A 72,089-nucleotide genomic window follows, 5' to 3' on the forward strand; every position below is an offset into this window, starting at 1 on the left:
CATTAAGATTTTCAGTTTGATGAAGTATATAGAAATAACCAGCAAAATATATGCCTGTTAACATGGAAAGGACGAAAATTAGGGAGTTTCGGTTAATTGATTATTGCCTGTTTACGTCTAATGTCAAAGATTGCAGATTCAGTACGACACATAGATGTGTGTGCTTCTTTGTGATACAAGGCAAGGGATACGAAATTTCAGTCTTTTCATTAAACACTATTGTACCTCTATTTTTCTCATTTTGATTTGAGTTTTACCAGAAAAAATACGGACGTTGGTTTTATTGTAATTTTAGGAAATCATTTTAGGATAAATCCCTAATGCATATTTTCTGATTGCCTTGTTTAGGTTTTATTTTCCCTTGTCTCTTTTTTTCGTTTTATTTGCTCTTCAACGTAATATAGGCATTGGATTTGAAATACTTGGCTGCCTGAGCCTTCGATCGAGCATAGCTGAGGGATTTGCACTGAAGAGACCACTGATTATTTGTCTAAATACATCTGGTGCAGTTGAATTAATAGCGCTATCGGTTTTATGGTTTATGTAAGTAAACATTTGTTAAATTTAAGGTTTCGAATCACGTGTTTACAGATATTAGTTTAAGTAAGGCTTTTATTATAGAGAACTATTTTCATAAAAGTGTCTGGTATATCAGGTTATATTTGGTCCCAGCTGGTATGGTAAAACATGTTTGTGAGCCAGGCACCAACTACATGGCCCCATTCATCCACATATGGAGTAACGGCCGCCGCAAACATGAAAATGCAATTAATTATGATTAAAATGATTGCCGTGTTTTGAATTCATTTAAAAAAAGTGAAAGAAAAAAAAAACACGAAAAAATTGTCACAGGAATAAAGTTGCCACAAATTAAAACTGGCAGTGGGTGTATCTTGTGACTGGGTTATGTGTTGGCCTACAACCACACACACAAACAGAAAAGATACTTATACGTCCCAGAGTAAGAGTCTACACGTATTCTTACTCTTAGACTAACTCTTGCAACAAATCACGACTCTGGTTTCCGCGATATATAATTTGATAGTTCAACATGGAATACAATTGTACAGAGTTTAAACTGCTCAGTGTAATACTTAATCCAATCTGAAATATCGAAATAATAAAAACAGTTTATGTAACAAACCAAAAATTACTTGAATAGACTTGACAAATATTTCTCTAAATGAGTGACAAATACAATTTACGCATTATAGAAAAATTCAACACATAGCGAAGAATTAACACTGAATAGAACCATGTAAGATTAAAGTAAATGTCTCTTATCATATAACAAATTAAAAGTGAAATTAGTTTGCTTAATTTTCCAGACTGGCTTATATCTTGCACATTCAAAAATTTACAGAATTTCTAAGTGAAACATTTAAAATACAAGAAAAAAATGGTTTTACAAAATCTTTTACAAGATGTCCAAAAAGTCTCAATTCAAATTGTGTCCATTTTCCCACTGTGACAATGTCATGGGAAAAATGTCACAACAGCATTGAAAATTTAAAAAGTGTATTTGTTTTCTTAAAAATTGAGTAAATGTTTAATTATATATCTGTTCTTTTTAGTCTTTTCTCTTTCTTAAATGTGATACTTCACTTTGTTTGTTTTCGTAAAGAAAATAATATTATTCGATTCAATAGGTCCGATTCTTTAAACGTTTTTTTAAGTTTAACTTTCTCGCTACATTCACATTCAGTCACGGCCTGCCGCAGTGGTTTGCCAGGCTTTTGTGCCAAACAAAATTCATTTTCGCCACAAATCAAGCTCATTTCATTTGCGTCTAAAAAGTATAAATCATAGATGTACATGTAAATTGAAAAGAGACATTAAGAATATTGTTTATACTGGCAACATAGTTTTAATAGCACATTATGCCCTTATATGATCTCGGGGCATTATTTTCTATTTCTATTTATTTCTGATATTTTCATTAAACTTATTTTGCTATTGTTCTATTGTTCTATTTACTATTTTTTTTTAATGTTTTTACTACCAATGTCAATTCTCATTAGAAAAAATAATATATTGAAAAATCAGTAGAAAAACGTTACTGAAATTGAATAGGAACTTGAAGAAAAAATTATAGGCTAATTCAGTTATGACAGTTATCATGAGGACTCAAATAATTACATATCACTCATAAATCACATCCATCACTTTGCCGATAAAAAGATCATAAATCAAAATGAAAAAAATGACACGGATTAGTTTAATACTTAAAGATCTTAAAAACCTGGAGTGAAGTTTTTCGGTCAACGCTTTAAATGTTTATTACTTTAAGATTATAAGATAGATAAGATAAGATATTTTTTATTTCCAATTATGGGCCCCAAAGGGCATAAACATTACAACATCAATAATTTTTTCATAATACAATACAAACAATGAGATAAAAAAAAAAAAAAGTTAAACGAGAACTATTTAAGTTCTTAAAGAATACGTAGATAAAGAATCTATAGTATGTTGGTTTTTTTTAATACTAATGCATTTTATTACAAGTGTGGTTGATATAGATAACAAACAAGCAGCCCAAAAAGAAAAAAAAAGAAAAATAGATATCCACATATGTATAGTACACAAAAAGTTGGATCAATTAAATATATAATAATTAGCCAAAAAGAAAGTAGAAATTAAACATGTCCATGACTCATCCTGTGTCAGCAGCAAATAGGAAAGCATTATGGTTTCCTAAAGGCAGCTGACACCAGGGGACGATACCTTATGGGCCATAGGCATGTAAAATGTGTGTAAATGTCTCTTTCCTACCTGTATCAAAAGCAAACAAGGAAGCATCATAGGTAACTTGAATGCAGTTGATACCAGGGGACGATGCCTCAAGGATATAAGAGAACATTTGAATAAATAATATATTATTAAAAGAAATGCAGTCAATTCTTAAATAAAGACAATATTCCTTTATAATTAATCAATTATAGAAAAGTTACTTCATCAACACAATCTATGACTAATATCAGAGACACATGTCTCTGCTAATATATTATATAATCAGATGATATATTTTTGACTATTGGACCCAGACACTATCTCGAATTTCATCAGAAAATCGGTCAATAGGTCAATAGTGAAACCAACACAAAAGGTATTCCCCTGTTGACATGCGCATTAGAAAATACACGTCGCCGGAAGTGGAGTTTGACAGAATGCAAAAATTCGGTCAAGAGATGTTTTATATGTTTTTTTGGAAATTAGACACATTTTTGAATTAAGAATGATTAAGATTGCTTTATTTATAGCTTTTATGTTAACAACTACTTTCCTGAGCATGTAAGTACTCTTGATTTTATTCCCTGACGATATCTTCTTCAGGGTGACAATCTACAAATGCACTCCCGTATAATTTTTCTTTTTAGGGTCAAAACACTTTCACAAAAAAAATCTGCAATTTCACTGAATTTATTAAAATTTCATTTTCTCAATGGTGTCATCAATATTTCAGTTTACTCTTACAGCTACTACTGACCACTGTCAGTCTTCACAAGAAACATGATGTGTTTTCACAGGATTGACCCCCAGTCATCCAGTCAAGCAGGTCAGCTTATTCATAAAATTGAAATTGGAAACTGGTCACTGAATTGTCATGTAAAAAAATGTAGGTACAGAAATGGTACATGTACTTAACATTTCAACAAACCCAATAGTGAGTTTGCAAGCCTGTGCTGGTGCCTGTGCCTGGTGTGATTGTGAATGGTTAAAAACTGCATTAGTTTAGTGGTTAGCTGCGAAAACGTAGCTCTATTGTCCTTTAAATTTTTTTTTGCCATAGATCCGCTAATATCAAAATCATCAAAAGGACCTTAAGAGCTACGTTTTCGCAGCTAGTATAGTGGTTGGTTTAACAATGGATTTGAATGGCAAATGAAATAATTAAACCCAACAACCATGACAATGTTCAGACTGTTCAATATAGTTTTTGGGATCCTTTGAGTTTTTTATCAGTCAAACATGAAAAAGCTCTAACATTTGTACCTCTGAATCAATATAAGCAGCATGATAATTAGGATAGTAAGAATGTTATGGAACAGTCAGAGCTCAGACATAAACAAGTCGATTTTTGTTTTTGACTTAAAGAAGTCCAAGTCAAAAAATGACAGACTTGTTTAGGTCTATTTATGTTGATGAAAACATTTAATTTTACTTGGTGGCCAAAGTACACCACCTATGTCTATGACAGCAAAAAATAATTATAAATATTTGAATTGGTTTCTTAATTGTGAAATACATATACTGTAAACCAACTTATTTTCGCGAGTAGAAAAATAACGCGAATATAAATCGTCGCGAATATGTCAATCTTTGATGTTTCCTTAATAAACTTCATCAAGTAAATCAGATAATCGCGAAATTAAATAGCCGCGAAGTGTTCAAGAAAGGGTAAAACGCGAAATAAAGTATCCGCGAAAATAAGTTGGTTTACAGTATATATATATATATATAGTAGAGCCCAGGTGGTCATGTGGTCTAGCGGGACAGCTGCAGTGCAGGCGATTTGGTGTCACGATATCACAGTAGCATGGGTTCGAATCCCGGCGAGGGAAGAACCAAAAATTTGCGAAAGCAAATTTACAGATCTAACATTGTTGGGTTGATGTTTAGACGAGTTGTGTATATATATATATATATATATATATATATATATATATATATATATATATAAAGTGCCTAGAAAATCAACCTAACGATGTTAGAGTAGATTTGATTCGTAACTTCCTCGCCGGGGCTGGAACCTGTACTTTTTTCTAACTTCTACGACAACACCGCCTAGCATTGCGCAGAGACCTTATCCCCCATCTCTAACTCTAGCTTAAATATATACATCATCATGTAATCTGGAATAGTATTTTCACTGCAAGAAATAATGACAATTTATTAGTTCCTGACAGATGATATATTTGTTGAATATATATTCCAACTTATGGGTCATCCACCTGTTTGTATCACTTTGCCCAGCTCTTAATAAAATTGCATATTAAAAAGAGTTTTGAGCAGTAAATACAAATTATATAAGATTTTGGGTAGGAATTCGAAAAAAAAATCAATTTAAAAAAAAAATTGCTGGTATGTACAAATAAAAGGTTTTCAGTTGGAACAAATTTATTGGGTCGGTCGCTAAACATTTGGTAAAGTAAACAAACAATATTTTAATTCAGGCTTGTGATGCCAAATACATTGACCAGGCCTTAATAACTTTGACCTGGACATAAGCAACATCATAATGTATGAACTGATGTTGATAAGTTTGACCAGAACTTATTAAGTCTTCTAATCTTCCTGTTTGCTGGTAAAACAAAGAAAACACAATTTTTTTCTATTATGCATACAAATACAAACCAATAAATAAATTATCTTGTTTGGGATGAAAATTTCAGGAACTCAATTTTCGGCTCTCCCTTGACACCATCTGCGAGTATGGTCTTGAGGAAACGATGATAGTCCGTCGGAAGGGAACGATAAATGGCTGACCCGTGTTAAGAGAGAGCCATATCTCTTGCACGTTAAAGACACACTTGTAGATTTCGAAAAAGAGTAGGCTAATGCCGCTACAAGGCAGCACTCGCACCCGCAAAGTGGAAAGGGATTAATATAAGTTGCAAAACTTGTTTCCCAATCCACTATAAATAAATATGTTTAAACTAAACTAATTATCTTGTTGTCTGCATATTTATAATGTAAAATATCAGCTGCTTGACATAAGACTAAGCCTTTTTGAACTTGTTCCGTACGCTCACTCAACAAAAAGCTTCATAGACATATTTTGACTCACAGAAGGTATTTTACGATATCGATAATGAATATGCAGACAACCCCTGGTAATATGTACAGTTAGTATAGAAGAACCTGTCATATCTGTTCCAAGAAATATAATATGCTTTTGTAAGCATTATTGACCATGTTGACTGTAACATGTGAAACAGTACAATACATGTAGTAACATGTAGTTCAGAATATCATTTGAACATACATGTACAATGTTAAGGCCTAAAATATGCACAATAATATAATGTCTTTTGAACTATGTCTTCAGCGCGCGTGACAAACTGAAGAAAAAGGACCAATTTGGAGATAATTATCATGAATCAATGAACATCTACATGTACAAGTGTAGTTGATGGTTGATCAGTTTAAATGATGTCATTCAGATATCGACTAGACTTTTACTGACTTTCACAGTGTGGTGTAACACAAGTATAAAGGGAAAGTTGTATATATAAAAGCTATGTCTCTCTTTTGCTATAGTTACATGCTGAGTATCCAAAGCTCTGTCTGACTGACAAAATATCATGCGGTCAGCAGTCAGACAGACTTTTTAGGATTTTTTGGTTGAATATATAGTAGAAAAATTCAAATTTCTTTTTCGGTCAGACAAACTGTAAACATGCTTAAACAGTTTGGCACAGACTGTACATGTTTGAATTTTCAGAAGTTTTTCCCATTTGTCTGGTTGTCCCCAATACATCGTGTTACATGTAATGATGTACTTGTATGACATACTTATTTTACAGTTTTAGATAAGGGATTCCTTCCTTGTCTGTCAGTGGCCATGGGTGATAATAAGTTACATATATCATTCACATACATTTAAATGTCTAGAATTTCATGAAATAATTTATAAACCATTTCTAAAAATGACAATATTTGAATCTTTTACCAATCATGCCATTGTATGTAACTTAAATGAAATAATTCATTTTGTTAACAGTTGTAACTAAAATACTTGGGATTTTTGATTGTACATGTGTCTCTAATAATTATATTTCATATTTTGATTGTTTATCACTGAACACAAATTAAATGTAGAAAAATAGTCATGTACTACATACATGTACCCGGTACAAAACTACAATTATACATGTATTAGATTTTTTTCGGTTCCGTACCGTTAAAATTTGAATACTGATCGCGCCTCACTGATTTGTTTTCATTGACAAAGATGGTGTCCAATCGTCAAATTTCAATGTTTTCATTTATCAATCGGGGTGAAAGAAAGGCAGATGACGATGATGATAAAGAAAATACCAGACCAAATAAGTTCAATAAAATTGGTAGTAATGTTGAAGTTGTGGAAATTGAACAAAAATCAACCAAGCAAAGGAAAAGACATGCAAGTGAAGACAAATATGAGCAAGACTTCAAATGACTTAATAGTCACAGAGAAAGGATACTACTGTTCTGTGTGCCAAAAATATGGCACAAAAGCAAGAAACAGGACATAAAATTGTAAATGAAAGAAGAGAGAAGAGAGATAAATTGTTGAAAAAAATCGAATCAAAGAATATTTGATAAATAATATGACTACTTCTATTTATGTTTGTTCAACTCCATTAAATGTGAATAATATACTTATCTTTATTTTTGTGACCCCCACGTGCACCCACAGTAAAAAAAAACAAAAAACGGGTGGATATTTAAAAAAAACCACCTTGTTGCAATTGATTTTTTTAAAACACCCACCTTCCCTTACATTGTAGTGAAAAAAGGAAAACACTGTTAGAAGAAATAGTTAAATTCAAAAATTAGTTTTTATCAGCATGATCAGTTTATTGAATATATTTACAAATGTATGTCAACTATTTATTTTCTTTAAGTTTTAATAATGAAATTCTATAGATTATTTGAATATGTTTTCCTTTACATGTTTTATTTATTATTTTAAATATAATTAAGGTCTATGGCAAGTATATTTTCTTAAGGTTTTGGTAATGGATATTGATTTTTTGAAATGATTGATTGTTAGTCCTTGTTCTTAATGAATTGTTGCCTTTATCTATACATGTATGTACATGTATACAAACATGACCTAAGCACAGTCAAGACTAATACATTTGTATATACAACATGTTAGCTGTATTGATTAATACCTTCGTCAAGTTTATGCTAAAGTTTGCTTTTCCTTTTACAATAAGAATAATGTGCTTTTAAATGAGCAATTTAAAGATTGCTCATTTAAAAATCACATTGTTATGTTTCACATGAAAATCAGAAATGGTGTACGCATGTGTATTTTGTTCTGGATGAAAATCTGATACATGTACATACATGTACAATGATGTATGTAGATGTACAGAAAATTTAATGGGTCAGAGTGACTTGATGAAGAAATTAATGAGGAGGTTCATTTCTATTTTACAATTTTACTTTTTATACGACCGCAAAATTTGAAAAATTTTTCGTTGTATATTGCTATCACGTTGGCGTCGTCGTCTGCGTCGTCGTCGTCGTCCGAATACTTTTAGTTTTCGCACTCTAACTTTAGTAAAAGTGAATGGAAATCTATGAAATTTTAACACAAGGTTTATGACCACAAAAGGAAGGTTGGTATTGATTTTGGGAGTTTTGGTCCCAACATTTTAGGAATTCGGGGCCAAAAAGGGCCCAAATAAGCATTTTCTTGGTTTTCGCACTATAACTTTAGTTTAAAAGTTAATAGAAATCTATGAAATTTTGACACAAGGTTTATGACCACAAAAGAACGGTTGGGATTGATTTTGGGAGTTTTGGTTTCAACAGTTTAGGAATTAGGGGCCAAAAAAGGGCCCAAATAAGCATTATTCTTGGTTTTCGCACAATAACTTTAGTTTAAGTAAATAGAAATCAATGAAATTTAAACACAATGTTAATGACTACAAAAGGAAGGTTGGTATTGATTTTGGGAGTTTAGGTCCCAACAGTTTAGGAATTAGGGGCCAAAAAGGGACCCAAATAAGCATTTTTCTTGGTTTTCGCACCATAACGTTAGTATAAGTAAATAGAAATCTATGAAATTTAAACACAAGGTTTATGACCATAAAAGGAAGGTTGGTATTGATTTTGGGAGTTTTGGTCCCAACAGAATAAGGGGCCCAAAGGGTCCAAAATTAAACTTTGTTTGATTTCATCAAAATTGAATAATTGGGGTTCTTTGATATGCCGAATCTAACTGTCATGACTGTGTATGTAGATTCTTAACTTTTGGTCCCGTTTTCAAATTGGTCTACATTAAGGTCCAAAGGGTCCAAAATTAAACTTAGTTTGATTTTAACAAAAAATGAATCAGTTAGGTTCTTTGATATGCTGAATCTAAAAATGTACTTAGATTCTTGATTATTGGCCCAGTTTTCAAGTTGGTCCAAATCGGGGTCCAAAATTAAACTTTGTTTGATTTCATCAAAAATTGAATAAATGGGGTTCGTTGATATACCAAATCTAACTGTGTATGTAGATTCTTCATTTTTATGCCCCACCTACGATAGTAGAGGGGCATTATGTTTTCTGGTCTGTGCGTCCGTTCGTCCGTCCGTCTGTTCGTTCGTTCGTTCGTTCGTCCGTCTGTCCCGCTTCAGGTTAAAGTTTTTGGTCAAGGTAGTTTTTGATGAAGTTGAAGTCCAATCAACTTGAAACTTAGTATACATGTGCCCTATGATAAGATCTTTCTAATTTAAATGCCAAATTATAGTTTTGACTCCAATTTTACGGTTCACTGAACATAGAAAATGATAGTGCAAATTTCAGGTTAAAGTTTTTGGTCAAGGTAGTTTTTGATGAAGTTGAAGTCCAATCAACTTGAAACTTAGTATACATGTGTCCTATGACATGATCTTTCTAATTTAAATGCCAAATTATAGTTTTGACCCCAATTTTACAGTTCACTGAACATAGAAAATGATAGTGCAAATTTCAGGTTAAAGTTTTTGGTCAAGGTAGTTTTTGATAAAGTAGAAGTCCAATCAACTTGAAACTTAGTATACATGTTCCCTTTGATAAGATCATTCTAATTTTAATGCCAAATTAGAGATTTTATTCCAATTTCAAGGTCCACTGAACATAGAAAATGATAGTGCGAGTGGGGCATCCGTGTACTGTGGACACATTCTTGTTGGTCCTGTTTTCAAATTGGTCTACACTAAAGTCCAAAGGGTCCAAAATTAAACTTAGTCTGATTTTAACAAAAATTGAAATCTTGGGGTTCTTTGATATGCTGAATCCAAAAATGTACTTAGATTTTTTATTATGGGCCCAGTTTTCAAGTTGGTCCAAATCAGGATCTAAAATTATTATATTAAGTATTGTGCAATAGCAAGTCTTTTCAATTGCACAGTATTGCGCAATGGCAAGAAATATCTAATTGCACAATATTGTGAAATAGCAAATTTTTTTTTAATTAGAGTTATCTTTCTTTGTCCAGAATAGTAAGCAAGAAATATCTAATTGCAAAATATTGTGCAATAGCAAGATTTTTTTTTAATTGGAGTTATCTTTCTTTGTCCAGAATCAACTTAAATCTTTGTTATATACAATATACAATGTATATTCACTTTTTACTACCAACTGATAAATTAAAATAATCTTTACCATTCAGTGATAACAAGCAGTTTTTTTACATCTTAATATTTTATGATGTATTTAAATGAGTAGTTATTGTTGCAAACTCCATTAGAAATTTTAATTGAGATTAGTTTTGGAAAAAGGGAAAGGGGGATGTGATTAAAAAAATTGGGTTCAATTTTTCTCATTTGAAATTTCATAAATAAAAAAGAAAATTTCTTCAAACATTTTTTTGAGAGGATTAATATTCAACAGCATAGTGAATTGCTCTAAGAGAAAACAAAAGTTTTAAGTTCATTAGAACACATTCATTCTGTGTCAGAAACCTATGCTGTGTCAACTATTTAATCACAATCCAAATTTAGAGCTGAATCCAGCTTGAATGTTGTGTCCATACTTGCCCCAACCGTTCAGGGTTCAACCTCTGCGGTCGTATAAAGCTACGCCCTGCGGAGCATCTGGTTGTTATTTGAATTGCCTAATCCAAAGACATATTTAATTGAATACATAATTTTCAATTCAATTCAATTCAACTTAATTCAAATATTTATTGTCATATAAACTCTGAACAATAAGTTTGTGACAAATAATATAAACATACACAAAATACATTTAACAAACAAAACCATAAAAACAAAAAAAGCAAAACAATCTATCTATATGATATATATAAATATATTTTATAAATAAATCAAGAGTCCCCTGTCCTCAGTTCTAATGCCTGTTTCAAATAGGACCCTAAGCTTTCTTCTTCTTTTGAGGTTGATGGGCAAAGAAGATATTATGTCGTTTATTGATTTGAGGATTGTACGGCGGTCGGTCGGTCGGCACCAAATGTTGTCCATGCATTTTCTCATGAACCGTGCATCCAAAGCTTTTAAAATTTTAATATGTTGTTACTGACAACAAAATGAAGGTCAAGTTCAAGAATGACGATTTTGACTTTTACCGTTAAGGAGTTATGGTTCTTGAAAGATTGAAAAATGGCATTTCCAGTCGTGTCCGTGCATTTACACATCAACTGTTCAACCAAAGCTTCCCAAATTTTAATATGTTGTTACTGATGAAAAAATGGAGGTCAAGTACAAGAATGACGATTTTGACTTTAACCATTTAGGAGTTATGGTTCTTGAAAGATTGAAAAATGGCGTTTCCAGTTGTTTCCGTGCATTTACTCATGAACTGTTCAACCAAAGCTTTTCAAATTTTAATATGTTGTTTCTGATGACAAAATGGAGGTCAAGTTCAATAATGTCAATTTTGATTTTTACCGTTCAGGAGTTTTGGTTCTTGAAAGATCAAAAAATGGCGTTTCCATTCATGTTGTTGCATTTACTCATGAATCATTCAACCTAAGCTCTTTCAAATTTTAATATGTTGATACTGATGATAAAAATGCAGGTCAAATTTGATATTGACGATTTTCACTTTCACCATTCATCAGTTATGGTTCTTGTGATATTGCCAGGAGACAGATAAATGTTAATAAATCCGGTTTGCTGTCGTCGTGACAGCCTCTTGTTTCATTTTCTTGCCAGGACATGAAGTCTGGCATATGTTTACATGTAATTACATTTCCTATAAAGTTATCTCTTAGTTTAGCAATTTTTTTACAGTATAAAATAAAATGGGCTCCATCCTCCATTGTATTACAGGATGTGCATAGTAAATGTATATGATACAAATGTTTTTGGGGAAGACTTCAAGTCTGTGTAAATCCTATATGCATGATATGATATACATGTACAAAATGTATAACATCACTGCTATGTCATGTTTGTCATGTTCATCTGGCAATGTCTGGTGATGTTCATCCTACAATTTTCATTTGTATTTTTCCCAATTGAGTTCCAAACATCATCATGATGATGTCATTGCAGTTGAAGCACTGTTTTGATATTTTGGTGAATTTTAATTTCACAATTGTTTTTTTAATGGTCATTTATGCATGGTGGAAGCAGAAAATGTGTAAAAATAATTTGAAAATGGATATGAAACTCTGATGAGGCATATACATCACATATTTTGCTTATGGACAGACAAAAAGTAAGAATGTTAAGCTTGTGAATTAAAAGGGTGTGATTTAAACTAATCCCAAGTATACACAGTACATAGTATATCATATGAACTGCGTCATACATGTTATAATGACCATTAGGATTAGATCATAGCTAACTTTGTTGTTGACATGAAGCAATTTACTGGTCAGCTTTGTTTCCTTTTTGATTATTTAACTAAAATAAAATATACATTATTTATCAACACTTAATTAACATGACCATGATGACTTGGGCAGAAATTAACACTTGACTTGAAGTAATGCTAACATAAACATGATAAACATGTACATTTAGCTTGGTCACAAGGTCAATGTAGAAGATCACTGCAGCTAAATATGTAATTGATCTAAATAAGGGGAAATTATTACATGTTGTGCATGTTTAACATTTGAATGTTATATTTAAATTTTTTATACATCACTGGAATTTGGTAAACATGGTAAATACATACATTGACATACATAATTATAAAAAAGAAGTTTTTAAAAAGTTTTTAAACTATTGTCATTTTTTTTTTATTATCCCCTGTGTAAGGCGTTGTTAACCAGGTGTCTGTCCTTCCTGTCTTGTTAGCGCTCTCACCATCTTGCCATATTTTTATAAAACTTATACTATATACTAGGTTAATATTAGCAATATCTCTGACAAATTTTATAATGGTGGCCAATCGACTTCTTTAAAAAGACTTATTCCCCTTGGAAATATATTAAATTTATGGAAAATGGCCTTTTAAAATTTAGTTTTTGTCTCACACACACTCTTTTTACTTAAATAGATGGTAGATACAACTGTAGCAACAAAAAAAGGTTTTTGTTTGTTATTACCCTTGAATAGATAAGATATGTGCAATGCTTGGGACATAGGAACTCTGTTCTTTTATTTATTGAATGATTCATTTGGTTCCTCTATATTTTTATATAGATTAAAAGTGTTGAATCAGGATGACAGGTACAAGTAATTAAAAATTAGGTCCTGGTTCTGTATCTACATTTAGCATGTTTAGGTATCCTAGTAACAATATTAGATAAACATGATAAATGTATTTTCAGTTTTTTATGCCCCACCTACGATAGTAGAGGGGCATTATGTTTTCTGGTCTGTGCGTCCGTTCGTCCGTCCGTTCGTTCGTCCGTTCGTCCGTCTGTCCCGCTTCAGGTTAAAGTTTTTGGTCGAGGTAGTTTTTGATGAAGTTGAAGTCCAATCGACTTCAAACTTGGTACACATGTTCCCTATGATATGATCTTTCTAATTTTAATGCCAAATTAGAGTTTTGACCCCAATTTCACGGTTCACTGATAGAAAATGATAGTGCAAATTTCAGGTTAAAGTTTTTGGCTTCAGGTTAAAGTTTTTGGTCAAGGTAGTTTTTGATGAAGTTGAAGTCCAATCAACTTGAAACTTAGTATACATGTGCCCTATGATATGATCTTTCTAATTTAAATGCCAAATTAGAGTTTTGACCCCAATTTTACAGTTCACTGAACATAGAAAATGATAGTGCAAATTTCAGGTTAAAGTTTTTGGCTTCAGGTTAAAGTTTTTGGTCAAGGTAGTTTTTGATGAAGTTGAAGTCCAATCAACTTGAAACTTAGTATACATGTGCCCTATGATATGATCTTTCTAATTTAAATGCCAAATTAGAGTTTTGACCCCAATTTTACGGTTCACTGAACATAGAAAATGATAGTGCAAATTTCAGGTTAAAGTTTTTGGTCAAGGTAGTTTTTGATGAAGTTGAAGTCCAATCAACTTGAAACTTAGTATACATGTGCCCTATGATATGATCTTTCTAATTTAAATGCCAAATTAGAGTTTTGACCCCAATTTTACGGTTCACTGAACATAGAAAATGATAGTGCAAATTTCAGGTTAAAGTTTTTGGCTTCAGGTTAAAGTTTTTGGTCAAGGTAGTTTTTGATGAAGTTGAAGTCCAATCAACTTGAAACTTAGTATACATGTGCCCTATGATATGATCTTTCTAATTTAAATGCCAAATTAGAGTTTTGACCCCAATTTTACGGTTCACTGAACATAGAAAATGATAGTGCAAATTTCATGTTAAAGTTTTTGGTCAAGGTAGTTTTTGATGAAGTTGAAGTCCAATCAACTTGAAACTTAGTATACATGTGCCCTATGATATGATCTTTCTAATTTAAATGCCAAATTAGAGTTTTGACCCCAATTTTACGGTTCACTGAACATAGAAAATGATAGTGCAAATTTCAGGTTAAAGTTTTTGGTCAAGGTAGTTTTTGATAAAGTAGAAGTCCAATCAACTTGAAACTTAGTATACATGTTCCCTTTGATAAGATCATTCTAATTTTAATGCCAAATTAGAGAATTTATTCCAATTTCACAGTCCTTTAAACATAGAAAATGATAGTGTGAGTGGGGCATCCGTGTACTGTGGACACATTCTTGTTTAATATTGTTATTGATGACATTGTTTACATTTTGAACATGTGTTTTAATCATTTTCAGAACATATGGCAATGGAAATGAGAAATTGACAATTGGTACAATTCAGGATGAATCTACAAAACAGGTACGTTGACGTGTTAGTGTTAAGCAGGTCCAGGATGTCAGATGACCTTCGTTGTCATTGTTAAAAGAAAGCATTTAATTATTTATATAATATACATTGTATTTGTCATGTTTGTGAGATTTATTTGTGAAAACTATAAATTCAATTACTACAATTGATGTGAAGCTATCTATTCTGAAGTAAATTCCAGATTTACTATATGTATAAGTTTGTCTGGATAATGTGCATGATGTGTTAAAATTTAAAAGGATAACATGAATATATTTATACATGCTGGTTTATTCTTTTCATTGTTTATTATTTGGGAACTACATAACATTTTTGAAGGATTAGGCATTTTCTCAGTTGTATTACAGAAGAATTTCACTGAAAAACATGACAGGAAAAAGATATAAACATACACATGCCAAAGCTGTTGAAATGAATTCTTCAAGAATTATGTGGAAATATTTTATGTTGATAATAATGGCTATATACATCATAAACATGGTATATATATTACATATACATATGTTCAGTCTACGACTTACATGTATAACATACATCATATAACACCGTTTTACATTGTTTACAGTGCTTAACACATAATCCATATTTCATTTATTTGGAGAAAAAACATTGTTTCTGTTTATTTATTCACAACTTTTATCATGTTTATAGACTCAGGATGATTAAGAGCTTGAAATTTTGTATGAACACATGTTTATAGTAGTTGGCTATAGTGTATGTTGGCTTCTTGATGTCTGTTGGTTATTTTTGTTGTTGGGTTGTCTTATTGATGTAACAACTCTATTCCCCCGTGGCATGGTCACATCTCCATTTATTCTTACCTGTATTTTCTTCTAATATACCTCATGTAAAACAAGTTCTACATGTATACACACAAAAAAGCATGCAAAATTTAATATAGACTTCCAAATGTAACATTTTGACATTAACATTAAAAATTCCCATGTCTTTGGAAGATGCAGGACAAGTATATCTTTCTACGGACATCTGAAAATCATGAAAGAATAATTCCCTATCTCTATTGTCAACATTTAATGAATGGCTATTATCTATTTTGAATTTATTGAACCATAAAACTAATTTTTGACTCTTCACATTGAATAATCTGCGAAGCGGATTATGTAAAATGTGAAGAGTCAAAAATGAGTTTTATGGTTCAATAAAATCAAAATAAATTATTGCCATTCATTATAAATAAATTTCTATCAAAAATAAGAACTTTTTATATTATTTATTTAAACAATAACAAGGTACACACATGTTGGCGTATGAATACACAATGTCAGAATGGGCGTGTCGCCATCAAAATTGACTACATTGAAAATAAAACTAATAATTTTAACCAATCAGAAAACAGTAAATACACCAAATTTATTTATTTTTTATTGTAAACATATGAATTTCTAAGTGAAATAAAGTTTTTGAATTTTGATAGTAAAATTAAATATTCTCAACCATCTAACTATTGATGTAACAGTTTAAATCTTGATTCTTCGAAGGGTCCTAATATGACGTAAAGTTCACACGTGTGGACGTTTGTCCTTTTGTCTACTTTCAAAATATTTACATAGATATCGTTCATGTCATTAGTGAATTTAAATTCAAATTTGATTATAATCCATTGACCTTGTTGACCTGTAATTTAAGTTTATGGTCTAGTATATATCATTTAAACTAGTATATTGTAGTCTAGAGATTTCTCTAATATCTGACAGCTTTTTTAGCACTTTTTTGTGACTATGGACATCTTAGGGCAATCGATATAAACAAGGTCCTAGTCTGTACTGAAAAAGGCTATCAAACATCAGAGCAATCTGAGACGTAAAAAAGAGAATGATTTCTTATTCAGATTATTGTTTATCATGATTATGTTTTGTTAATCTAAAAAGAAATATGGGATCTTGTAATTTAAGTCAGTCATTTTTGTGTCAGTCAGTGTCTCAACTCAGTAATTAATTTCATTCATAATGTCTTATCATGCTTATGGATGTTTGCTACTCTTGTTCTAGACTTTTTGTCAGATTTCAGAATCCTCAAGTTTTATGCAGATAAATGACATAGTGCCAATAAAATCCCCCCCCCCCCCCCCCCCTTAACCATGCAAACCCCTACTTTCTTTTCATAATTGTCTCACATCATCAAAAATGGCTTTTCAAACGATATTGTGATGTACAAATGTACAATGTACATGTAGTACATGAAAAGCCATTTATGAAAATGATATCCTTGTTATTTTTCAAAAATTACAAGGATATCATAAGATTTAAAATAAAGGAATCAAATAAGAATATTTAAGATGGGTGAGTATCCTTAACTTGTGACAGTTTGCATTCGTCTTATGTTGATGTTCATCTTTGAATCTACATGTATGAACATCTGTTTAACAAAGGACTGATATATTTGTATTACATTGACAGTACATGATCCCATATTTATTTGTATATCTAAAATATAATGATAATGACGATGATCAATATCTGAATAAATAATAAGCATCATGATAAGATATACATGTATCTACTCTGAAAATTTGACAACCCTTTATTGAGTTATTGCAACTGAAATGTTTATATACATGTATGTCAAGTTTTGGATTTTATAAAATAAAAACGCTATAGGAGCTTGGTTAAACAAGTAGATTATTAAAAATGATCAGCAACAGCAAGAGAAACTGTAGTATGGGTATATTAAAGTCCTCATCATCAAACCAGTGATTTTTTTACCAGCTGAGCAATACAGGCACAGGTGGTTTGTTGTTTTTGATAATATTCATTTGATCACTTCCTTCTTCATGGTTAAGTTCATTGTCTTCTCTTTTGTAACCTTAAAATTTCAAAGTGGTATGAAAAAAATACTACTAATCAATTTCATTTTCAAATTCACTGACAAAATGGAAAAGTTGTTTTTAAAAACTATATAATTGAATATTGGGAGTCCTTTTTATCGATCATAACAAAAGACCTTCGAGCTCAAAATATAGGACTGCCAATTTTTTGTCTTGTAGCTTTTGTATAAGAGATATATTGTTTATGTATTTTGTGTTTTTAGGTTTGGTGTTTTCAACCGTTGTTATATAGGAGTTGCACCTTCCTATTTGTTTGTGTATTTTGTGCCTGTAACTTCCACAAAACTTATTTTGTAACTCATTAGAGAAGATTAGGAAGAGGTCACACAAACATGAAATTCTGAAAAAGATTAATAAGGATGTTTGCTGGTAAAATCCAAAAAAATAATAGGTTCATTTATTACTGTTGTGTTCTTTTCAGTGTATAATCATGATAATACATCAGAAGTAAAGAAAAAAAAGACAAGATTCATTTAAAATTCAATGAATTTCAAAAATAAAAATTCTTGGTGTGAAAAGGATGTTTCTGCATTATACAGTCATGACAGTACTGTAAATGCAGCACTATATCATATATATTTTAATGAAAAAAAAGGGCAAAATACAAAGGAAAAAGTAAAGTTCAAGTTGATTAACTGTGACTTATAGTGTCAATTTTTAAAGAAAAAAAAACATTTCAATGAATAAAATCACAATCAGATGTAAACGTCAATCAGCTATCAAAGATTGATAATGAATATACTCCTGAGATAATTGATATATTGCTGCACACTACTATCCTCCCCTTACATGCCTAAGAAAGTTTCTTTTTTCTTTTCTTTTCTTTTTAATTATTAATTTGTTGAATTTTAACTCTTTTTGTAGATTCCTGTTGACCCAGGGGGACAAAGTCAGGAAAAACTTCCACCTGAAATAGAAGTTGAACAGGTAAAATAAGTTACATGTGCAGTTTAGTTTTGTATTTCACTTTACAAGCTGTTAGTAATTAATGGTAAATAGATACATCTATTTTATTATATACTTTATTCCACAGAGAATCAATAAGAGCATTAAGATTGTGCACAAAACCTGTCAACCAGTGTGCATTACTTAAGCAGTCTTATGATAAAAATAATCAATACATGCTATTTAATCATGACACAATATCCATCATGTTCATCAGACATGTCAGATCAACTGTATCTTTCTTGATAAGTGAATTAGAAAAGATATATAGAAAACCTTATGTAACAATAACTATTCTTACTAAATACCCTCTTTTTTTCATTATGAAAATAAGGAAATGTGGTATGATGCCAATTTGAGTCAACTATCCACATAAGTTCAACCTTAATTACTCTTCTGTAAATTATCTTCTGGAACATACATCTCAAGTTAGTTTTAAAATTTAAAAACAAAAAAATTACTATGATTACTGCAAATATGAGCGTGATGAGGGACAACATTTAATATATTGTTACCTATGAATATCTGAAGAATATTGTTGGTTGGTAGATTATACATGTTAATAATGTGTCTTTTTCTCTTGGAAAAAAAGGGGGGGGGGGCTTTTTTACATCATTTTACGTTTATTCATTCATTTGACCTGCTCCTAAAAAATATAAAGTGTAGACACATGTCATAAAATTTACACTTTGTTATGTCCTAAGATTGTGGAGGTCATTATGCCTACTGGTTTGTCTGTTCATCCATCTTACATGTCTTATATATCTGGTTAAAAGTTTAAGATTGAGGTAGTTTACATCACATGTTAATTTTGTTGTGGCGTTGAGTCATGTGTGTAAGAGCAAGATTTGAATAACACTGCATGTACATGTATTTGCATATTCAATAAAATCAACACTAAATGATAAATAAATGTATGACAGTGAAATTTGATCTGATAAGTTTTTATCAATACTGCAAATAATAAAGGTGTAACGTATAGGTCAATCTATTCCAAGCTGTTGCGCAATTCATTCACGTTTATGCATTGATTTGAATTTAAAGAATACGTCAATTATAATATTAATCATTGTTAATGTAAGGAAAATATATTATTTCATAAAATTAATGATAAATTTATGGAATCAGATTTAGCATATATATTTCATTTATACTGTTATAAAGAAGATAATAAAATAAACATTGTGTCTGCTGTAAGTCTAGAAAAGAGCTTATCATGCTTTTTTAAAAGCTATTTGTTGTTCCCACACAATTATCGCTAAGGAAAATCATTGCAATTTGTTCATTCATATACATACTATATATTTATACATGTACTATATAATCATTGAAAAAATGTCTCAGATACAAATTACAAATTTTAGACTGGTAGTTCTTGTTAAACATAAACCAAAACAAATGGGTCATATAGTGAATAGACTTTAACAAGACGTTAAGACAAAAATCTGTAACTTAATTTTAACAATTTAAATGGAAAGCTTATCATGGGTCAACATGACAACAAAATAAATACGTGTGTACTTTAAATAATGACCTCAATTATTTTTCTAAGGTGATATGTAAGTCTTGTGGCTAATTTTCCTGTTTTTTGTTAGACAGATAACAGTATAATGAGCTGTTTAATGAGAAAAAAAAAATTCTAAATAACAGAGATAAATATCTAGTACTTTTATTTATATACAATTGTTCAAATTATCAGATTCAGTATGACATGCTTAGAGAATACAAACATGACAAAGGGGAAGGTCTATCTTTTGTGATAATTTTTTCCAATCTGTTGTCCAAATATTCTAGGGATAGTCCAAATTAAATCCTCTGATTATTTTAAATGTTTAAAATCCTTCTGGTCTCAGTTGAGATTTATATGAGGTGATATATTTATGTTTAAAATCAAACATGTAGTTAAATTATTATATATAGGTCTACCATGTACATGTATACTGTTATATGACTTGATGAAATTAACAAAATAAAATTGTATATTTTAACTTCTTATGACACGAACCAAAAAATACAATTAACATGATTAAACAAAACATAAAAACATGGTTTTGTTTGGTTTTTTTGGAAGGGGGAGGGGGTATTGACAATAAGAGGGGTCACCATACATGCTTCAATGACTTTGAGTTTGAATCACTTTCACCCCTAAGCTAGACAAGTAATGGAAAACTGAGTGCTATTAAGTTCGATTTGATGGTTCAGTTGAACTGGTTGCTTTTCCTCCATTTCTGCCTAATGTCAATGTTACATTTGTACAATGATATATAACTATTTCCTTTTATATTCAGATTGACGAAAAAAAGAACGATGTTCAAACAGAAAAACAAGAAACACAGACAAAAGAAAAACAAGATAATGTGTAAGTTTTAAAGTTTCAAGTTGAAGAAAACCAAATTTTCTAATAATCATTAATGGAAAAAAAACTATATCACACACAACTTTATTTTCTCACATAGATGACAAGTTTCTAGTAATCAGTTAATGATTAAAATCTGGATTTTTGAAAAAGATCAATTTTTGCACGATGTTTTCTTTGTATATCATGTTTATATGCTATAAATAGGAGTATCACTGCTGGTATATTTCCTTCAGAGCTTAAAAATGCCCGTGTCATGCCAAGCCATAAAAAGGGTCCTAAAGATACTGTCGACAACTATAGACCAATATCTATTTTGCCTACTCTTTCAAAGATTTTTGAAAAGCATGTCTGCAAGCACCTATACCGATATCTATTAAAATATAAGCTCCTTCATGCAAGTCAGTCTGGATTTAGAAGCCACCACTCTTGTCATACTGCTTTACTAAAACTTATTGATCAGTGGTTGAAAGCCATTGATGATGGAGAAATTATAGGTATTATCTTCCTAGATTTTAAAAAAGCATTTGATCTGGTAGATCACATTATCCTTCTTCAAAAACTGCAGTGCTACAAAATTTCAAATTTATCATGTAACTGGTTTAAATCATATCTATCTCATAGATTCCAACAAGTGGAAAATGGGACAATTAAGTCAAGGGCACTAGAAATAAAAACTGGAGTACCTCAGGGCTCCATATTAGGCCCCCTTTTATTTTTATTGTTCATTAATGATTTGCCCCTTCATATAACCTCATCTCAAGCAGACCTCTATGCAGATGATACTACCATTCACTGCACAGGTCGTAGTCTCAATACCATCCAGGACAGCATTACAATCGATTTAGAAAGAATTGAAGAATGGTGCAAGGGAAATAAGATGTATATAAATCCAACAAAAACTACATCTATGGTTATTGGTTCTAGACAGAAACTAGCAAAAACAGACCATGTTCTTAATTTGACTGTTGGTAACTCACACATTAGAGATGTTAATTGTGAAAAGCTCCTTGGGGTTTTTATTGATGAAAATCTTGAGTGGACAGCCCAAATTGACATTTTGTGCACAAAAATCAGTACCAGACTAAATCTTTTGTCTAGGATAAAGAAATCCCTCCCCCTAGAAACACGAAAGTTATACTTTAATGGTTATATTCTCCCTATTTTGGATTACTGTTGTACAATTTGGGGAAACACCAGTGACCAAAATACAAATAGATTAGATAAACTTCAAAAACGAGCAGCTAGAATTATTCTTGAACTTCCTTATGATACCCCATCTAATACAATGTTTAAAAAGTTATCATGGCTTCGATTTACTGATCGTGTTATTTACCACAAGGCCTTATATGTTCATAGATGTTTATATGGATCTGTCCCAGAATATTTGTCTAACAAAATCTCCTATGCTACAAATAAAAATGGAATGCAACTTAGATCAAATACTACCCAATTACTTAATATACCAAAGGCAAGAACAAACGCATTTAGAAGATCTTTTTCATATTCTGGCCCAACTTTATGGAATAAACTACCAGAAGCACTAAGACATATGTCAAACATAAATACTTTTAAAACAAATTGCTTTAAGTTTTTACTTAAAAATCCAGGAATTATTTAAATGACTACGTATCAATTTTGATTTATGTTTTCTTATGTTTATCTTTGTTATGAAGAAATTGTGTGAATTGCATTGTGAGTGGAGTGTGAGGGCCTCAAGGGAGAATAGTGTTTGTACTAATTGAGCATACCCTCTTGAAATAAAGATTATTATTATTATTATTATAGTTTACAGATTATTTGAAAATTTTTCCTTTTGTTTTTTCCTTTAGGAAAAAGAAACAATACATAACATGTATAAAATAAAATCTTTTGTATTGTTTGACATGGTAGAAAATGTCAACAGTAAGAACAAATTGACATTTACTACAAAAATGAGATTACCTCTTTTAATAAGATTATATATATATTGATTATAGTCATGAAAATTAGAAAGTAAATAATTTATAATAGCTATAGTGACATGTGTAAATAAGTACAAGTAATGTGAAGATATAAACTTACTGTTGATTTAGGTTAATATGATTATTTTACATTTCTATAAGTAAATAAAATTACACATTTTGGAGCTAATGCTAGTTTTCAGTTTTGATTCACAATTAAGTTATAAAAAATGTTACATGCACTAGTATATGTTTTCTTCAGTGATGATTTATCACTTTTAAAATTTAGCTTATATTGGAATGGCATCCTAGGCTAACCCAATCTTAATCGGGGCCCATTATAGCTTGCTGTTCAGTGTGAGCCAAGGCTCTGTGTTGAAGGCTGTACTTATAATTGACCTATAATTGTTTACTTTATATATATTGTGACTTGGATGGAGAGATGTCTCATTGACACTCATACCACATCTTCTTATTTATATTAATTGATATAGACTGTCAGTTTTCTTCTGGGCACTCCCTCTTCCTACACCAAGAGGCCTCGGTGGCCGAGTGGTCTAAGTAGTTACTACTGTAATCACTAGCCAGTCAACACGGAGATTGTGAATTCTAAACCCTCTTGCAGGTGCACACTACATCAATCTTATCTGACTAGGATTGTCAGTTTTCCTAATGAAGGTCGATGGTTTTCTCAGCGCACTCCGTCTTCCTTCGCCAATAAAAACTGTCCCACCAAAATAACCTAAATGTGGTGCTTAAAACACAAAAAAATCCAAAATCAAATCTTTCTACACCAATAAAAACTGACCACCCACCACCTAATCATGCTAATAGCACAATAGCGCTGAAATGTAGTGATAAACACTTATAACATTATAGTTATTGTTTCTTTACTTATGTCTGTAATTATTATATGTAATTTGTATTAAATGATTAATATAAGGAGATGAGGTATGATTGCAATTGAGACAACTACATGTATTAACCAAACATGCCGAAGGCAAAGTTCAAATAAATTGGATGTTATCATGGTAAGCAATTATAAGCAACTGTACATCCTTCAACAATGAGAAAACCCAAATAGTGAATTCAGTTATAAAAGGCCCTGACATGAAAATATGAAACAATTCAATTGAGAAAACTAATGACCTAATTTTTAACATTTATCTGTTTATATTTTTTTATAATAAACAAATATGAAAGACATAAACCAACCTCACTAAACTACAGGCTTCTGATTTGGGACAGGCACTTAAAGAATGTGGTATGGTTAAACGTGTTCATGATGTTTGTGGGCTAATTATTTTAGGTTTAATAAAGTATGACTATTCCAGTTATACATTACCTGTCATATGGAATAAACAGAAGGATATTTCATAGGGAAGCAATAAAAATCGCCATTGTTCACTGTAATAATTCACCACCTTAAATATTTGAATATTACTATGTATCACCTTGTGTGTATTGTATACTTATATTTAACAGTGAGCAGCCAAGACCACAAGTGGAACCATTCACAATACAAACTGAGAAGCAAGAAAATCAAGATTCAACAGACACTTTTGCAGAGAAAAAAGAAACAGAAAATCCTCCAGTCAAACCATTAAAGTAAGATTTCATTGACTGTTTTAGGCTTTTGAGTTATCTTTAGTGCATGTGTTAAGATATGTAAGAGGACAAATTGTGTCTCATATTAATCAAAAAACTCCTACAAAAACCAATAGAAAAGTTTCATATAATCAATAATGCCTTTCTTGTATTTATTATAATATTTAAAAACAAAAATTCTTGGTTTGAACAATGTTATAACATATATAACATCATAATACTTTTATTCAACATAAAAAGTCAATGTAATGAAACTAATTACTTATCTAAGATTAAATTGATTGCTTTGAAATACTGTGTTTTAGAAGTCAAATCAAGAGTGTCAATTTAAAATCAGACAGAAATCCTGTAATTTTATTTCTCTGTCATCAAATAGCAGAAGGTGCTGTAAAGTGGTGCTTCAAATCAAAATGAAAACATGATCATGATGATGGAAAAGTTAAAATCAAGTTTTATTGCCTCAGAATTTTAAAATACATGTATATTTGGAAATTATAATAGTAGAAATGAACAAATGTTGAAGTTGAAATTGGAATAAATATAGATTATCATGATTATTCATTATTTGGAATACTGAAATCTTACAGCTGCAGCAGATTTGATGTCCGCCATAGCATGTTTGATGTGGTATAATTGTAGTGGAATGTATAAGACATAACAATAAACCTCATGTTTTCTAAGGCCAATGGGTTGAAAAAAATGTTTTCTATTTTTCTTTATTTTTACAGCAATGAAGATAAGAATGTAGAAATTCCAGAAACACTTTCCACAGATGCAAATATATCTTTAGAACAGACACCAGAAACAGGAAAAGATGTACCTCAACAGTTAGAAAATAAAGTTCCAACAGGGGCAGATAAACCTGTTGATACTATTACTGAACCAGCAAAAACTGATGGAGATAAACCTAAACAGCAGGTACAGTTATGATACTGAGAGTTTAAAATTACCATACAAATTCATATTTTGATTACAGGTGTTGGAACAGGTGTACTTTTCTTGAATTCCCTCATCTGCTCATGGTTGAATTAATTTATATGAAATATTTTTTTTTGCAGGGCGATGAAATTCAAACCTTTACAGAGTGGACACAAAAAGTTTTAGAAGAGGAAAAGCAAAAAAGTATGATATTTAATTTGATTTAATTTCGTTAACATGTTTGAAATACGTGGACATGGTTTAATAACAAAAATACCAAACTCCAAGGAAAATTCAAAACAGAAAAACCCTAATTAAATTGAAAAATCAGAATCTCAAACCTACCAAGCTAATGGAATACAACTGTAATATTACTGACTTGGTACAGACATTTCCTTTTGTAGAAATTAGAAAATGATGAATAAAACCTGGTTTTATATCTAGCTTAACCTCTCAATTGTATGACAGTCGCATAGAAATACAGTTGATTATTTGTGATTGACAGTAACTTATATTATAACTTTGCCAAATCACTTAAGGGCATACGATACAGTTTTGATCCCATATTTACAGTTTTTTTTGTCTGATTAAAACAAATATGTAATAAAAAATTTACCTTCATGTGCTACTTTTTTAGTTAAATGAGGTCGAAATTGTGTATATTTGCTCGAAATTCGGATTTGTGGTCAGATTTTCCCTTTAGAAAGAAAGCCATAACGTTTTTGTTTAAAAAGATAAATACAAATTGTCTTTTGTTAAATAATTTGTAATATCTGTATTTTACAATTGTCCTAAAAACTTATGCATTTTTTATTCAGAAATAACTAATATTTATCAAATGGTCATGGATTGAGAAAAAAACGTAATTTTTTGCTGTATATTTATCAACATTAAAAAAATTGCACTATTTACAGTTTTATAAAATTTGGTTTACATAATCTCCCTGCAAAATGAAATAAAATGTCGTTTTAAAAAATAGAGGTACACGACTTGTTTTCAAATTAAATCAGGTTGAATAATAAAAATCAGTCGAAAATGCATCTTTTCCCGGTATGTCACAGTTTGACATCGCGAAAATAACATTTTATGTTAGCAACGTCATTACCCCCCCTGTAACTGTATCGTATGCCCTTAAAGTCATATTTGAGTGGTTCAGATTTCTTGATGATAACTTTTACAACTCTTTTTTAGCTTCAACAGAATCTACAGGATCGAGTGTTAGTAAATCTAAGAGATCTGTGAATTATGCCTCTAAAGAATGTGGTGCCAAAGTATTAGCCAGTAATCCTGAAGCTGAGAATATCAAAGCTGTACTCACCAATAGCAAGGATGAATATATGATAAATCCATGTAAAGTGGCCAAAAAATGGTAAGTCAAACTTAATGATTCATAGCTAGCTTAAAATTGTGGTTGAAGATACCAAGGGGTCATTCTAAACTTGTTAGTCAAAGAGAAACAGCAACCAGGTGGCCAAAAAAAATTAAAACTAAGTGTACAAAACTCTACTTAGTAACTCAAGATTGAACAGCAAAACCCCACCAAAATTTGGGGGGGGGGGGGGGTCTCAGGTGCTCCAGAAGAGTTAGCAGATCCTCCTCAATTGGCATCTTGAAATAATTTAAGAAGCAAACTAGCCTACTTAGACCCAGTATTTGATTTCAGCACCAGAGATAAACATGATTTATTCTAATGTATATATTAAGTAAATTTTTATTTGACTACCTGCTGTACTCCGTCTGTTCCTTGTCATTACATCAATCTGCAGTTTGTTATGAATACTATGGGCAGAACATTTTCTTGGTTTCTATGGAAAAGAATGATTTTTATACGACCACAAAAATTTCAATTTTTTGGTCGTATATTGCTATCACGTTGGCGTCGTCGTCCTGTGTCGTCGTCTTGCGTCGTCGTCGTCGTCCGAATACTTTTAGTTTTCGCACTCTAACTTTAGTAAAAGTGAATAGAAATCAATGAAATTTTAACACAAGGTTTATGACCACAAAAGGAAGGTTGGGATTGATTTTGGGAGTTTTGGTTCCAACATTTTAGGAATTAGGGGCCAAAAAGGGCCCAAATAAGCATTTTCTTGGTTTTCGCACTATAACTTTAGTTTAAGTGAATAGAAATCTATGAAATTTTGACACAAGGTTTATGACCACAAAAGGACGGTTGGGATTGATTTTGGGAGTTTTGGTTCCAACAGTTTAGGAATTAAGGGCCAAAAAAAGGCCCAAATAAGCATTATTCTTGGTTTTCGCACAATAACTTTAGTATAAGTAAATAGAAATCAATGAAATTTAAACACAAGGTTTAAGACCACAAAAGGAAGGTTGGGATTGATTTTTGGAGTTGAGGTCACAACAGTTTATGAATTAGGGGCCAAAAAGGGGCCCAAATAAGCATTATTTTTGGTTTTTGCACCATAACTTTAGTATAAGTAAATAGAAATCTATGAAATTTAAACACAAGGTTTATGACCATAAAAGGAAGGTTGGGTTTGATTTTGGGAGTTTTGGTCCCAACAGTTTAGGAATAAGGGGCCCAAAGGGTCCAAAATTGAACTTTGTGTGATTTCATCAAAAATTGAATAATTGGGGTTCTTTGATATGCCGAATCTAACTATGTATGTAGATTCTTAATTTTTGGTCCCGTTTTCTAATTGGTCTACATTAAGGTCCAAAGGGTCCAAAATTAAACTTAGTTTGATTTTAACAAAAATTGAATCCTTGGGGTTCTTTGATTTTGATATACTGAATTTAAAAATGTACTTAGATTTTTAATTATTGGCCTAGTTTTCAAGTTGGTCCAAATGGGGGTCCAAAATTAAACTTTGTTTGATTTCATCAAAAATTGAATAAATGGGTTCTTTGATATGCCAAATCTAACTGTGTATGTAGATTCTTAATTTTTGGTCCAGTTTTCAAATTGGTCTACATTAAGGTCCAAAGGGTCCAAAATTAAACTAAGTTTGATTTTAACAAAAATTAAATTCTTGGGCTTATTTGATATGCTTTATCTAAAAATGTACTTTGATTTTTGATTATGGGCCCAGTTTTCAAGTTGGTCCAAATCAGGATTCCATATCACGTATTGTGCAATAGCAAGAAATTTTCAATTGCACAGTATTGCACAATAGCAAGAAATATCTAATTGCACAATATTGTGCAATAGCAATTAATTTTCAATTGGAGTTATCTTTCTTTGTATAGAATAGTAGTTGATAATATATGTTGGAAATTTGCCAGACATGACTATGATGTCATTTTCTATTTTTATTTGCCAATAACTTTATGTAAATAACTTCATTGGAAATTTGCCAATATAAAATGTTGCTGATGAAGTTTTTTTTTCCTTATCTTATCTAAAATATTTTTAGCTTAAAAGTTGTGTCCATACTTGTTCTCATTTCAGATTTCATAAATAAAAAGAAAATTTCTTCAAACATTTTTTTGACAGGATTAATATTCAACAGCATAGTGAATTGCTCAAAGGCAAAAAAATTTTTAAGTTCATTAGACCACATTCATTCTGTGTCAAAAACCTATGCTGTGTCAACTATTTAATTTTAGATTTAAATAAGTTTGAAGAAGAAATCTTTAATTGATTTGTAAAATCTTGACATTTGTTTTGTGTAAAAAACCCATATAATGTCAAAAATTTGATCACAATCCAAATTCAGAGCTGTATCACGCTTAAATGTTTTGTCCATACCTGCCCCAACTGTTCAGGGATCGACCTCTGCGGTCGTATAAAGCTGCACCCTGCGGAGCACCTGGTTTATTCATTCTGCAGATTGATAAGTCGAGTTATAGCTTGTTTGCTGATAGTTTCAATCAATTATACACAGGAACCCAAGCCCTTTCCTGATATTGGTCGTGTTTTCATTTTTATTACCTTAAAAATATATAAGTGATATTTTATACTATTGTTAGTATGCTTCTACTCAAATCACTGGGGACATTAAGTGTTAGCCTTGAAAATCTGTCTGTTAGTCCTTCTGTCCTTCCCATTTCATTTCCGCATTCTAACTTTAATTTACCTCATGCTAATTTTATGATACTCATACAATGCTAAGAACCACAATCGCGGATTATGAGTCATTTACTGCTCTAGAATTATGCCCCTTTTTAACTTAGAAAATTGCAAAATGTGAGTAGTGGCAATCATGTCTACAGACACACTCTTCATTTATCTTTGACAGATTTTGATAATTATTTTTTCCCAGGTTTGTTATAGAACTATGTGAGCCAATCCATGTCAACAATTTTGAGGTTGCCAGTTTTGAATTGTTTTCATCACAGCCAAAGACTTTTCGTGTATCCTTAAGTGATAGGTGAGTAGAACTTTTCTTTCAGATTTCTTTATCTACGAGGTACACCAAAAAAAAGGAGGAAAGTTTTACTTTTGTGAGATAAGTAAAAAATAACAGTCAAGGTTTAGAAAAAATATTTGTTTTGTATTTAAAATTGATATACACATCAATTGAATGTTTATTACTGCAAACAAATCAAAGTCTAACTCTGATACCAGGTATGTATGCAAATTGAAATATTTGTCTTGTTTTGATTCAGATATCCTAGCAAGGAATGGACAAAAATTGGAGATTTTACTGCTTCAGAAGAGAGAAAATCTCATCCATTTCCTGTTAAAGATGGTTATGTGGTTCAGTTTGTTAAAGTAGAGATGTTGGACCATTATGGCACTGAACATTTTTGTCCTTTGACTTGGTTCAGGTAAGTTCTTCTGATTGAAAATTGACATGTAAATTGTATGATTCAATTCTAAATTATGAATATCTTTTAATGAAAAGAACCATAAAATGCATAAAGTTGATAATCAGACCTAATGTTAACAACCTATAAATATATCAGGAGGCAGAGAATTCATGAGGTAATTTAGTAAGACAAATCTTTTGATTATCATGATAAAATCATTATGCTTGAATGATTGAGCAATGAGGAATTTTAATTTTTAAGGCGTTACCAATTACATTGATCAGTATTAATAAAATTGAGAAAGGAAATGGGGAATGTATCATAGAGATAACAAACCGACTAAAGAGAAGAAACATCTGAAGGCCACCATTGAGTCTTCAACAGAATGTGAAAATCTCCCACTGGGTATCAGTTTATCTTGAAAAGTATGTTAAATAAAACATTTTCATCAGTTTTCTGTGGTAAACCTTTTTGGGCATAACATATGAGTTTGAATAAAAAATATTTTTTTTAATGAAAATGGTAGCTACTATCTGTTAAAATGTATATATATCAATAAAACAGGAATTTCCTTACAATTGTAGAATGTTTGGAATGCCGGTGGAGTATGATGAGTATGGACACCGACCTCATGAAGATAATGATGATAATGAAAATGATATGGATGAAGGTGTGTTTTACTATGGAAACCTGACAACCTTAAATAAATATATATTTATTCTTGCCATTGAAAAGTTCTTGATTGACAGCAAAGAAAGTTTCTTAACAGTATTGAATTTCTGCAATGGAAATGTCTTAAAATTGGCTGAAAAACTAAATATTTTCTTCTTTTTTCAGTATTATTGCAAAATGAGCAGACAGAAGATGCAGAATCATCCAAGAACTTGTTTACTAGTGCAACAGGTAAGATAGTGTTTTGCTATTAAACAGTTTATTTCTGCTTAAAAATGGTATCTGGTTTAAAATTATCATTTAAAAAGATAATACAGGAAGAGGTCATTCATTATATCAAGACCTTATTTTGAAATTTTTATGCCCCACTTAGCGGCATTATGTTTTTCAGTCTGTGCGTCCGTTCTTTAGTCCGTCTGTTTGTCCATCCATTAGTCTGTATGTCCCGCTTTAGCTTAAAGTTTTTTGTCAAGGTAGTATTAGATTAAGTTGAAGTCTAATCCGTTTGAAACTTAGTACACATGTTCCCTATGATATGAAATTTCTAATTATGCCAAATTAGATTTTTGACCCCTATTTCACTGTTCACCGAGCATAGAAAATGATAGTGTGAGTGGGGCATCTGTGTACTATAGACACATTCTTGTATTGTTCCTATTGTTGCTATTGTCATGACAAAACATATAACTTCTAGTATACAATTGCAAAGATAGAATTGATTATTTTGTGTCTTGCCTCACATAAAATGAAAAGAAAAGACTTGGGCATAATGTTATCTATGGCAGTGTCAACAATTTGTTAAAGTTTGTGTGATTAGTAAGACTGTTCAAGGGGAACTACTAATTAATTTATGAATCATTGGTATATTGTTTTCAGTTGTATTATCATTGGCGCATCTCATGTCCATAGAAATTACCGGGTATTTGAATCTGCGCCCTCATTCATAGTCAATTGAATGTTTTGCATAGCTGGGCCCCCCTTTCGTGGGAAAAATTTGGTTGATTATAAAGGGAATCATTGAAGCATGAATGGAGCAGACACCCCCCCCCCTTAGGTCAGTCAGCGGGCCCCCTTAGGAAAAGTTCTGGATCCGCCACTGCATAGATCACTTGTTAAATTTTAGGATTTCTTAAGAAGAAAAAGGAGAAGGTTCACGAAGGCTTCAATTGGCCCTGAATTTTTTATGTTTTGTAAATCGGGCCAAAATATTACAAATTTCACATAGAAATACTTGTGATAATACTATTAAGACAAAAATATTTTTTATAGCACTTTCATTTACAATTTATGGAGCTATGACCCCTTAATTAAACATAATTTGTATTAAAAGGTCAATCTTAGTACTTTTTTCCATAATTTTTAATTGTTTTTGGCATAAGTAACCTTGGCCGCCATCTACGATCCAAAAGTTTTTTATATTGATGAAATCTATATCAAAATTGGAATCTTTTGGTTACAACACATTTTGGATCGTATGGAGCGACCAAGGTGTTTTTTAAAGCTAATTTAGGTCTGAAAAATGCACAAACTCATGATATTTTGACAAAATGTCCAAAATGGGCTTACTTTGGAGAATATTATGTTCCCATATGAAAAGAACTGATATATTTAGCATTTAGACTTTTGAAATAGACCCATTTACAAACCAAATTGAGACCTTTGTGGTGTTTTATGATAAAATTGATATTTTAGGCCAATTTGTGCCATAAGTGAACCTTGTCCTTTAATCACAGACATGGTCAATGATATTTGGTTTGCAGTTGTATAAGCATTGGCACATCTCTTTTCTGTGGAGATCACATTGCCCTGCCCTTCAGTCATAATTATTTGACTTTGGAACTGTTGCATAGTTTACATGTTAAATATTGTGATGCGGTCCATTCAAGATGGACCACTTGTGATAAGTTTTATTAGTGAATGTTAGCAGTTACATATCTCATCCCCACAATATTTTTGTTAGGATTGACCTTTAAGTTTAATTACAGCCACTAAATTTCTTTTTCATTTCAAGATGTTTTTATCCATCCAATTGTGTTGTTTTTTCTGATGTTAAAGTAATTTATATTATGTTGGAAATCTTTCATAAGAAAATTTAACCACACATACATATATTTTTTTTAGACAGAATTTTTTTTATTATTTGCATTTATTATATATTTCAGAAAGTGTTATGAAGCTTGTTAAGAAAGTTTTAAATGTTGCAGACAAAGAACAGGATTCTAAAACAAGTAAGTACATGTATCTCTCTCAATGATACTAGTGAGATCTGACAACCACTTGAAAGAGAGGTGATATTAAGGGCCTTAATCCCATTCATTTAAGAAATATCACACAGGAAGAAGGTAAAATACAGGGCATCTGAAATATGGTCTACAGGCTGTTCCATAAAACAAGTTGATTGAAATCTCTACTATTGGGTGGTAGAAAACTTGTGTGCATCATATACATTGGAATGCAGTTGAAGAGAAATTCTTAATATCCTCCAAAGATGGTGATCCCATTTTGAAAGTGCTGTCCATTGCAATTGTTATCATGTGTGTTTTAATGGAACAGGCCTAATGAAAATGAGGATTTTTGGGGAAATTTTGAAAATAATTGATAGGAAGACCTTTTTCAAATTCCTCACTGAAATTATAAGAATTGTGTTGCAGATTTTTATTAGACATGATATTTATCCCTTGATATATTCTCCCTCTTTTTGCTTCTGGTGTAAAAATTTAATTTATAAACTTGAATGACAAGTTGATAGACCACATCTATTAATATATTTTTCTTTACATTGATCAACATTTAATATGTAAACAATATTCTAATAACATGTTTTTATTATTTTTTTTGGTTCTTTTTAGACCAAACTGGAAGTATCACTGATGATAGTCTCATTGTACCAGGTTCCAACACTACACAGAATAATATGACAGCAGATGGATATATGTTACCTTGTGTACCAGAGTAGGTTTTACACTATGAAGTTAATCATCTGTTATACATTTTGCCATTTATTTTATTATTATTTGGATTGTCACCAAAGCTAAAAAGATAATTGATATCTGTTGTAGTAAACATTTCTCATGAAGAACTGAGATGAAATTGCCTAGAACAAATTAATTGAATTTGAATATTTTGATGAAATAACCTGTTTGACCTGTTAATTGTTTATTTTAACCAGTGCCATACTGTATACATTAATAAATGTTTTGAACTTTTATAGTAAAAAAGAAATGGAAACAGAAAAGAAGAAATTTGATGAGCCCTTACAACCAAGTCCTCCATATCCAGAGTCTGGATTTGTTACTTCTCCATCAGGTAAATAAATGTCGAAATACATCAACTTTGACTAAGGACTATTCCATTAAAATTTATGTGGGAGGGTAGGAATTGAAGTTTAATTATTGAATGTGGGTCATGGGTCTTTTTTCAGTATGTGTCTGTTACAATTATGCACAATTATCTAAAAAATGGTTATTTCTACCCTTCCACATAGATTTTAATGGAATAGCTCTAATTTTATGAGGACAAGACTTCTGTCAACATCAGTAGCATTGTTAGATAAAATGTAATTTCATAATTATTTAATATTATGGTGATGAAGGTAAATCTAGAAAAACGCTTCAGATGCATGAAATTAATAATTTCATTTTACAGAAAATATATAAAAGAGCCATTGCTCTCAAACTTTATTACATAGTGATAATATATTTAATATTTACATTTAAAAATTACTTCTCTGTATTTGGCTATTGTTTATTTTATAGAACCAGAAGATGTGAAGAAAAAAGATGATGAATCTTTTGTTACAAAGCTCGAGGACCATGAACAGGTCCCCAGTGTGAGTGACAATCTGGTTACCTTGCTACAAAATGATGAGGAGGAAGAAACTGTGTCATGTGATTATATAACTGATAAATTATCAGCTGCATCTTATTACAGAAAACCTATCTGTAAATACTATGATATTATGAAGTATTCTCAAAAATTGCCAATTTGTTCACTTAATGAATCCCTTGCTAAAGAACAGGAAGAAGTAGAAAATAGAAAAACTTTACTAAACAAAAATGATTTTATTAGAAAAGAAATGGCACCTGAAACACAAGATGTCAGTCAGACAGAAATAAGGCCATCAGCCTCTGAAAAAAGTCCGGAATCCAATCAACAAAATTTGGAGGAAACATTAAATGCTACGTCAACAGATGTGAAACTGTCGACGGAGAAATTAACAGAATCAACTACTAGTATAGAGTCAATGGATCAAACAATGCAGTCCTCGGCTTCAATTAATCCAACATCATCTTTAACCAAAGTAGAGCCTACCAAAATAGTTACCGAAAAATCTTTAGAAGAAACGGAGGTGTTGAAATCATTAGAAGTATCAAGCCCTGATGTGAGCCAGACAATTCAGTCAAGTTCTTCAACAGAATCAATTGAAGTGAAAGTTTCAGATACAACTCCATCTTTATCTGAAGAGGAACCAAAGAAAACTGTAGATTTTGTTCTGGTAGACACTGCCTCATCTGATTCAAGTAGTAAACCAGTTGAACAGGTAGGGTCTAAACCAAATTAAGTATTAATAAACTGTAATGGAATATCATATTTTTTGAAAAGTTTTGCCTTTGTTGATTTACCAGTCAAAGGTATTACTTAAACACTTGATTTTTTAAGTGATTAGAACATTTAAATATTGATATGTTTTTAAAAAATGATACAGAATTATTTAAATTACTTACATACTCAGTTAGCATTTTTTTAACCAAAATTTTTCTATATTTTTCCTACAAGTTTTATCATTTTACGAGTTAAAAACATAGATAGATTCTGATGAAGTAAAAGTTAGAATATATTTCCCAAGAACTTGCTTTAGTTGATATTTTACTAGCTTGAAAATTATTGGATTTACAGTATACAACTTTTAATTCTGTGAATAGGTCACTACATGTGCAAGTTGATGAAACTGTTTAAACATCGGATATTGTAACATTTGCAAATAAATGCTTAAAAAGTAGTTTGACATTTTTATTTGACAGGTCTATGTAGTGATGATCAAAATAACTAAGGTTGCAGTCTTGTAATTGACTGATCCATAGGCTTACATGCAAAACAGCTGATCTTTGAAAATAAAAAAATATAAAATGCTACATAGAAAATTTTTGTCATGTTCATATCATGTATGTACTAATGTGAAATTGTGATATGTTAAGGAGGCTCGAGGGTATAAAAATTTCAGAAAAAAAATAAACATTTGTTTTTCATTACAAATTTTATTTATTACCTTTATCATGTTTATTAGTTGTTACTTATCATATGATACAAAATCATTCAAAAAAATCATTTCGTTTTGCCCCAGATGACTTTTAAAATGTAAATATCATTGAAAAAGTTCCAAATTATCTCCCTTTGATTGAAAAAATGCCATTTTTTGGTTTTTAAATTGAAATATCTTTTTTAACTCTTCAGTGTTTTATAATAATTTCCAAATAAGCTGTACTTAAACTGAACTATTTTTTATTTTATTTTTCTATTTACTATAAGATAAAGTTCATTTATAGAAAAATATAGAGAAATCTTATATTAGATAAAAAAAAATGATTTAGAGCCCCCTTAATCGAAAAAAAAGTGGGTCATGCCACGAAGAATAAAAAGTCAAAATATTTTTTTTTAACTTTCTGTTCGCTGTTTTACTAGGCCGCACCACTTCCAGTTAACATGATATCCTTCCACTTTCCTGGATTGATATCCCCAAAAAGATACAAGATTTTTTTTCAATATGTTTCAATTCAGCATAAACCTATAATCATGATAATCAAACAGAAAAAATTGAGTCCAGAAAAAAATGGACTATTTTGTTTCCCTCCATGTTTTTACATGCACTGGAAACTGGAGTTATAATACAAGACTGGTACCTTAAGACATGACTTTTTGCATCTTTTTAGACTACTGAAACAAAGGTCCTACAACCAGAGGTACCCTCTGCAGAAGAATCTTCAAAAATTGATCCCTCCATATCAGTAGAAATCCAACAGACCCCAATCCTCAAGGCCAATGCCAGTGAAACTGAAGGACCAAGTACAGATACTATTGAACCTGTTGTTGTAGGAGATAATGTTCCAGCTTACCAGAATGCAAAAGATTTAAGACTTATTCATGTTCCTGTTCTGCCCTATCAGAAAAGAGAAACTGCCATCATGAGACTGAATAATAGAATCAAGGCTTTGGAGATGAATGTTTCCCTCAGTAGCAGGTTTGTAGACATAAATGATCAGCAACACTTAAATGTCAGAGATAAATCTTTTATTTAATTTATTATCATTTTGATGGAATGTTTTAGGTGAAAATTATATAGGAATTTCAGGATTCTTGTGTACCCATTTTTATAAGACCTCAAAAATTTTGTGGTCGTATATATTGGTATCACGTCTGCATCCTTGTCGACTGCATAGTCCAAAGACATTTGGTTTCCAAACAATATAATTAGTAAATGTAAATAGAAATCTATGAAATTTGAGCACAAGGTTTATAACCATAAAAGAAAGGTTGGGATTGATTTTGGGGGTTATGGTCCTAACCCAAATATTTCATTACAATCCAAATTCAGACCTGTATAAAGCACAAATATTGTGTCCATTTTGCCAAAACTTTACAGGGTTGGACCTCTATGGTAGTATCCAGCTGTGCTATGCAAAGCAATCTATTTCAATCTGCAAAACATTTTGGTATGTCAAAAGATTAGTATTTGGCACCCACAAAGTTATTCCTGAAAACTCAAGAAATAAAAATCCAGTACCCAACAAGAAAAAGAAAACAGAAAAGATATATCCTCACAGACAAAATCATTTAATTATGTACACTGATGGAGATTGACTTAAAATAACTTTTAGATAAATAATTGTTACTTAAAGTGAAATATATTTATCTATCATGAAATTACATTTGATTTAAAATTTACAGGTAAAATGGACTGAATAAAGCCTGTAAAAAATTTTTTTTACTGTAAAAAATTTTTTTTACTGCATTACTCTATTTATTTATAGTATTTTGTTACATGATAAATGTGCACATGTATTGTATATATAATGACAAACAAATTATTTCTGATGTAGATTTTTGGAAGAAATGAGTCAGAAGTTTAAAAAGCAGACAGAAGACATGATCAAACAACATGTGTTTAACAAAACAGTTGGAGAGATAACGAATGTTACAAAAGCCATTGAAATACAGGTAAACAACATGTGTTTAACAAAACAGTGGGAGAGATAACAAATGTTACAAAAGCCATTGAAATACAGGTAATCTCAAAAATAATTTTGCATTCTGTAAAGACTTTCGCAGTGAATAGCTTGTTGATTTTTTTGGAATTTTTTTTTTACCTTGAGAATATGTTCAGTCTATGCAGAACAGTCATTAATGACATCTATGGCACTTGTTGCAAATATTTCAAATAAACTTTATTTCATATATGAACTAAAGGATTATGGGTAATTGTGTTGTTGATTCACCAGAATGAAAAGGATGTTGTGTCATTGGTTGCTTTTGTTAGCAATTAATTTTTCAAGGTATTTAAAACAATTTGATGAGAATTTTGCTTTTTAGGTAGGTTTGGGAATATTTTTTAAAAAATCTTTCTAAAATTAAGAGTTTTACTGAAATTATACTGTAAATAGAATTTTTTAATGAACAACTAGTTAACATAATTGTACTTCTCTTTGGTCAAGAGTTTGTTTATAAATTATAATATTACACCTTTCTTACACTTTGTGGAAAATGTATCTTTTTGATAAACAGTCAAGAAACCATGATCAGACAAAAATTGATGACAGCACAATGTATTTTTTATCAAAACATCTATCATGTTTCTGGGTTTGTTTGTAGGCTTTCTGTGAATTCTTTTATTTTTGTGGGTACCAATTTTCATGGATTTCTGTAGATAAATTGTTCCAAAGTCTGCTTTGAAGAAAATGTGTAATTCATTGAAAATTTAAAATTCATGGTTCTCCTGTACCAACAAAATCCATAAAAATTGGTATCCAATGAATCATTATGAAAACAGAGTATATATATTTTGGTCAATTTTTCACTTTGCTTCACCTGCAAAAGTGTAAAATGTTAACTAAATTGTAGCTAACCATTGAGAAATCTCCAATAACCCCTTGTTTCCAAGAAATTATATTTCACAAAACCATCAACATGAAATTTCAGATAATTTTTTTTCAGAAGTGTAACAAATGTCAGACTAAAATTGTGTTCTATAGCCCGCAGGTAAAACAAATTGGGTACAGATAAATGAGAGGAAAATGAGGGAATTATTTTACACATATATTTTTTTTATCTTGTAGAAAAACTATTTTTTTTTCCTATTCCTGTTTTATTTATTCCTGTCATTGTTTCATGCATTGATAAACTTTGTTTTCCTTTGAATTTTAAATATTTTCTCAGGTTGATTTTTATTGTAAGAACTACATTTCCAAGACTAGCTGTATATTATATACTCTGCAATATTAACATTGATTATAAAATTTATCCATTGAAGGTAAATCAAAAATGCAGTTTAAATTCTCAACCAAAAAAAATCTCAAAATTTCATAGTTATGTTATATTAATAATATTTAACTTAAAATGTTATATTAATAATATTTAACTTAAAATGTCTAGTTAACAGTAGTTTTTGGAATGTACATAAAAAAGTGTTAACTACTTTTTTTTCGACAAAAACATGCACTTATTGTCATTCACTTAAGAAATAGATTTGCATATTTTGGTGTAAAAAAACTCTTTACGATTTGTATATACATCACCTGTAAATCATGAATATATGCAAGCTTGGGAAGATGCAATGGGTGTTGAAAACTTGTGACAAACTATTTTCTACATTAAATAAACTGAAATGATGAAATATTCTTGTTGCTGTTTTATTATGCTATAACTGAACAGTTACAAGTTGAACTGTTTAAAACGACAAGAACATTACTTATATTTTTATTTTTTTATTGCAGAGTCTTATTCAGAAGCAGAAAATTGATGTTTTAGAAACTACAGTACAGAATTTAACAGAGCTTGTCATTCGTTTTACAGAAAATATGGAGAACCTTAATCAACAGGTTAGATTTTTCCTGAAATTTTTTATATGACACTCGACACAATGTCTTTCATTCAAACCATATTAAAAAACTATATTGCAATCAAGTCAATTTTGCTGAAAAAAGAACAGAAATAAACAGATAACAATACCTTTTATTGGATTACAAAAGTTTGAATAAGTGTTATGGAAATAATTTTTCACAATATACTTTCAATTCTTAAAAAAAAAAACCAGCAAAATAAAAAGAACAAAAGGCCTAAGGATTTATTAAGTATTATTTTTTAGTCAAAACAAACAAAAAATCATCATCCATATTTGATACTTTTAAGCAGTGTTCTCCCCAGGATTTTTGGATAGCACTGTGGTAAGCGCGTAATTTTCAACAATTCAGTAACTTTGTCATGGCATGCGGTTCGTTTGTAATTGATTTGTTATGTGTTTTTCTTATATTATGCTATTGATGTTTTCTCTGGTAATGATGTCCTCATCATGCTCATGAAATATACCTCTTTGTTTGTTAATGTTATTGTCTGGATATAGAAGAAGAGTTTTTTCTCTATTGTAAATTCATATACCGGTAATCCTCATATTATCTGTGCATTAAACCCCAAGGAGAAGTCTTTTTCCATGATGGGTCTATACCACACAACCTATCTGAAGATTTCTAAGAACTAACAGGTGATGTTGCAGAACATGTAGGACCAACAATAAAGTCATTGTCAGCTTCTGTGTTTGGTTTTGTAACCCACTGTAGCAGTGTTCTGTTAACCTTAGGACGTTTGACAGGAATTGACATTTTTAGCATAATAATTTCTCATTTTTCTGACCTTAATAATGTTTTATAATATTTTTAAAAATGGCTTCATCCAAGCTGGACATCGAGAAAGTGAATTTCATCGAGAAAGTGAATTTCTCAAGTCGTATCAGCATGGGTTTTTTTTTTTTCGATATCCTCTCAATTGTTTTCAAATGTTAAAATTTATTACTGAAGAAATGCTGACTAAACAATTATTATTTCGAATAGATGATAATTAATACTTCAAAGACTTGCGCATTTTCCAGGTTCATATATGGATAGTAAACCCGGCAAATTGAAGCAAACCCCTGTGTTTGGTCATTTTTAAAATCATCGTTTGTTCAAAGTTCGTAAAACAAGTTTGTGAGTGTTGACGGGAAATACGGTCAATTTATTTCATCTCATTTCATTCATATATGCCTCTATATATTCTTTTAATTAAAAAAAATAGATGTCAATGTTGAAATCTTTGTTTATTTTGATCTTCTGAAGTCGCCATTTTTAAAAATTATTAGAATGGTCCTGCTGAGTTACTTTATACAACGGAAATAATTCTTTCAGAAATAGTAAACCAGTGGATCACGTGATCCGAAAGTGAAAAATAAACGGGAAATTTGAAAAAATTATGAAAAAATATAGCGACACGCTTGTGTTGGAAAGCACTGCGGTCAGTGCAATAGAACAGCCGGAAATTGGGATAGCGCTGAAAAGCGCAGCGCTAAAATGGCCTGGGGGAGAACACTGCTTTTAAATTACTTGAATTCACCTTTAAAAATATTGTATTCTAGCCAAATATGAACCATTTTTTACAGTGCCTGCCTTTTAACCAGCATCAAGTTTTTCAACTTGTAAACTTACCTTTAATACAAATATTCTGCTGTTTAAAAAAAATCACAAATTATTGCTCGACATAGGGATAGTGATCCAGCCCGGCGGTGTTAGGGCACTTCTTAAAAGCTTTATATTTTAGAAGGTGGAAGACATGGATGCTTCATACTTTGTATATAGATGCCTCATGTTAAGAAGTTTCCAACATGAGAAGTTTCATTCAGTCACAGAGAACAGGACAGGACAGAGAATTTAGGTACATTGATACAATTGAAGTATTTTTTCTGTAGGTACAGGACAGAGAATTTAGGTACATAGTGACAGTTATCATATTGTGTGTCCTTGTTTTGATTCTGATGAAGAAGAAATCCACCAAAGTTCCACGGGAAATCCAAGAGATGGGGACCTCCTCTAATCTTAAACATATCCGTAGAAGAAACTCTTTCTCTGGATGTGACCATGATAAAGTGGATTCTATAGGACCTGCCATACAGAAATACAACAGTGAATCTACATTATGTAAGAGGACCACGAAAAGATATAGTGCCTTTTTTTGTTGATTGTATTTTGATGTACAATAATCATTTTCTATTGGAAGTACTGAGAAAATTTACAAAGTGCCTTCTGCAAAATAAAAATGAAAAATATGAAAAAACAAACAATAATAAACATATTAACAGCATAAAGGAAACTTTAAATTGAGAAAACCTCACTTATAACTTGGTGAAGTACCAGTATTCACATATTCTGCCTAACAATATTAGGCACGAAAAGAAAAATATTTATGCATTTACTGTATATCTAGAATTCAGATAAAACTTTATTAACCAATTAATGAATTGGAGATAGTAATAAGGAGATATAATTCATGTTGATTATGTTGTAGAATGATCCTGGTTTAAATCATAATATGACGTCTATATTTAATTTCCCTTTATCATGTTTATAAAACATCTCCTTTACAGAAATAAGAATATTAAATTTCCTTTCTCAAATTTTTATTAAGTTATCTATAATGGTTTACTTTTATAAATTCTTATTTGAATGGAGAGTTGTCTCATTGGCACTCACACCACATCTTCCTATATCTATATAGCTTATTATACTCCATTTAATAAAAAAAATTCAAATGGAAAAATGATTGTATATGTATAAAAATTTAAGAGGCAGGAATTTGTTAGTTTTAGATATTCCAAATATTTTCTGTTGTCACAGCAAACAGAGCATGTAGTAGCCATCTTTCTTGTCAATATTTTTGAAGTAACATTATGTTATTTTACAGTGAATTCTGGGAATTATTCATCAGATATAGATCCTGGAGGGACCTCAGTACACCATTTGCATGTAAGTAGAACTAAATATGAGATACATACAATCAAGTCTAGTAAATATTTTGTCTTTTAAATCCTATATTTCATTGGTAAACATCAAATGAACGGACTTATAGTAGGAAATACAGAATAAATTTGCAGGATGATAGAAAATTATGTCACAGCATTATAAATTTAGCAAAAATTTTCATGTGTTATTCACATCTACAGATAACTGTGATAACATGATTAATACAAAATGTATAAGTCATAGTTGATAGAGCTATTATCTTAAGAGTGAAGAGCCCCCCCCCCCCCCCCCCCCCCCCCCTTCCCAAAAAGACACCACAACAACAACAAAAAACTGAAGATGTTTGGAAACTGTGTGCATTTTGACCAAAGCATATCCAAGAAATTATATTTTGTCATAAAACCACTAATTTGGGCCTGTTAAGAAAGAAGAACACATTTTAAACAAAATAGTTAAATAGTTGCTATATATATAATCATAGCTATCACTTTGTTGATAAGTAAAATATTTGGATAATTTTGGTTCCAAATGAAAACTTAAGGACAAAGAATCGCTGTAGAACCTTTGTTGAAAGTTTCTTTATAATAAAAAAATAAATATAGGTAGTTATAGTAGAAAGGCATGTTTTGTACTACCAAACTACCAAGAACCCATACACACTAATATGCAATTTAAAGTATGTTGATTTTTTCAGCACATGTCAGGATAAGGTATAGTTTTGACATGAAATGAATGTCACTATATTAGAACTTAAGACATAGTAGCCATTAATACTTGACATTTCAGAATTTAACATAGAGAGCAATGGGGCTATGAATTAGTGGTTTTATTCTATTAACCAGGTGATACAATACCTACTTAAGGAGGCTCGAGGGTATAAAAATTTCAGAAAAAAATCAAACATTTGTTTTTCATTACAAATTTTATTTATTTCTTTTTGTAATTGTTACTTTATCACATGTTACAAAAATCTTTCAAAACAATAAATTCGTGTTGGCCCCAGATGACTTTTAAAATGTATACATCATTGAAAAAGTTCCAAATTATCTCCCTTTGGTGGAAAAATGCCATTTTTTGGCTTTAAAATTGAAATATCTTTTTCAACTCATCGATGACCTATCTTTTTTAATATAATTTCCATATAAGCTGTACTTAAACTAAATATTTGTAAAATTTGAGCGATTTCTGTAATAAATTTCTTTTTTTATTTAGATATTTACCTTTATTTCTCCTATTACTTCAACAGAAAAAAAACACCTTTACAAAAATGTATGCTTCTTTCGAAGGCAGATTGTGAGCGCAAATGAACGGTGACCCCACTTTTTTATTTTATTTTTCTATTAACTATAAGATAAAGTTAATTTATAGAAAAAAATAGAGAAATCCTATATAAATGATTTAGACCCGCGAACCCCCTTAAAGACATTAGCATTGCCCTAGGTCTCGAAAGAAAATGGGGATATTTTTTAAATATTTTAATTTCACTCGTAATCAATTTACCAGTATGCACACAATTTTTTTTTAAGAACTTGCTAACAAATGTTCTGCAAAGCTATTTTCTTTTGATAAGTTCATCTTGATATGGAATTAAAGATAAATTTGTATCCAATTAAAATCAAAACAGTATATTTATATTGTTCCTTATAAATAAACTCTTTCACTGATATGCAAAGACCATATACTCTATAATTTCATCCCATCAGTGTGAAAGTTTAGATGGTATGTATGTTTATCCTGGCATTTTCCATAATTTAAATTAAAAAGTTTCAGCTTTTGTCATCACTTGGTGTTCACTGTCTGTTGTTGTCCATTAAATTTTACAGAGAGCATCTCCTCAGAAACTATTGGACCAAATCTAACCAAACTTGACCACAATTGTCAATGGGTATTGATTTTTGAAAATGTGTCAAATGACCAGCTCATGCCGACATGGTTAAAAATAAAGTACACAGATAAAATACATTTTTTTTCTTATTATCGTAAAAAATCACAGTTGATAGATTGACATCAAAACTATCCGACTACTTTTTGAAGGAGTTATTGCACATTAAAGAAAAGTTTTATCATGTTTTTGCATTTTTGCCTATTATCTCAGAAATTATAATAGAAAATTAAATATGCGAAAATTATCAGCAGGACAAGGTCTACAATATTAATATGACCAAAGTCATCAGTTGACACTTTATTAAAGATGCCAATTTTTTGATTTTTTTTCTTGATAGATAGATAAACATTTTAAATAGCAAAAATAGATCATCTGCAACAGAAGATCTACAAATACGCCTTTACTGCAGAAATTTTCAGTCAATTGGAGATATTGCCCTTTTATATTATAATAAATGGTAATTTTTACTTTTTTACAATTTTGTCTATTAATAATTCAATAAATTTGAAAAGGAATTTTTTAAAGCAGAACATATCTACAAATATCTATAGGTTAACATGACTGAAATAGTAATTTTAATATTCTTAATAGAGTTATCCTTCTTTAATTGTGATTTATACTAAAATAGTGGCCATGGTTGAAGATACTAGTGTCAGAGCGACACAGACTCTTTAAAGCCTCTAGTTATAGTTCTACACATGCAGAAGCAAAATCCCTGGCAGTGTTACTTTTCAACCATTTTTTACACAAACATGTTTATTTTTCGTAGTTACCATGATAGTACTGTACATTCCATTGTCATTCAATTGTGTTCATTCAGTTGCACAATCTGATTATTGTTGTTTTGTTTGTATTTTTCTATGAATGAATGGGACATTACAATTTGTTTCATTTGAGATGAATAATAAGATTATTTCTAAGTGATTTATTAAAAAGCTCTAAGCTACTGTTTGCTGTTGTACAGAATAAAAACATAAGAGAAATTATTATTAATATGAATTCCTTATTTTAAGTTACTATGACATTTACAATTTAACTGACATGTCAAGATAAAAATCTATGACAGGATTGTATCCAGCCGTAGTAAACTAGAAGTGGTACAGGTTTTTATCCAAGAGGTTATAGGTTAACCAGTACATGATCAATTTTTTTTTGCATTTATAATGAACTTTACTAAAGAAATTGTTTTTCTCATTTAAATATTTCAATCCAGGGATCTTTGAAAAACTAGTGAAGACATAGCATTACACAAACTTTCATTCAATCCATTTTACTTTTGTAATATTAAACATATTACATTCCATTGTCTGTCATCTGTGTCAATTCACATGCAGAATACAATAGACTACTTTCCATCAAAAACTTCAGTTAAAGTAAACATCATGCATGTGTTTAGGGGCATCGTTACTCCTTTCCTATGTTTGAATTAAAACAACATGAAATTTCAAAAATACTTTTATATAAAAATTAGATGATGTGGTATGATTTGCCAATGAGACAACTTTCCATCAGCATGATCAGTAAAGAAATGAGGTAGAAGTAATTAGCAACTATATATTTTCAATATTTTAATTCCTTGAATATTTAAAAAGATTGTATCTGCATTATTCATGTTATTATTGAGTTAAAGTTAATAGAGTTTTTTTTAAACTTTAGGCAAAGAAAAGAAAAAGAAAGAAACAAAAGATAAATGGTTCATCAACATCTTTGACAGGTGAAATGAAAGTCACTCATAACAAAACTGGTATCAATAGTGCTGGTCTTCTGTTTGGTACCAGTTCAAGAGAATCTTCCCCTGAAGAAGGTGAACAAACAAAAACGAAATCCCTGAATCGATCTTCAAGTAGTGCTGGACTATGGAGCTATTTTGCCAGTGACAAGCAAGAACAGCTAAAACCAAAAGGACCTGACAAAAAAATGTCTATAAGTTCTCATACAGGCCATGATAAAAAAGATTTGTACAACAGTCATGCCAAAACAAACGGTTGTATCCCAAAGAAGACAATCAAGACAGGAACTATATGTAATCCTACCAAAACATCCAATGGTTGTGCACGTGGACTCAGATCTGGGTCATTTAATGGTTCGGACACGCATTATGATGATTTCTTATCACTCTCGGAGGAAAGTGTTAACAGAGGTGACATATTCATTGTTTCTCCCTTTAAAAAGAAGTTTACCTTTCCTAAGGGATCAGCACCGAACTCCCATAAAGATTCAATGTTAAAAAACCAGACAGGAAAACAAGGCAGAAGTTCTCACACTCGTGCAGGTAGTACTGACCTGACATACAGATCAGTGTCTTTCAAGGAAATGAATGGACATAATTAGCTTTTATTTCGTTGCATTGTTTACAAACAATAGTTCCTTTTATATGTTTTAAAGATTTAAATAGAAAATTACAATTCTTGGTATTGCATGCCAGAATTGTTTTGTGATTAAAAGTTTAAAGTCACTAATTTAATTTAAAGAATAGATTAACTTATAAAAAATAGCAAGAAAAAGGAACACCATGGAAACATCTTAAAAGTTATTGAAAGTTGGTAGTCCAACTGGGATAAGATGTATTATTTAATTTTTGTGCAATAAGATTGTTGTATGTAGTATGTGTCAATCAAACTTGTGTTTTTAAAATGTGTCTGTGATAGAATTTAAAAGTGTAATTTGCATAGCTATTTCTTTGATAATAGTTCTGTATGTGCAAGTGCTTTTGATATAAGAAAATAGTACAATTTATCCCTTTTATATTGTCAGTATTAGAAACAGATTTTTGTTCAAACTAAGTTTATACCTCTCAATTTTGAAAGAAAAGCAACTTTAGTCATGATTTGGGAATAAAACTGAAAATTTGTATATGTGAAAAATTTGTAATTCTCAAATAAGCTGCACCAGATGTGCATTTTGAGAATCAATATCTCTTCAGTAATGGTTGAGGCCAAAAAATGAAAATCAAAAACCTAATACCAATTTTTTTTAAAGACCAAAAGAACGGCCAAACTCAGACAAGGAATTGGAACAATGCACATAGATATAAAGCTGAGGAACTGAACCTCTTAGGTCCTTATTTTTGACTATTTGCGGACTATAGGGGAATCAAATGTCAGCAAATAGTCAAAAAATATCATAAGAACCTGAGAGCTATGTTTAAACAGCTAATAGATGTGTTGTCCTTAATTTCAAATGATTTCTTAAGTTTTATTACAGCAAATTTCAATTAAAAAATATCTCTATTTTTATGCCAGTAAATTCCATTATCAACATGTTAATGATCAGAAATAGAAAAAAATTCATAAATCAAATATTGCCTTTATAAATCCAAATTATGTACACTTTTAACTTAAACAGCACACACCTGATTGGATATGTTTTAAGTGAGGAGAATGTTAAATGTATTGTTTGTGAGGAATTGCATAGATATAATGATGATGCTGATTTTTTATTGTCAGCGTGTGTAAAGGAATACTATTGAGTAAGTAAAATTTAAAGGTGGAATTCTATTAAATGAAACATCTAGCTTTCTAGATGTTCAATTGAGGAGTGATGCATCTGAGTTTTATTTGCATTATCAGTTTATGTATTCTCCTGTTTTTCTTTTTATTTCTGGTGCTCAGACTTATTTTTGTTATAATATCTTAATTGTATTTGTGAGATTATAGATTGAATACAGTCAACCCACTTTATAATGACTAAGTATGTCACATTTTACATAAAGTGAAGCAAAATTGTCTTTTATAAAGCCTTTTATCTTTTCATTAAAAAAATCTGATGTTTCACTACGAATATTGTGAATACATGTAGTCCCCCCTCCCAAAAATATAGTTTTATTTATTTTTTATCATTAATAAACATAGACTGCAACATATTGAATTACCAATTCTTGGAAGCTCTGAAATTTGCAATACCCTACTCATATGTTGTATATTTTTTCAAAAGTATAATGTTACTTTGTGTGTAAAATTATATTTAAAGACAATTCTTTTAAAGTTGAATCAAATGATCAAGGAAAGATTCTTTTCTTTAAATGGTTTGAAAATTACATTTTAATTGATCACCTCATCAACATGATCAAAACATAAAAGCCCAACATTCACTCAATATTGTAGGTTCATAAAATTTTCTAGCATTCAGCAGGGTCTAGGTCCCACTTTCAACTGAAAATAAATGCCTGTTTTATAGAGAATCGTAAAAGTTTTCAGCTTACTCCACATATTTAATTTTTCTTTTCCTAATAGCCAAGTTCTCTCTACAAAATTACAAATTCATTTCAATAAGGATAAATTTCTAAATACCCATTTACATAATACACACCATGGGGATGTTTACAATCCATTGTTCTATACTGGATACATGTTTACTAATTACATTATCAGTCACATGATATCCAAAATACTGTGTGTCTTTGACAGATTTCTTTAGATTGTATTTAAATTAATGTCCTTTTAATGCGGGTTGACTGTATTTTTCCATATTTTTGTATTTTCGATGTGAAAAATATATTGGTAAACCGGTGAAATTTAATTAAGAATTTACTGGTTTTGTAATATTATTTTGTGTTTATTGTTTGAAAATGTTTAATGTGGACTTTTTTGTGTCAGCATTTAGCAATTTGAGGATCTAAAGTATACTGGGTTTTATTATCAAATGCCTAGTCGTTAACATTGTGATTGCTGGATTAGTGATTACTGGGTCTGGATGCGATTTATAGAAAACAGAATCGGGAAACTACTGCGGAATAAATGAGGGAATTATAAAGAGAAAAGAAAAAGAGGCTAAAAAATAAAGACAAGAGAATAATGGGGTCCTCAAATGTAAAGAATAGAGAAAGATTAGCTTTAAAAAACTAAAGAATACAGAATTAAAGAACCCCCATCCAGACCCTCATGTATTTGACATTTATCAATGAATATTAAAGGGTTCAATGGCAGTCCACACTAGTGTTGTAAAGTTTGAGTTCTATGTTTGACTCTAAACCTACTAGCAACAGTGAAAATGAAGAACATGAAAATAAGTGCTAATCTTTTGATAAAATATTTGTTTTCCTGTGTTTCATACTACATAGGTTTGTTGTCTCAACTTCATATACCCATATCTTTTCTAATCCATTATCTTTAAGATTCTGAAATGGTAAATAGTGCTAATTATTATCTAGCATTTTCATATATATTTTTCATTTATCATGTTTATGTAGAATTGTTTTTAAAGTATTGTAAAGAGGAAAGTAAAATCAAATAAACTTTAAATAATTATGTCTGTATATTCTACTGCCAGTTTATGCTACTTCAAAGTCCGAGGTAAGCATTAATATTGTATGACAATGCAGTGTAGATATTTGGAAGGCACACTATATTCCTCTCTGTTATCTTAAATGATTGGTTGTCATAAAATTAATACATGTAGCTTCTGGATGATTAAAATAGATTAGGATAGTACTGTGGATTCATTTATTTTTATGTGTACCAATTTTCTTGGATTGAGAAAAAAAATTGTAATTTTGTGGATATTAGATTTTGTGGCTTGCCTAAAGTCTGCACACAAGCTTATAGAAGCTTTACTCTGTGGAACATTCAGTGTTTCACCGTAACAAACAAAATTCGCAAAGAATTGGTATCTCATGAACAAGAATGAGTTAGTAGTACATGTACATGTTTTCTTCTTGTGTTAATGACTTTTTTCTATTGTATTTTTGTTTTAAAAAACATGTTTGAACAGTACCTAGTCAGAAATTAATCAGAGATGTTTGTGAATCTGGAAAGCCTAGTAAAAATGTGCAATATAAGACAATAATATGATTCTTCTACCAAAAGATAATAGTGTTCTTAAGATTCATTCATTTCAGTTTTATTTTGTCAACAATCTGTTTTGCTACAAAGACTTGTTCATGTTATTCAGAAATGCAATTATCTGTTTTGCTACGAAGACTTGCTAGTTGCTTGTTCAGAAATGCAACAATCTGTTTTGCTACGAAGACTTGCTAATTCATTGTCAGAAATGCAGTTACCGGTAACTGTTTTGCTACAAAGACTTGCAACAATCTGTTATTCTATGAAGACTTCTGAGTTGCCTGTACAGAAATGTTCTGTGTTTAAGTTTCTTTTTGTTATCATGATCAATGCAAATCATTTATTTGTTAACATGTATTATATGTATGTATCAAGCTTGAAATATAATTTATTTTATTTGTTTATGTCTGCTTTAGATAAACCTGTTTCGTTTGTTTATATCAAAATAAATGATCAATGCTATATGATATTAAAAGTCTACAAATGATTGTATAAGTTGTGCGTTAGGCATTAAATTATATTTTGATATCTGAAAATCTATTTTAATAAACAAAAATATACCTAAATGTAAATTAATAATACAATCTTGCAAATAGGTCATTAATTATATATTATAAACCTTTATATGCTATCAATATGAATAATATTAACATTTATTTATTGAATTTTTAACACTACAGTGTATATTGACATATACGAAAGGGGCATACAATTATTCATCCGCATCAGTTCATTTATATGTATGAAGGTTGTATCCAAGGCTTGTGTTAAATTATTTTAACATGCTAAATGAGGGAAATTGACAATGATGCATAAATGTAATGGGAATGAATATCCTAAATATTTCATTAACATGAATTTAGGCCTGTTTAAGTTGAATATTACTTCTATTTTTGTTTTGTGTTGTTGTCTCGTGTACATTCACCCTCAATGTTTTTTATTTAAATATATATTTGTTTCTGTTGTTCTTCCTTGTCTTGGTTATTTTGGCTTTAAAAAAATCAATGCCAAACTTTCATGAAAAGCTAAATGTTCCTATTATAATTTGCTTTAATAAGTTAACTTAACTTTAACTTATCAAGTGATGTATAAGTTTCTTTTTTGTTTGTTTGGGTTTTTTTTTACGGAGGTATACAATTGGTCCAAGTCTCATATAACTGTAATAAAGGAAAATATCCACATTCCTTTACTGACCAGTTCAAAGAGGTCTATTGGTTATTGCTTTGTACCTTAGAATAATGCATCATTTGTTTGTTATCAGATGACATACATGTAGGATCTTGGGAGGGGGCTTACACCATTTCTAACTATTCTTTATTTATTTTGCTGATTGTTTTTTTTCCCCCTTTTTTCTCCGTTTTTTTTTTTTCTTTATTCTGTACTTTTTCTCTTTTCTGTCAACCCCAACTAGATCCTCATCACTTTTGAAAGAAAGAATTCAAAAAGTTATCTCATCTTGACTATTATTATAATGATTGGGTTTTTTCTTCATTTAAATGAAATATTTCATAATCTGGATTCTGAAATCTCTATTGATGTGTGAGTGTGTATGAGTGTTGGTATAAAACATTTCCAAATTTATTATGTGTCATTTCTGCAATATTTATGGTGAAATTATACAATAATGAAATTATAAATGATGAATCTCAGAAATTTATTTTGCAATGAATGTAGAAAAAAAAACATTACAAGAATTATTAGGATAATTATAATTTTGAATTAGTCATTGAATGTCTATAACTATGTAATTTTTTTTTTAAAAGTTTATTTTTGTGAGATGAAGATTATTATTACTCTAATAATGTTTGAAGCAAACAGGTCTTTATTTCATGGAAACTTCCCATTAAAAAAAACACATAGTGAAAAGCTTGGCTTCCAAGATTTTACGCAAAATTTACAATCGATTTACCAATCAGAAATTACATGCACAAAAGTCTGGCATCATGAATTGTAAGAAAAACTTTTCAGATTTATTTTCAAAAAACATTTTGGGAGAAAGTGTTTTTAGAAAGGGAAATATTGTCTTTCAGCAATTAGATTAAGCTGAAGAAAAATAACCTTAAATTTGTTAATGCTATATTGAAGAAAATGAAAAATCCTAGCTCTGTTCATATAATTTTCTGCAAATTTTGCTATCATAATTGCTCTGAGGAATTGTGTAGTTTATGTTATAATTTGATTTCATTGCTTTACACCTACTGTAGATTCATAAAATATTGCTTGCATTTTTTTTCCTGGAAATTTTGAAGAATGGACTTAAATGCTAAATTTATTATTGCGATATGTAAAGGAAAATCTGCATACAGTTATATGTATGAGATAAAAGAATGCCAGTTCTTATTTTTGCGATACTTATTCATTTGCCCTATTCGCATTGATAGAACCTTGCAGTATTTTCTGAATTTACATATCTCATTTCTATGTACAGTTCAATACAATTTCAGTATTGTGATTCTTCATATTGTTATTTTAATGTGATTGCAAGAAGCCAGAGTTGATCAATATTTATTTTAAGTTGACAATAAATTGTTGAAGCTGTTTTTTCTTTATTTTTGTTACCCCATTATGAAGAGGTATCAGACTATCTTGTCCATTTGCATATTTATCTGTTCATTCATATTTTGTTTGCCACACTCAACTGGTTTAATAGGCCATTTGAGCTGTTTCCATCACTTGGGGACATAAACTTTAAAAATAATATTTCAACTAAACTTGGTCTGAACAATCCTTATAATGTATCTAATCCAAAGGTTTGTGGTTAAATTGTGCCTGCTGATAATATTATCAATTGCAGAATCAACCAGTGTGGCTGTCAGTGCTAAAAAAGAACATAGGGGTAAAAATGCAGTAATAAAAAGAAGGAAAATGAAACAGAAGATACCAAGGGAGCAATTAAAGGCTAGGAGACAAACACAGTCTCTGTAGGTTGCACTTTGTAAATACAGCTGTTTCTCAAACCACGCCTCTTTTGGGGAGAAAGAATATTCATAGACAATGCAAATAATTTGTTCTTAGTTCTGATCTGTAGGTTGCATCTCATAGAGACATAACTTGGGAATGTTACCAGTAAATATACATATGAATATTGTTTATATTGAAATCTGTGGTAACCCTACAGTCGAGGTAGGGGTAGTAAAGAAATTAAGTGTTAGTTTAGACTTTTAGAAGTTTGGGGAATATTAACGTTGAAAATATGCCGCACAGCCCTATATTTTGACCTTTGAAACAAATAGTGCATATGAAATTTCCATTCTAGGATATGATTTTTTTCAAAACTTTATAGTAAAAGTTGTAAGAAGCTGTAAAGGAAGTTCCTATTGGAAAATGCATTGTCAATATTTACAGAAATACAACCTGTAACACTGCACATGTAAAAAAAATTAAAGCAAAACCAGATCAGAGAGAAATAAGGTGCTTTTGAAGTATCAGTACTTCCTGCTTTACTAGGTTAATAACATTCTAAACTATAGTAAAGAGAGTCCCTGACTTGGGAAATCCATTATGTTACACTTTTTACAATTAGTAAGTAAATGTAAAAAAGAAGATGTGAAATGAATGCCAATGAAACAACTCTCCACAAAGGACCAAAATGACAGAAATTAACAACTATAGGTCACCGCATGGCCTTCCAACAATGAGCAAAACCAATACTGCATGGTCAGCTATAGAAGACCCCGCAATGACAATGTAAAACAATTCAAATGAAAAAACTAGCGGCCTAATTTATGTACAAAAAATTCTTTAACCTGTATAATTGGTCATAAACTGTGATTCATAACAGTACAAACACAAGTCTGTTATTAAAGGGGTGTAATTAGTGCCCATAGGAATACCTACAACCTGTCGATAAACTTTGTTGCAGAAACATACATAAATATTATCAAGGAGAAAATTAACAGCTTCAATCATCTCATCACACCTCCAGTAAGTATATCTAGCATATTTACCTTTCTCATTAGAGAAGAAGGCTTTAAATGAGTTGCAGCAAATATCTTTTCATTCAGATTTATCAAACGACCATTTAATCAAATAGGAAAACTTTTGTTTGACAAGAATGTGTGGAAGTGTCCTGTATAGAGTAGAAAAGTCGAAACTGTCAATAGAATCAAAAGGACCATCAAAGCACGTAATTTATACTCCATATAAAGTTAATTCCACTATTTTCATATATTTTATTACAATAGTTTATTATAAGCTCTTTGATGGTATAGTTAAGGAATTTGTTAAAAGCAACGAAAGATTAGTTGAAGACACTTACTAGAGGCCGAGATGAAACAATATTACTTTTTTTTGGTGAAATTTAAGTAACTAATACATAGTAGTGACCTTCAAATGATACATTAAGGTGAGATATATATATCTATTTCAACAAGTCATACGGGTAAAGAATAATTTTGTTCTCGACAAGAGGGTCAAATTTTATAAACTAAAAAAAGTAAAATAACAAAAATACCGAACTGCTTTAGGTGTCAGACCACCAATCACTCCCTCCAATTTAGAACGTATGTAAAAGTAGCCCTACTCTGACACAAAATAGTGCTTTTGATGTCCTTGTTTACTTAAACTAACCAACAAATTTGCAGAAATGAAACTTTTGGTGAAAGAGAAATATATCTAGATCATTTTGAGCCAAAATTTACTTGTCTATGAGTTTGCATTAAAAATTGAGGATTAATGCGCTCCATAGTATACTAATTTTAGATTTCCAGAAAACCAGGTTTTTGTTTTGGAGTACCTCTGTTTGATGGTCAGTTATTTTGTTAGAAGGCTTTCAAGGTATGGTGGAAATTGGCATGTAAAAAGCTGATACATGTACAATTAAGGATATGCCTGGTTTCTATGAAGTTAAACTTAAGGTAAAATATTTAGAAAGCTGTGAAAATTGCAAAATTTGGTTGAACAGATAGGGATTTTTAATTGGTGGTCTGACACCTAGGAAAATCCAAAATGGAAATTCCGTAATCAAATGGCAAAACCCAAAGCTAAAACACATAACGCATGGATAACAACTGTCATATTCCTAACTATTTACAGCCACATAGAAAATGATGGATTAAATCCTGGTTGTATATCAATATCGCATCATCAAGTTGTAAAGAGCAGAGCAAATAAATCATAAAAAATAAAATATTTCAGTACTACAAAAACAAACTTGCACGAATATTAAGAAGGACCAATTCCCCAAGCACATGCGAGGTGTGCATGTCCAAATTAAAAAAGGTCACTTTACTTGGGCTTCATGAAAAGAAGACAAATGCTTCCCACTTAGTTTTGGGGTTTAGTTACACATATAGTATTTCTTTGTATAACACAAATATTTATGAGCTCATAAGCCTAGCAGCACATAGTTTTTGTCGAGCCTGAGACTTTTAGTTGCAGAAAGCTCGACATAGGGATAATGATCAGGCTTTATATTTTAGAAGTTAGAAGACATGGATGCTTCATACTTTGTTTATGGATGCCTCATGTTACAAAATCTCTGTCAGTCACATGTCCAATGTCCTTGACCTCATTTTCATGGTTCAGTAGCTACTTGAAAAATAAGTTAATATTTTTTGTAATGTTAAATTATCTCTTATTATAAGTAAAAGGATAACTATATTTAGTATGTTAGTACCTTGCAAGGTCCTCATGCCCGTCAGACAGTTTCCGCTTGACCTCGACCTCATTTCATGGATCAGTGAACAAAGTTAAGTTTTGTGGTCAAGTCCATATCTCAGATACTATAAGCAATAGGTCTAGTATATGTTGTGTATGGAACGATTGTAAGGTGTACATGTCCAACTGGCAGGTGTCATCTGACCTTGACCTCATTTTCATGGTTCAATGGTTATAGTTAAGTTTTTGTGTTTTGGTCAATTTTTCTTATACTGAATGCAATAGGTCTACTATATTTGGTGTATGGAATGATTTTAAGGTGTACATGTCTTGCTAAGAGGTGTTATCTCACCTTTACCTAATTTTCATGGTTCAGTGGTCAAAGTTAAGTTTTTGAGTTTTGGCCTTTTTTTTCTACAACTATATTTGGTGTATGGAAATATTTTATGATTTATATGTCAGTCACGCAGGTTTTATTTGACCTTGACCTCATTTTCACGGTTCATTGCTCAGTGTTAAGTTGTTTTTTTTTTTTGGTCTGTTTTTCGTAAACTATAAGCAATAGGTCAGCTATATTTGTTGTAAGGAAGAATTGTTAGCTGTACATGCCTGTCTGACTTGGTTCATCTAACCTTGACCCCATTTTCATGGTTCATTGGTCAATGTATAGTTTTCTTGGTTAATGTTTAGTTTATGTGACAGTTGTAATAAAGCTTTATATAATAAGGACTATCAACATATATAATATCAATGATTATCAAAGAAGGCGAGACATTTCAACGTGTGCACTCTTGTTTATTATAATGTTAGTAAAAGTAGCAGAAAATGTTCCAAAAGCATTGAAATTTAATACCACCAGAGGCAAATGATTATGTCTTTGATACCACTTCACACATGAATTACTAAAATAAAGCAAGATCTGAAAGTAAAATAGAAATTATTGGCACTATATTGACAGTCCCGAAAAAAATAGCAATTTCTAGATCAATGTGCTATTTTGACGGGCCGGCTGATATTTTAATCAGATCCGGAAAATAGCATATTTCCTATTTTTCCGGTCTAGCAAAATAGCCACTGGCCATGGTAAAAATATTATTTGAGAAATTCATTAGTATACACACTGTAACAACTAATACAGTTGCTTTGCTATCTGTCACACATATCAAAGAATTCAAATTTTTCAGAGGAGTGAAGTATGATTTTATGTGTATGGTACAAGTGTTTTCGTACGAAAAACCATATTTATATCTCTCATGCATGTCTATGGTGAAACAAATCAAACGGGAGAAAAAAAAACCTAAAAGAATGATGGATTTTAGAGAATCTATGCGGTTTACAGAATAGAGAAAAATAGAACAAAAAGCAGAGAATGAAGGGCCCAAAAAATAAGATTAGAAAAAAAATAGACCAAAATAATTAATTCCCACATTCTACCTCATTGTTATACGTTTTTCCCAGCCAGGTAATGTGTTTGTGCATTCCAAGACACAAAATACATGTTATATTTTACACATTTTGCATCGTAAATGGTAGATATGTTGATGTCAAACAATTCATGCATTATACGCATTTTTTTTCTTTTGATAAATCATAATATATATTCCGAGATGTAATTTGCTATGGGATTTTGTTTGATTTCTACCGGTTGTTTTTAAACAGTAACATTTTATGCATGCATGTGTATATCTAGTCAAAATAGGTATGACGTCTTGCAAGGCTATTCTTTTTGCTTGGATGTCGTAGGAAGGCGTACCAGATTTTTTTTTTTAAATAACCTTGCAAGACGTCATAAGTATTTAGACTAGTGTATAATATCATACTTTATCCAATGCACAGGCACTTGTATCTGAAAAAATACGGTAAAAAAATCAGGAGACAAGTGCCTGTAACCGACTGCATTTGTGGTTTGTTTATGTGTTACATATGATATTTTTTTTTCGTTCAATTTTTAATATAAATAAGGCCATTAGTTTGCTCGTTTGAATTGTTTTACATGGTCACTTCGGGGCCTTTTATAGCTGATTCTGCGATATGGGCTTTGCTCATTGTTGAAGACCGTACGGTGACCTATAGTTGTTAATTTCTGTGTCATTTTGGTCCTTTGTGGAGAGTTGTCTCATTGGCGCATTCATTCCACATCTTCTTTTTTACATTTACTTACTAATTGTAATAAGTGTAACATAATGGATTTCCCTAGTCAGGGACTCTCTCTCTCATACCACGTCTTCTTTTTTATATGTATGCTCAGATGCTCAAGCATCCACATCATTTTGACAAAAAAAAAATAATAAAAAATTATACATATTAAATTACATCTGTTCGCCGCAGATACACACGCAGGTATGATACTATCCGAATGTAACAAGGGTGAGGATATGAGAATAACGTCAAATCATTTCCTTTAGAATTATTTAGTTTATGTAAGGCAGCAACCATTTGATTTTCGGGGGAGGGCTATGAATTTCCCCCCGAAAAAAACTTTATTTGGCGAAAAACAATCTAATTTTTTTGCGACATTTTTTTTTCTTTCAATTTTAGCAAGCTGAGGGTGGAACAAACATTTTTTTCTCAGGGTCACAAACAAATTAATTTTTTCTCCAAGAAAATCAAATGGTTGCTGCTCAAACAAGATGGACTAAATCGCAGAAAAAGTGCTCTCGACTTTTTCGTAAAAGTTTACGTTGTAGCACGTCGTCGGTTATAGTAAGCGCAGAGGATGATAATACGATGACCTGCAGACATGTTTTGTCTAAAATTGTGCCAAGCGGAGCGATGACATAACAACGTTAACTATTACTACTGAACAACTAAACCATCATATCCTGATATCGTTTCCTGTGACATGAAAGACGACGGGATATAAACTGTATTAGTATTTATAATGGAGTGTGATAATTCCTGCATGGGCTTATAAATACCCTTGTCCATGCATTTAGGTACAAATATTAATTCTATTTTCAATAAAAGAACGGAGTTCCAATGTCCTCACATTACGCATATTTTATCTATCCAATATACAAGGGCAATTACTTATAATTTATATTTCCAAGGGACATAATTGGTTTAAAATATTTGATCAGGACTTCTTTTCGCAAGTGTCAAAGACATTGCTGATGATACAAGTTTCACAAACAACTATCAAGAATTGTACACATGACCGCGCCAACAAGACAGGACGTACGGACGCCCGGTATTTCCATGACGATGTCCCCTGCAACGCGTTAAGTAATAAAAAGACAAAACATGTGGAGGCTCGAATTCCGCGAAAGAGGGTTCACTTTGTTTCCTTTATTTCGAATTTCCTTATATATTAGCGCCGTTGTGAACATTCTGTTAGAAATAAATATGTAAGACTCAGATCGACGTCCGGTCTCTAATCGACGTCCGTTCTCAAATCGACGTCCAAATCTGACGTCACAATAAAATATCCTTCCAAATCGACGGCCAATTTTATGTTTATCAAATCGACGTCCATTTTTTGGCTTCTCAAATCGACGGCCAATTTTTAGATACTCTAACCAACGTCCGTTTTGGTCACAGAATACACAATTGACCAGAACCGACAGCAGCTGAAACTTTTAGACCTTTAAACATATTATCGGTGACAAATAGAATCTATTTAAAAATAAAGTTTTTTTTTTTAAAGGCTTACAATATATTAGACTAAATATGTAGACAAGTTGTGATATCATTTTTATTTTATTTCAGAGATTACATAAAAATAAGGAGATGAGTTATGACACGAATGATGCAAACATTTCAAATAAGAAAATTAACGGTCTTAATTATAAAAAAAAAATCCGAAAAACAAAAATGACAGACAAAATCCATCGAAAACTACTGTACTACAGGCCCATAAAGAATATATCTTGGTTTAATGTGTGTATGGGCATACAACCTAGAACAGTTGTGTAACAGCACAACATAAAAAATGCCAATTTCTTGCGTATATGTTTCACTCCAGGTTTAAAAATCAGAAATTTGTTATAAAGTATCTCACAGAGTCCGAATTATAATACAAAAAAAGCATTGGCTGTACTTCTTTATTTTGTCTATTGTTGAAGATTTCATATTGTCCTATAGATGTCGTTTGGTTTTATTGTCGTCAGGTTGCTTTCTCTTGACATACACTTACATGCATGTCATTTATTAACATGAATAAGAATGACACACTACTATGTAGATCGATTCGATTAACTTTTTATCAAGATAAACTTTAATATATGCATGATACTTATTTCGGGTTGAAAAAATCCATATGGAAAGTAGGTATAAATGTTTGAACCCTACAAAACATGAACATGTATAAGTGTTAACAAATAAGTCCAGGAATTTATTATTTATAGACATTGGACATCGATTAGAGAGGACTACAACCAATCATGTGTAGTTTTGTCAATTATACATTCCGTCACATTGGACAGCGATAAAGGTATCAAAATATTAGACGTCGATTTGAGAATGTATCGTCAGATTTAGACGTCGTTTTGAGAAACGGACGTCGATTAGAGGCCGGTCGTCGATCTGAGTCTAACAAATATATTGGTGATTTTTTTGAAACAACAAAAATCTAGCCAGTATAGTATTTTTAGGGGATTACTAAGCCTATACACATGCATACAGGGATTCCGGGAAAGTGTCCGAAAAGATATCATTTTCTGCATAAAATGGTCCCAAATTTTTGTTCACCTCGCCTCGCTCGGCGACAGTTTAATTCGCATCCACATTGTTTAACCCTTGTTACGCCACTGGGTATCCAAGACATCTAGAGACTAGAGGTAAACCACAAAAGGGGGGGGGGGCTTTTCTATCAATGGATACCCCAAAAACTGGATATAAAAACCCAGCAAGTAAACCCTTTTTATAGTAATGGAAATTTAGTAAAGATAATCAGTTACTCTAGTGTAAAAGTAACAAGGACATGGCTTGATTATTACGTTTGAACTGATACAAAAATCTAAGACTCTTTTTGAAATATGTGGGTGGCCCTGAAAAGGGCCTTTGGATTATGCAGTTATGTCTGCTAATCGGGTCTATTTCTTTGTCTTCTTGGCGGCCCTCTTCTTTGGTGACTTTCTGGCCTTCTTCTTTGGAGACTTTCTTGCTGGTTTCTTTGCAGCCTTCTTTTTCTTCGGGGACTTTGGCTTCTTGGCCTTTGATTTTGTTGACTTTTTAACTGCAGCTTTCTTTTTTGGTGACTTCTTGGCCTTAGCGTTGTTAGATTTATTCTTTGATTTCTTGGAACTCTTCTTTGGTGACTTTGCTTTCTTTGCCTTTTTCTTGGGAGAAGCAGGTGCTTTTCCAACACGGAAGCTTCCAGTTGCACCAGAAGCACCAGCGGAAGTTTTAGGTCTGACCAAAACACCAGATTTCAATCCCTTTGCAAAAGCCAGTTTCATTGCAGATCCAAGGTGTGATGTGTTGATCCCTTTGTTATTAGCTAGGATGTACTTCCTAATGGCTTGGACTGAAGACCCTTTTCGGTTTTTCATAGCTTGGATGGCGGCGACAATCATGGATAAAGTAGTTGGCTTCTTGGCTCCTCCCGTTGCTCTTGCTTTCTTTGGTGTCTTTCTTGCCTTCTTTGCTGGACTTCTCGCCTTCTTTGCTGGACTTCTCTTTGGAGATTTGCTCCTGCTTCTGGACCTAGATGTGGAACGACGTCTAGTTGGGCTTGCCATATTGGTTACTTGTTTTTACTACGTCAAAAAAAATACAAGAATGACAACCATAACTGCAGGTGCTTCTTTTATGTTACAAACGCGGACGTGATAGAGAGCACCCATAAAATTTGGTTCAGTAAACAGAGGGAAAATGGCGAACAAGAAAATTTGTGCTTCCAAGTTAATTTCAAATGCAGAATATTTACAGGTAACAGCTTGAAACTGGAAATCATTAACTTAGAAATAATTGGTAAGATGAACTCTACAAATTCCATAACAAGTAACGCACAATATAAAATCTTGTCGTCATGAAAGCGTACGTCAAACTTCTAATTGTTGATTTGTTAAATGTTTGCTTAGTCAAAGTGATACTAAAACGGAAATATAACTGACGCAGAAGGGTATGTTATTGATTTTTTGTGGCCCAATAAATGATAAGTGTACCAAACCTAATAATTTTGAGTATAACCAATGAATACAATATTAAAATATATGAAGAAAAACAAAATAGGTTCTCAGATACATAAAAGCATGTCCGCCATTTTTTTTTACTTCGTCAATATAAATTAAATTATTTTTCCAAAAACAAATCAACTCATGTTATGTCAATCAAATATTTTCTCCTTTTTAGGAATAGATTTCAATGTTTGGCTATATTTACAAGACTTTATGAAAGCCATTGATTTATTTAGGCCATTCAAACAATCTTCACCTAAAATATGTCCAGTGCCGGGTTAAATTTGAAAACACAAAAATAAGTGTAAACAAAAATGCAGTTATAAGTGTTTAAATGAAATTTTCTAGAAGTTATGAGTATTTACAACAATAATAAATATCATTTTTGATTTATTTTGATGAGAGAAAAATATATTTATTGGGACGACCATTTGATTTTCAGGAGGATAAAAATGTAAAACTTCGACAAGAACTATAATATATGTGTAACTGACTAACGTGCTCATACAGGATGCAAATGAATATTCTGCAACACGAAATACAGGAAAAAATGTACACAAAAGTGAAAAATCACCATGCCCCTCCCCCCCCCCCCCCCAAAAAAAAACAACAAAAAAACAACAGGGGATCCATGGTGCCCAGCCTCACATATCAGTGACGAATCCAGAACTTTTTATAAGGGGGGTCCTGCTGACTGACCTAAAAAAGGGGGGGGGGGGATCCCAGCCCCTGAATCCGCCTATGCATGTACAAAAATCAACACAAAATTTGTGACATAATATCAGTTTTGTATGCAATTAGTTCACAGAATCAAAATTGTAAAAACTAATTTGCATACAAAATTGACTTTTGTGCTCCAATTTTCAAATTAGATAACAAAAGTAAAGTCTGCGATACAAAAATACTAAAAACTTCTTTTAAAAGCGAATGTTACAGTTGCCGTCAACTTTGTTCACGTCGTCATTCACTTTTTGCTTGGGATAAATATGTGGTTTTGTTGTCTTATAAAGCTTCTGTAAAGAATCTTTTATATTTACTTTGCATGATAATACCAGAAATAAAAACAAAAAATCATTTTGTATAGGACTATTTATCTTTGAAACTATTCACCATCTTCAATATCACTTGATTTTTTAGCAAAATTAAAGAAAAAATAGATGAGAATTTCATTTAATTTTTCAAGCTATATTATAAATATATGTATTTGAAATTGATCTTGAATCAAATTAAAGTTACTAGTAACTATATGAAGTCAAACCAACACAGTAGACATTCTGAAAATAATCAAATGAAAACATAAAATAACAAAATATATTTTTTTGATACTACATTAAGGGACAGAAAATTATAATATATATATAGAAATTGATAGAAATCTAAAATTATATTTCTAAGTCATATGCAGAATTCATTCAGAAATTGATGTTTATGAGAGTTATGTCCCTTTGATCATTAGTAAAACAGATGAAGTTAAAGAAAATTATGATTTTAAGGAAAGGCTAGCAATTGAAACAGGTATTGAAAATTGAACATATTGAATATAACATATTGCTTTTTTAAAAATGAAATTACAAGAAATTGAAGAGCAGAGAATGTGCATCATTTCCATACATTGTCATATGAAAAATATTATGATATCTAAGATATCTAACGACATATGTATTAAGTCCAGTGGCGGATCCAGGGGGGGTGGGGTGGGGGGGGGGGTGGTTCCGGGGGTGCGCACCCCCCCCTTTATTTTTGCCGATCAATGCATTTGTATCGGGACATATGTTTTGCACCCCCCTTTGCCCTGCTTTGCCCTGGGTTAGCACCCCCCCTTTCGAAAATTCCTGCATCCGCCCCTGAAGTCATATGAAACTCTCAATTAAAAAAAAAAATGATTATATTTTTTTAACACTTGAAAGTCATATGAAACGAGTGACTAGTGAACAATAAATAAATGTTTATCCAATTCTTGAACCAATGCATGTATACATATATCATAAACTCAGTCTTCTGTGCACGATTTTATCATTTTTTATGCAAACATATCGTATAATCGTTTATTTTATTTTCTGTCTGTCTGTTACGAGTCATAATGATGTGAAAATATGGCAGGTAATTAATTGTCGTGTTTTGAAACCGTAGTTTACCGATTGTCACCCTAAAGTAAACAATCAACAAAGAAGCATGAAAACACTATGTGAATTAAGTTTTTATACGGCCTCATATAATTGGTATCCGTCGTCACGGTCATCAGCGTCGTCCGAAGACATAAAGTTTCCGGACAATAACTTTAGTTTAAGTACATAGATCTCCATGAAATTTAAACACAAGGTTAGAAACCACAAAAGGAAGGTTGTGATTAATTTTGGGGGTTATGGTCCCAATTGTTTAGAAACAAGGGGTGCAAACGGAGTCAAATAAGTATTTTTCTAATTTCCAGACAATAAGTTGTGTGTAAGTGCATGGATCTTTCTGAAACTGTACCACAAAGTTCCATACAAAAAAGGAAGGTTGGGATTGATTATGGGTGTTATGGTCCAAACTGTTTAGGAATTAGGGCCAACATCAATACTTTGTATAAATTGCTTACTTCTTGACCAATTTCAATGAATTCTTGGGGTTCTTTGATATGCTAAATATAATAAATATCATCAATGATTTTTTTACTTTTATATCTATTGGCAAAACATTTTCATATTATTAATTTGTGTTTAAAAAAAATATTTATAAGATTTTTCAAGATTTTATTCATAATCTCAGACCATACTTGTGTACAAGAGGACAATATATGCAAACATATTAAGATAATACATAGCGAGACAGGACAAACGAAACACAAATACATATTTTAAAAGACAATTGGTATAATTAGATTAAGTATTTTATGATTTTTCTTCACGAAAATTGATAATTTCCTTTGAACTTGTACGTTACATATAGACAACAAGCCAGTGAGTTTGTTCTTGCTTGGATTCATTACATAGTAATTTGGTATAAACTTTGATCTAAGAGCAGAAACATCAGCATTTTTCCAGGTAAACAATATATGAAACATTGATAGTAAAAAAAGATATCCGATAAAAAACGTTGACTGTAAATGATATAAACCTGCAGCGTCTTACATTATAGGACTTATAAAAAACATGACTTTTTGTACCCAGGGAATCTAATGAAATTGCAGGATAAACAGGATATTTTTTTCTAGTAGAATATAAATGGGTGTACATGTAAATATTTTATATTTTATCGTCTTTTAAGGATACAGAAGGTATTATTTTTCAAGTTTATTGATTAAGGAGATCGAGGGATACATTTATGTAGTTATTATAACAATAAATTACGTCGTGTATAACATCCACACCCTAAAAAAAGTGCAACAATCACATTTCACAAGACAAAATATGTTTTAGTTAACGTGGCTGTATACATAGACATATATACTACAACCATGTCTCTGCTGCATATACTTACAACTCAACAAAAATTATAGCTCGACTACTTCAAATAAAAAATAAATCTTTTCATAGAACGCAAGAAAAAAAAACTTTCAATAATTTGTACAGACGTTTTGTACAATTTGTCGCTTTTATGATATATATACCTCTTACATAAATAGACGTAGGGAGCTAAGAAAACATTTTATAAAGTATTATAGAATGTCACTGTAATATTTTCTAGACTACCTGCAATTATTAGTCTTATGGGTCCGTGTAACACTTATCAATTCAAAGTTTAAAAAAGTTTTGAAATTTTATATTTTTGGAATTTTGATCAAAGTTTTAAAATATCAAAATTTCAAAGTGTGTAAACATTTTGAAATTTTGAAATTTTAACCAAATTATTAAAATATTAAAATTCTAAATATCTTTTATAAATTTGATAGTTTAGGAATTTGATCAAAACTCTAAAATATTAAACCTTACGTGCAATTTTGATAATTTCAATTTTTGAAAGTTTGATTTTTTAAGTTTTTGATTAAAATATCAAAATAGAAAAGAAGCGAAAAGAGGGGTATCTGTAAACACTGATGTTAACACGGCTCCGATAACAATCATTCTTAGTTATAAATAAATAGCACGAAATATATCAGCTAATTTTTTATTACAAAATAAATAATGAAAAGAAGAAGTCGTTTTTTTTTCTTAAAACATATTAGACATCACATGGGATAACAGTATCCTGAAATTTTAAGGTTGTGCATCTATCAAAAAAAAAAAAAATAGTTAAAGCTATTGAAACCGAAATCAAATAAGTTGATTCAAATCTCTTATATAAGGTTAGCGTTTGAGATAAATAATTCAAAGCTGGTGTTCCCAGTGCCCAACATTTAGTAGTAACAGTGAAAACTGACCAACTCGCAGTAAACTAAATAGTATTATTCGCCTTTTTTGGCGTTCCTGATGAATGTAGATCCAGAAAAAGCGCTTCGGTCGCATGCAACTTTAAACGTTTTGTTTTCTTTTTTATCGATTGCATGACGATAATATATTGCCTTTTATGACTTATTTCAGTTCCAAGAAATGATACGGAAGGAATACTTAATGTATAGCGTCGCAATGAACGTTCTGCTAGGCATGCTTCAGCTGGCGCCTAGAAAAAAAGTGTACTGGTTCAGTGATTATAGACGTCATACTAAACTCCGAAATAAAACAACGGACTAAAATTTAAATCATACAAGACTTAAAAGGACAGTCAGAGGCTCCTGAATTGGTACTGGTGCACAAATGCACAAATAAAGAATGAAAAACACACAGTAATACGAACAGTAAAACGCACTTGAAAAGGAAATACAAGTCATATGTCAGAATAGGAAACAAAAGAAACTGATCAAAATGACAATGATAATGAATTAACAAAGGACTACTATATATAAAGCTAGCAGTTACTGTCATACGCCAGCTCCAGACCTCAATTAAACTAATTAAAAGGTTATGTCTTCATTATGCACACTCTCTCCCTGTTGTATTTATTGCTAATTTGTTCCGGAACATTCATGAAATATTTGTCACTGGCAACAAAAATATCGATAATTAAAAATACGTACAAATTACGAAGAAACTTAGGATTCAACTCCCTCTTACAAAGTAGACCTTATAGATGGATTTTGATTTGTTTTAACTTCACTTTGGCCAAACACCTCTTCAATTGTTTCGGTTCTTATTTTTCTTGACTTTCAAATTTCAGTTATCAGCGTTCCGTAGGTGAATTCTTTACTTAAAATTCTGCGTTTTACATTGTACTGGTTTTTCGAGAGCAACATTGGTGTATGGCCAAAAATGGAAAAATCCACCATGCAGCTGACAGTGTGGCTTCTCTTTACTCGCCCCATTCTGACTGGATGTACCTGTGTTCTTTTAGTTTGCTCAAAATCGATTGTCGTAGGATAGCTTAAAAATGCTAAAATAACAAAATGCTTATACGGAACAATAATACCCCTTAATACAAAAAAAATCCCTTTCCTTTTATTTATTATTTAAAAACAGAGGTTGATTTAGGACCCATGATGGAGCTTCGTATATGATAACCAGTCCAAACGTTGTATGTAGCAACCATATAATATTACATTTAAAGTGGGGTGTGGTTGTTTTGTCGAAGCGCTAACATTTTTTTTAAAGTTTTTCTTCGCTATAATCAAATAATCTGGTTCAAATTGTCCTCTGCTTGCACAGAATATTATTTTTTCATCAAATTAGGGATCAGAATATTTTAATGTCCCAATATCGAATCCCCTCGTGGAAGTATCAAAGTAAAAAAAGTGACTATCTATATATTGAATTCCCCAAAAGATTACCATTGATCGCTTGAATAAACTTTTGAAGAGAATTTTTAATTTTCAAAATGCCGACACCTACAAATGGATAGATAGGCGCTTAATGTAGTACAGCGGCAACTATTACATAAATAGGAATGCTGAAAATAATGTTATGCATTTATATATGATATGAATGGTTTCAATTTTTACAAAACCAGAGCCATAAGTTGGATATAAACGTTTACTTTTTTTGGCCTTTTTATTTTTATTTGACTTTATTTGCCTTTTTAATTTAATTTGATTCGAGCGTCACTGATAAGTCTTTTGTAGACGAAACGCGCGTCTGGCGCAAAAATCGACAAAATTTATATCCTGGTATCCATGTATAATGAGTTTATGTAGATACCTTGTAACAGCAGGGGCGGATGCAGGAATTTTCGAAAGGGGGGTGCTAACCCAGGGCACCCAGGGTAAAGGGGGGGTGCAAAACATATGTCCCGATACAAATGCATTGATCGGCAAAAATAAAGGGGGGGGGTGCGCACCCCCGGAACCCCCCCCCCCCCCTGGATCCGCCACTGAACAGTATCTTGGCTCCAATCTACTAATATTTGATCTTAGTACTCCTAATTTCAGCGTCAATAAGATATATATATATCAAAAACCTCCCACATTGTTGACTAGTACAACCTTAATTGGGACAACCTTAATTGGGACACCATGCATTCAGTATTCCTACCGTACCAAAAAAATATTAACTAAAATTATTGATACAAGGCAATATAATTATGATCGTCATACAATCGATAAAAATGAAAATATAACGTTAAAAGTTACGACCGAAGCGCTTTTCTGGATAGACTTCATAGGGAACGCTCAAAGCTGAATATTTAGGACCAACAACTTACAAAGAACAGATTTAAACGTTAAAAATGATGTACATAGAATGATATATTCTTTAGTCAACATGATTGCAGAAAGTAAGAAGTCGCAGAGCAAAACAGAAAAAATTGAAATCAAAAGAGATAATACACCGTGTATTGAGCCTTTTTATTGCTTACAGTTCAGTAGAAAATATATATACATGCTCAACCTAACCATACTATTTGACCTACTGCGAGTTGTTCAGTTTTTACTGTTACTCCTGTTTCTCCTAAAATATGGGCGCTACAAAAATCAGCAAAAAAAATGGCCAATATCAGAGCCGTACGTCTTGTTTTGAAATGAATTCTCTTCTTTTGAGAAATATTTATTTTATCATCAAAGTTTTCACCGCTTACAACTGTCTGTCTGTGGTTTTATTTCGTACATTAACTTTTAAGTATCAATATGTTTTCAATTCATATTGTTTCGTTTCGTTCAGATTTTATTTCGTTTCACTTTTACAGGTACCCCTCTTTTTGCCCCTTTTCTATTTTGATATTTTAATCAAAAATTTAAAAAATCAAACTTTCAAAAAGTGAAATAATCAAAATTGCACGTAAGGTTTAGTATTTTAAAAATTTTGATCAAATTCCTAAACTATCAAATTTATAAACGATATTTAGAATTTTAATATTTTAATAATTTGGTTAAAATTTCAAAATTTCAAAACTTTTACACAATTTGAAATTTTGATATTTTAAAACTTTGATCAAAATTCCAAAAATCCAAAATTTCAAAACTTTTTAAAACTTTGAATTGATAAGTGTTACACGGACCCTTATGCATATAGCATTGATACACAATTCAAATTGTTTAATGTTGTGTTGAATTCGGTGCAGATTTGCGCCAATTGGGATTTCATTTGCGCCACAAACGATATTTCATTTGCGCCATTATTACAGGTAAATAGGATAACAAAAATTTAGTAGACATTTTAAATATAAACAATTTTAAAACACAGTTTTTGTTTGCATAATAAAACACAACGACAGATTTAATCAGTGAGTCATGAAGGAACCATAATGAAAGCCCTATACACTGATACGTTGCACTGAAAACCCTGGTTGTGTTCGTTCAATTTTTTTTTTATGTTTTTGGTGTAGTCCATATCTGTTGTTATTCTGGCTTTGTAAGTTGTTTTGGTCCCCTTTTCAGAACATAAGTTAACGTTTATGTGTGGTTTTCGTAAAGTAGACTCATTTTCTCTGTTTGTCCCTGAATTGACAATGTCCATCTTGACAACTCGATCAAAGATGGGAACACTAAATGAATTTAAACAAAAGAGAATCTCAGTTTTGTATAAGAAATGAGTATGAACTCAATTGATTACCCAGAGAGGAATCATGACTTTAATAATATATCGTATTCACGATGTAGCAATTCATGTTTTTTGAGTTTTGTACCTGTAAAATGGCGCAAATGTAGTTGTTGCTTTTTTGGCGGAAATGAAATATAACCTTGTGGCGCAAATGAAAGGTTGGATTTTGTAAAAATTGGCGCAAATGCAATGGGCCCGTTGAATTGTATGAAATAATGAACAAACGCTTAATGATAAATCCATTAAATTTAAAGTTGCTTCACCTTGTGAAAGAAGATCTGTATTTAAATTGTGCTATACATCAGAATGATCAGTGTACATTACATATACGCTAAAAAGAGAAAAATTATCATCGTTAAATAAGTTGTCAATATACTTAAAACACATGTACCCAACAAAAAAAAAAGATAATTCTTTGTTTTTCCATTGTTGTAGGTAGAACTTATTTGAATATGTTCAAGCTATTCAGCAGTATGTGAAAGATGTACATGGGTCATTTTCAAAAAATGTCGAATTTTCAGTACACCCATGCTAAATTTTTTATTTCTAATGGAAATTTCAGTTGTAATGGTTTAAATGAAAGCTTGTCGGATTTGTGATTCAGAACATTAATGATAAACACACCTTACATCTTTTTTGATAAGATTAAACTGCATTTAAGTCCGATTTTGGGGGTATTTGTGTGCGTACATTGTCAGAAAAACACATTTCAAATGATTTTTTTCCGATTTTCTGATCGCCTTGATATCTGCAAAGGGGACTTTTTAAGAACGTTAATTATAATTCTAACGAAAAATCGTAGCTTTTTTTATCATTGTATGTAACAGATTATCTACAAACTAAATTCAATCAGCGTACAGGAGGTTCATGTCTATCCTGTTACCGCTACTTAAATCAGTCGTTAAATTATTCTCCCTATGAATATTGAATCAGTCAGTGTTGATTTCAAAAATGCAAAGTAATCTTTACATCTAAAACGCCTCGTTTCTTGAACGACAGTGTAGAGAAAAAAAAATTTCAAGACATTTAGTGAAAAAAATAGAGCGTACTTTTTTTCATGTCTATGCTGTTACCAACCATTTTGATTAATTACACTAACAGTATGGTTGTAAAAAGTGCAATAACGTGTTGGAAACCAAATTCACAATAGAAAACCATAATCACTTCACCAAAGGGAGTAGTTATTTCACAACAGCAATCAAAAACGAAGAAATTTGTCTATCCTGTTATGTCTATGCTGTTACTATGGTTGCTATGGTTACAGTAACAGGATAGACAATTATAGACAAAAACGTCGTTAATTTTTTTATCTTAACATGTAGGTGGAAAACGAATGAAATATTTCATTGTTTGAACTCATCTTAAGGTTATAACGTCTTAATCTTCCCAATTAAGCATTTGCAGGTGCAATACTGATATCGGTAACAGGATAGACAAAAAGGTAACAGGATAGACTTTTATATAGTGATATATCAGAAACGTACGTTCCTGTTACCAACGAAATAAAGAGAAAAGTAAATTAACTTATGAAGGATTTACTTGATGTTGGGTTTATTTGAAAGGGTGAAAAAAGGCCGAACAATATAAATTGCTATCTTAGACTTGCATTACTTGTGGTAATTTTTACAACCTTTGAAAACCAATTTTTAGAGCCATTTTTCAGTACAACCTAGAAAATTGGCAAATAATCTATTATTTTACAGAATGAATATATATAGAAGTTTATTCTCTTGAAAACCATCTA

The 72,089-nt window shown here is 31.0% G+C and overlaps 2 protein-coding genes across 3 annotated transcripts; one reads left to right on the forward strand and one right to left on the reverse strand.

The window, feature by feature from the left end:
* Positions 1 to 3,141: 3,141 nt before the first annotated feature.
* LOC143063613 (SUN domain-containing ossification factor-like) lies at positions 3,142 to 47,345 on the forward strand. Of its 2 annotated transcripts, XM_076235838.1 has the most exons (22): positions 3,142 to 3,294; positions 14,871 to 14,934; positions 18,653 to 18,715; positions 21,022 to 21,092; positions 24,518 to 24,640; positions 25,369 to 25,558; positions 25,699 to 25,762; positions 26,750 to 26,927; positions 29,785 to 29,892; positions 30,131 to 30,292; positions 30,859 to 30,944; positions 31,112 to 31,177; positions 33,109 to 33,174; positions 33,796 to 33,898; positions 34,158 to 34,252; positions 34,702 to 35,486; positions 36,874 to 37,181; positions 38,041 to 38,158; positions 39,931 to 40,035; positions 41,931 to 42,159; positions 42,923 to 42,984; positions 46,523 to 47,345. In XM_076235838.1, the coding sequence occupies exons 1-22, from the start codon at positions 3,239 to 3,241 to the stop codon at positions 47,195 to 47,197; spliced, it is 3,777 nt and encodes a 1,258-aa protein (XP_076091953.1). In that variant the 5' UTR covers positions 3,142 to 3,238; the 3' UTR covers positions 47,198 to 47,345. The 2 variants fall into 2 exon arrangements, 1 of the variants encoding a protein (XP_076091953.1); XR_012975064.1 differs by lacking the exon at positions 46,523 to 47,345 and having other exon boundaries at positions 38,041 to 38,226; positions 42,923 to 42,988.
* Positions 47,346 to 61,245: 13,900 nt separating this feature from the next.
* On the reverse strand, positions 61,246 to 61,961 carry LOC143062246 (sperm-specific protein PHI-2B-like). The gene has a single exon (XM_076234004.1). It carries the CDS (start codon positions 61,923 to 61,925, stop codon positions 61,278 to 61,280), a length of 648 nt encoding a protein of 215 aa, XP_076090119.1. The 5' UTR covers positions 61,926 to 61,961; the 3' UTR covers positions 61,246 to 61,277.
* Between the last annotated feature and the right edge of the window lie 10,128 nt (positions 61,962 to 72,089).

Source organism: Mytilus galloprovincialis, chromosome 2, assembly GCF_965363235.1.
Source record: "Mytilus galloprovincialis chromosome 2, xbMytGall1.hap1.1, whole genome shotgun sequence".
NCBI lineage: Eukaryota > Metazoa > Mollusca > Bivalvia > Mytilida > Mytilidae > Mytilus > Mytilus galloprovincialis.

What these genes read in the sequence shown, in the direction of transcription:
- LOC143063613 (XM_076235838.1), top strand. Translation starts at nt 3,239, where the DNA reads ATGATTAAGATTGCTTTATTTATAGCTTTTATGTTAACAACTACTTTC. An exon ending in AGGATGAATCTACAAAACAG is followed by an intron (nt 14,935 to 18,652) that starts GTACGTTGACGT and finishes CTCTTTTTGTAG; the next exon opens with ATTCCTGTTGACCCAGGGGG. An exon ending in ATTTGTTACTTCTCCATCAG is followed by an intron (nt 34,253 to 34,701) that starts GTAAATAAATGT and finishes TTTATTTTATAG; the next exon opens with AACCAGAAGATGTGAAGAAA.
- LOC143062246 (XM_076234004.1), bottom strand. Translation starts at nt 61,925, where the DNA reads ATGGCAAGCCCAACTAGACGTCGTTCCACATCTAGGTCCAGAAGCAGG.